Source organism: Macaca fascicularis, chromosome 2, assembly GCF_037993035.2.
Source record: "Macaca fascicularis isolate 582-1 chromosome 2, T2T-MFA8v1.1".
Taxonomy (NCBI): Eukaryota; Metazoa; Chordata; class Mammalia; order Primates; family Cercopithecidae; genus Macaca; species Macaca fascicularis.
The window spans coordinates 78,359,405-78,431,493 of NC_088376.1; the positions used below are offsets into that span (position 1 = coordinate 78,359,405).

General features: G+C 36.7%; 1 long non-coding RNA gene across 1 annotated transcript; it reads right to left on the reverse strand.

Moving 5' to 3' along the window:
• Nucleotides 1-4,410: 4,410 nt before the first annotated feature.
• LOC135969510 (uncharacterized) lies at nt 4,411-41,769 on the reverse strand. The gene is made up of 3 exons (XR_010584772.1): nt 41,680-41,769; nt 24,671-24,816; nt 4,411-4,535 (listed from the first exon to the last, which is right to left on the reverse strand). It is a non-coding gene; the product is annotated as an uncharacterized lncRNA (long non-coding RNA).
• Nucleotides 41,770-72,089: the final 30,320 nt, after the last annotated feature.

A 72,089-nucleotide genomic window follows, 5' to 3' on the forward strand; every position in this document is an offset into this window, starting at 1 on the left:
CATGAGACATATCTTTGTCTCTCAAATCGTGAGCACACCTGTCCTTCCCTTTAAAAGGAGATACAATTTTTTTCTTCCAAGACCGTTCACTATACAAAAATCCTGGAAAAAACAGCCCAGAACAAACAGAATAATAATGCCTTGCTCACAGTGAATGCAGAAATGTGAGAGATCTATGTTATCAAACATTTATCTATTTTATATTTACTGACAAGTGTTCAACAATATCTGTTTAAAAAATTCTGCCAGTTGTACTTCAGAGACCAAGGATCATAGAGATTAAAAATAATTGAAATAATTAGTTGAGATCTATATAGAAAAATCAAGCTCAGTTTAAATTCTGATGCTATTGAGCCAAAACTTTAGTTGATTTACAGTATTATTTATTTAGTTAGAAATGTAAGGTTCCCTGATTTTCTAGTAAAGTTCTTATGATCATAAAAGGGCTTGTGAGAAAGCCAAGATATGCTGGTCTTGCATTCTTGTAGTGACAATAATGTACAATAGAAAATAAGACTCCGATGCTCATTTATCATTTATGATGACAGATTGAGAGCAGCTGCAAGCACAAAGCTGACAATTCTGCCTAGGATGATGTACAGCACAAACGAGAATGATCCTAAGATGCATTAACTTTATAATAATATGCAGTGACCATTACTGATCTCATATGCAAGATGTTTGTGATAATATATGAGGAAAGGGGGTGATTCGAAAAAAATAGCATATTGCATGTTGACTTAAGACCACAGGATATTACACCTACAGCATAGGAGACTGCTGATTGGGAATTTCTTGGAGAAACATAAAACTTTAATTTCTCATAAATATATGCAAATGGGGCCAGGCACAGTGACTCACGCTTGTACTCCTGGCACTTTGGGAGGCCAAGGAGGGTGGATTACTTGAGACCAGGAGTTTAAGACGCCCACCTAATATAGCAAGACCCTGTCACTAAAAAAAATAAATAAATTAGTCTGGCAGTGGCATGTACCTGTAGTCCCAGCTACTGGGAAGGCTAGGTGGAGGATCACCTGAGCCCAGGTGGTTGAGGCTGTAGGGAGTGTGATAATGGCACTGCACTGTAGCCTGGGTGACAGAGTGAGATTCTGTCTCAAACATAAATAAATAAATAAATAAAACTAAATAAATAAACAAATATATGCAAACACATCAATTACTTGGCAAACATTGTGTAATAATGACAGCCCAAGATCAAAACCAGGATATAATATAAATAAAAAGAAAGACCATCTTAAATGCAACCAATAATTTTTCCTATTCATTAACTCACAGATGCTTGGAACTTATAGACACACTACACAGATCATAAGAAACTCTGGCTAACAAAGCTACTTGTAAACCCCAAAACAGTAGATATAACAGCAATCTATTCTTCTAGAGTGGGATGATTTCAAATTGCTCCTCTCATCTGATGTAAATTCATTTGCTCTTAAACATATTTTTAACAAAAATCATAGAATAATTTATTTTTAAATCTTAAAGATAATCTAGTTTATTATCTTTATTCACTAAATTAGACTCAGAACAGATATAGGGTAAAGAAAAACATTAATTGAGTACTATTGCAAAGATTGTGTTAGGAACTCTACACACACTATCATATTCAGTCATCCCAAGATGCCTGAGAAAAAAGCAATCTTATCCCATTTTCTCAGAAGGAAATTAAGGACATAATGTTTCAATCCATGTTCACATTGAAATGAAGATTTTAACAGCATTAACATTACAGTAATTTGCTCAGTTATTACCATAAATATTTCTTAAACCAAGATCTTACTGAAACAAGACAGTTCCTTTGACCAAACTCATGAAGGGGTGACTCATTTATTCAGCCTGCAGCTCTCAAACCCCTTGTGGGAGTGGGAGCATTCAGGCGAGTGGGTGCAGAGGCCAGGGTGATTGCTTCTGGGCAGCAGCAGGAGTAGAACTCTGTGTGGTTTCATGGCAACATCTAGGGGTTACCCACAATCCCCAGAACCCTGGAGGAGACATCTTTTAGATTGCTGTCTGTGGACAGCTTAAGTGTTAAACAGCTCAGTGGAATGTCAGTGTGATAACCTCTTGCACCCGTACCCAGGTCCTTTTCAGGCATCCAGGAAGAATGAGGCCATGCAAACAAATTGGAGGATAGTGAATGCAGAGGATTTTTTTGAGCAGTGGAAGTGACTCTCAGCAGGATGGAGAGCTGAAAAGGAAATGGAGTGGGAAGGTGTTCCTCTCCTGGAGTTCAGCTGTCCCAGGCCAAACTCCTCTTAAATCATCCCTATATGAACCGTTCTCTTACTGTAGTCTCCGATATCCAGCTGCTGTTTTTCCGCTCAATGTTCAGGTGCTTCTTCTCTTCTCTCCTTCTCTGCCATGCCACTCCACTGCTCCACCACTCTGCCCATGGAAATTGGGATTTTTATGGGTACAGGATGGGGGTGGGGTGGTCCAGGGTGGTATTGGAAAAGGTAATATTCAGGCAGAAAAGCAGGAATGTATGCTCTCACTTAGGGTCAGGGGTCCAGGCTTGAGGGTAGAGCCGTTGCCAGGTACCTTGCCCTTTTCAACCTACTATTTCACCACCTCCTGTCGGTGTCATTCCCCCATCTGAAAGGCACATCGAACTGCCATTAGAACATGGACAACAACCAGTCTTAGCTACTTTCTACTAACAGGGGTCATTGTTTTGGGAAAAATGGCAGTCAGATTCCTCACACAGGTCTACCTCAGGGTCCTCAGCAAAAGGGAGCCATCATCTGAGGCTCCAGTTGCCTGACCACTTGGAGTTTGATGGTCTCTAGATGAGAGATCAAAAATAAATAAATAGATAAATAAATAAATAAATAAATGTTTTACAAGGTTAAGTATGCATGGGTTAAACATCTGTATTATACAAGGAAAGAATCTAGTGCCAAATATTACAGAAATAAGAAATAAAATATAGTAATTATTCTGAAAACAGAATTGTGCCTCATGGTATAGAACAGAATGAAGGTAAGAACAGAAAGTATAGGCAAGACTATAAAAAGGATATCCATGGAAGGTTAATTATTAACACTTATCTTTTGTAATCTTTAGCTTGAGGTCCCTGTGACAATGAATACGGAATGTCAACTTGATTGCGTTAAAGGATGCCAGTATTGACCCTGGGTGTGTCTGTGAGGGTGTTACCAAAGGAGATTAACATTTAAGTCAGTGGACTGGGGAAAGCCAATCAGGTGGGCACAATCTAATCAGCCACCAGTGAATATAAAGTAGGCTAAAAAATGTGAAGAGATGAGACGGGCCTAGGGCCTAACCTCGCAGCCTACATATTTCTCCTGTGCTGAATACTTCCTGCCCTCAAATATTACACTCCAAGTTCTTCAGTTTTGGGACTCAGACTGGCTTTTGTTGCTCCTCAGCTTGTAGGAAGCCTATTGTGGGATCCTGTGATCATGTAAGTTAATATTTAATGAACTCCTATACACACACACACACACACATATATATTTATGTCCTATTAGTTCTGTCCCTCTAAGAGAACCCTTATTATATACAGTCCCTCTGCCACCATGCCTGGCTAATTTTTGTATTTTCAGTAGAGACACAGTTTCACCATGTTGGCCAGGCTGGTCTCGAACTCCTGACCTTGTTATCCACCCACCATGGCATCCCAGAGTGCTGGGATTACAGGCGTGAGCCACCGCAGCCGACCAAGGAGATTATTTTTAAGGCAAGTCTCACAAGCATTAATGACCTGTTAAACAGTTTGTATCAGGTTTTTAGCTGAGAACAGTCTCTGGGGCAGTTGACAGGTTTTATCCTTACCTAGATGAAAGGCCTAATGAAGCCTTTTAAGAACTTTCCATTGGTTAGTAGCCAGCAGATGAAGTTTGCCATCCTCTGATTGTAGTTGTCCTGAAGACTGAAATATGTATCCCCAAGAGGTAGCCCCTTCTATTTCCACAGGGGAATATTGAGGTTTTACTTCTCTGATGGGATCCTCCCAGATCAGAGGGGCTCCAAGTGGGTCAGAAATTTGGGCCCCCCTCACTGCTGATTCAGCTGCTTGGTCTGCCAGTCTATTTTCCTCAGCTATTTCATCCATCTCTTTTTGGTGGCCTTTGCAATGTATTACTGCCACTTTCTGTGGGAGGAAAACTGAGGATAATAGTTTATTAATTTCCTGATGGTATTTAATGGGAGACTCATTAGCCATGAGGAAGTTTGTCTCTTTCCAGATAGTGGCATGGGCATAGAGGACTAGGAAAGCATACTTAGAATCAGTATAAATGCTGTTTTTCCTCTGCTTAATTTGAGCACCCTCATGAGGGTAATTAGTTTGGCTACTTGAGCACTTGTGTCCCAGAAGAGAGATGTGCTGTGTTAGTCCATTTTCATGCTGCTGATAAAGACATACCCAAGACTGGGAAGAAAAAGACATTTAACTGGACTTACAGTTCCACATGGCTGGGGAGGCCTCAGAATCATGGCAGGAGGTGAAAGGCACTTCTTACATCGTGGCAGCAAGAAAAATAAGGAAACTAAGGAAAAATGAGGAAGAAAAACAGAAACTCCTGATAAACTCATCAGGTCTTGTGAGATTTATTCACTACCATGAGAATAGCATGGGAAAGACAAGCCCCCATGATTCAATTACCTCTCCCTGGATCCCTCCCACAACATGTGGGAATTCTGGGAGATGCAATTCAAGTTGACATTTTGGTGGGGACACAGCCAAACCACATCATGTGCTTTCAACAATATCATTCAGGGTACTATTACATATCTTGCTTTATGGGTCCCTTGTTTAACAAAAGAACTTCCATCCGTGAAGACAATCCAGTCTGGGTTCTCTAAGGGGGTTTCTTTGAGGTCCTCCCTAGCCTCATAAGTTTTTACTGCTATTTATTCACAGTCATGTTCAAGATCCCCAGCTTCCCCTGGGAGGAAGGTGGCTGGATTTAAGGAGACCCAGATTGTTAACTGGACTACAGAGCTCTCTGATAGCACACATGATACCTGATATCTGTTAACCGGAGAATTCCTGTAGAAGACAGTAGTTCTGCCACATTATACAGCTGTATAAATGGTTAAGTTATTCACCATGGTTAACTTAGTAGCCTCTGGTACCAGCAAGGCTACCACTGCAACTGCCCAGAGATAGGCAGGCTACCCCTTGCCTACCAAATCAAGCTCCTTACTTAGGGAGGCTACAGGCTTCTGAGATGGACCCTGGGACTGTGTTAGAAATCCCAGTGCCCTTCTCTTTATTTCTGACATGTAAAAGTTAACCTTTTCTCTATGGGGAGACTACAGGCCTGTGTTAGAACTTCCAGTGCTACTCCCTTTCTTTCTGACACATAAAGATTGAATGTTTTCTCTAAGGGGATACTAAAGGCTGGTGCTTCAAGCAAGGCTTGTTTTAGTTGACCAAAGGCTTTTCTAGCCTCTGGTTTCCAAATTAGAGGTAAGTTTTAGGTGTCCTAGTCTCCTTTATTGGGTTATATAAGGGATGAACTATTTCACCATACTAAGGAATCCATAGTATGTAGAATGCTATAATGCCTAAGAATCCCCTCAGTTGCTTGAGGGCTTTGGGGAGGGAAAAGGAAGAGATGGGTTTAATCTTTTCTTCGCCCATCACCCTAGTCCCCTCTGACAAGACCAGGCCTGGGTACTTCACTGAAGTCTGATGAAGCTTAACTTTAGATTTTGAAACCTTATATCCTCTGTTAGTCAGAAAATTCAGAACTTTCTGACCTCTTGAGAAATTTTCTCAGCTGGGGCAAACAGGAGAATGTCATCTACATATTGTAAAACTTTAACCCAAGGATAAAGGAACTGGGAGAGAACTCTTGACAATGCCTGCCTAAAGAAGTGGAGTCTGTCTTGGAATCCCTGAGTTAACATTGTCCAGTTTAACTGGGTGGTTTTGTTAGAGGGACCCTCAAATACAAACAAATACTGGGAGTCATGGTGTAATGATATGGAGAAGGAGGCATCTTTTAAGTCCAGGACTGTGAGCCATTTGCTTCCCTCTGGTATTTGAGCTAGCACAGTATAGGGATGTAGAACCACCAGGTGGATTGGAACCACAGCCTCATTAAAAAGGTGGAGGTCCTGAACTAGTCTCCATTTCCTTTTGGATTTTTGTACCCCCCAGTACTGGGGTATTACAAGAGCTGTTGCAGAGTTTAAGGAGGCCTTGCATCTTCAAGTTATCAATGATGGGGGATCCAGACCATTGTGGTGGTTGTAGATTAGTCAATCTTCTCTTCCCTTGAATTGCCCAAACTTTTGGGTTAATATAGGTCTCCACTAGGGGAAGACAAAGAGTTTGCCCTTGGACTATCAGGATGGTGGTCCCGCTATGGGCCAGAATATCCCTGCTCAACAGAGGAGTTGGGCTTTCAGGACTAATTAGAAATGGATAGATGAACAAAAGGTCTCCCCACCTACAACTAAGGGGCTGGGGAAAATATTGTATTAAAGACGTTCCTGAGATTCTCCTCACGGTTGTGCTAAGGAGAAGAAGGAACTGGATGAAGAGGAGAACCAAGAGACAAGCCCCAGTGTCCAAAAGAAGGTTCACTTTCATCCCTTTGATTTCCAGAATTACTCAGGCCTTCTGGATAGTAATGGTGGTCTGGACCATCAGAGCTGGGGAGAGGAGCCCCAGAACCCAACAGTTCTACTGCTGGACCATGTGGGAGACTTGTTCTGGAGCCAGTGGCCAGAGTTCCTAGGGACAGTCCATCTTCCATTGATCCCCGTTGTGGATTAAACAGGGTCAAGGTTGCTTCCTCCTCTGCCTGGGAAATCCTTAAAATGCCCTGGCTAGCCTCATCTGTAGCAATTAGCAGGTACACCTTAGGAATTCTGGGGTTTGTGGGCTTGCCTAGTGGCCATCAAAGCCTCTGTCTCTCCTGTGCATCCTCTTTCTCTCCTGGGCCTCCCTATCTCTATGATAAAAGATCTGGGTGGCCAATTTCAGAAGGTTCTCTAAAGTAATATCTGGTCCCAGGGCCTGTTTCTGCAGTTCCCTCCTGATACCAGGGCTGCCTAAGTAATAAACTTAACCTTTAGGAACAGTTGTCCCTTGACTGAATCAGGAAATAGAGAGGCATGCTTTACCAAGGCCTTTCTTAGCCTTTCCTAGAAGGCAGTGGGATTCTCATCTAATCCCTGGTCTATAATGGAAGATTGGTATATTTGAGAGGCTTAGTCATAGTCCTGCATAGGCCTTCTATTATGCACTCCTGAAAGTGTCTCCCCTTCCATTCTCCCAACTTGTCACTGGGATCCCATCCATGGTTATGCATTGACACTGACTCTGTTCCAGATGGATAAAATTCAGTCCTTTCCTTGATGCTATATGTGATACAAAGCTCAGCCCCACATCTCTCTGCTTGCAGAGCAGCCTACTTCTCAAGGTTCCACAGGGTCTGATTCAAAAGTAACATAATGTCTCTCCTGGATAGTTCAAATACTTGGGTTAAATTCTGGAAAGTCTCTATCTATCAGTCAGGATCATCTGAAAACTTGCCAAGATCTCCCTTACATTTCACTTAAGTCCTATAGAGAGAAGTGAACCTGGACCTTACTGGGGCCAAATTCACCAGGCATCTTTTGGAGGGCAAGAGTGACACTGGGGCTTGTCTAGAAAAAGGATTTCTGGGAGACAGCAAGCAAGAAAAGGAAGCTGGATAGGGAGGATGGAGTGGACCCAGAGGAGCAGGGCTGGAGGGAGCTGGCTCTCCTGCTGGGGGTGCCTCTGGAATTAGTTTCTTTAGTTTCCTGGGATGTTCCCTTGCATCTTCTCCTGAAATTGCAAACAGGAGGGCTGGATCAATCCTACACTATTGGCAAAGGTCTGGATTATCCTTCAAGGTAAAGAAAGTCAGCATATACGGGACCTCAGACCACTTGTCCTCATGTTTACAGAAAAAGTCCAACTGCAGGATGGTATTGAAATGAAAGGTTCTTTCTTGAGGCCAAGCCAGTCCTGCCTGCAAATCATAATTTGGTCAAGCCTTTATGCAGAGGTCTATGAGGTGTTTTTCCTCCAGAGTCTGAGGTTCAAAGCAGTCCCAGTGATTCACGATACACTCCAGAGGATTATAAGCTGCGGGTGGAAAAGATAGCTGGTTGCCCATTCTGAAAGGGAAATAGATATCCCTCATTCCCCTTCCTTCTTTCAATGATAACTCATGGTATGATGAAGATATAGTGGGCATTCCTTCTTTCTCTTTTATCTTTTTATCCCTAAGTCCTGGTGACCTTGGCAGGTGCCACCTATGAGTGCCAATGCGGCTTGCACCCATGAAGCAGGGAGGGCCTAGAGAGTAGGAATTCTCCACACTAACATATGCCTCCATACCTCCTACTGTTGACAACTTTTCAGCTCCCTGGGCCTCATCTATGCCATGGAACATGGCATCCTTCCATGAAACAGAGATTTAATTGGCAGGAATTGGTCCTGTGCATTTACACTATGCCTATTGATTGTATGGTTTTGGATCCCTCATATCTGTTTTTGTTTGTTTGGTTGGTTGTTTTGTTGTTGTTTTATGGTTTTTTTTTTTTTTCCCACCCCTAGAGCTTCAACTCAAAGTTTAGAATTGAGTTTGGGATAAAATGGTGTCCCAGGGGTGCACAGATTCATTTAGATTAAGTCCCAGATGGGCCTTGCCAAGGGAAGAATGTATTGCTCTGTTGCTCTGTGGAAATAGGTTTCTTTAATCACTGTTTCCCTCCCCAAGTTGAAACCCAGGGGAGTAAAAGCTCTGTGAGCAAGTGGTGGGAGGGAGCAGTGAGCAGGAGACACTAGTCAACTGGCTGCATCTGGGGCCTTGGTCTCCGAGATTGCCCTGGGGCTCAGGCAGTGTGTGCAGCTTACTCCTGCCCCACTGGGCCATTAGGTGCCATGCATATGTGTGGCGAACATGCCCAAAGGCCCTAGAAAGGAGAGGGGGACAGAGAGAGGAACCACTCTGTGCCTGCCTGTCTCATGCACATACCTGCAGTCATTGGGGTGGGGTTCATGGACACACTTCTAGGAACAAATGGAAATCACATTGTTCTGAATTGCACCTCTGACAGCGGGGCCAAATGTACATTCTGCCTAGTATCATTGCCTCAGTATGTAGCAAAAACCTTATCATTATAAAAGAAGAGATGGGAGCCATTTTGAACCATGAAAAAAGAAAGATACCATATGAAAATCTGGGGTTTTGGCCAACGCTTTGACAGGCAGTCAGGGACCAACAAGGTTCAGCCTTGGGGCCTTCTGGCAACACCAAGGAGTGGAGTGGGCAAGATGCCATCAGTTGTCCCAGGACTTTTTCCTATTCTCACGAAATGGATAATCCTCTGTGAAGGGAAACAGAGTCAACTTTCAGCCAAAAGAAAGAGGGATATGGCAGGGTCTTGGAAAAGAGAAGATCTAACAGTTCCACATTTTAACTCACCCTTCTGATGTAACCTGGAGGAGCCCCCAGATGAAATGAGAGTGTTCCCTTAACCCTTTCAGGGGACATGTGAAAGAGTGGCTCACTTACTCATCCTGCAGCTCTCAAACCGCTTGCAGGAGGGGGAGCATGCAGGTGAGTGGGTGCAAAGGATGGGATGAGTGCTTCTGGGCACTGGCAGGAGTAGAACAACACAAGGCCCCATGGCAGCTTCTAGGGTTTGCCCATGACCCCCAGAGCCCTAGAGGCCATATGTTACAGTGGAATAATTTAGCTTTACTGTCTTGGATTGCTTAAGTGTTAAACAGCTCAGTGGAGGTCAGGTTCCAGGAGGAATGAGGTCATGCACACAAATTGGAGGTTGGTGAATGTGGAGGATTTTATTAAGCAGTGGAAATGGCTCTCAGAGAGATGGGGAGCTGGAAAGGGGATAGAGTGGGAAGGTGGTCTTCCCCTGGAATTTGGCCATCTCTGGCTGAACTCTCTGACTAGTCTCCCAAGTCCAGCTGCTTCTCCTCTCAACATTCATACACTTCTTCACTTCTTGCCTTCTCTGTCACACTGCTCTGCTGCTCTGCTGCTCTGCGTGGGGAAATTGGGGGTTTTAATGGCTATGGGAGTGGGGACAAGGTGGGCCAGGGTGGTTTTGGAAAGGGCAACATTCAAGTGGGAAAATAGGAAAGTACGTTCTCACTTCTGGCCGTGGACCCAGGCTTGAGGGTAAAGCCCTCACCAGAGACCCTGATCTTTTCTAACTAGTATTTCTTTGCCTCCTGTCTGTATCATCATCGTGATGCAAACTAAGTTTTACAGATTTACAGAATAGATGTTTAATTCAAACACAGCAGACACATTATTTCTCTTATATGTTGTTTGAATTAATCATCCCATATGAGTCTATAATGGTACCTCTCTAGCTATCACTCCTTTTCTCTTCTTACATTCAAAGTCAGAATTCCTAAAAGAGTAATCCCTAATCACTGCATCCACTTCTTTATGTATTTTTCATTAATTCTGCAACCTCTTATAGCCTGATTTCAGCTTCTTTCTCTAAAAGCAGTAAATGCCTGTTAATTACATCAATGATCATTTATTTAACACTCCTGATTACATAACCCTAAAAATCTATAAATTACCTGCCCTCTGTAATGGATATTGTGCCATATGCCTCCAAATTTATTTCGCCCACATCTCCATTAGATAGGACTTGTTTGGTTGGAGAAATGATTCATGCTCCAGGTATCGTCCCTATTAAATCTGAGACAACCCAAGAATCATTCTCAGTAATACCATGACATAATAAGAAACATATATTTGTTCTAAGTCCATTTCTGTCACACAGCTCGTAAAACCTTGGGCATCTCCAATGTGATGTGTCTTTTTGTGTACTAATAAGATAATTGATGGCTGGGAGCCCCTGGATATCCTCAGGATAGAGGTTAGCTGCCAAGGGAACCAAGCTTATGATTAGAGGGTTGGACTTTTAGCCCTGGCCCCTTACCTCTGGGGAGAATAGGCTGAAGGTTGAGTTGATCACCAATGGCCAATAATTTAATCAATCATGCCTACAGAATGAAGCTTCCAAAACAAACCAAAAGAACAAGGTTTGGACAGCTTCTGGGTTACTGAAGACATTGACAGGGGCACGTGTAAAGAAGGCATGGAAGCTCCAAACTCCTTCCTCATTCTAGCCCTATGTATCTTTTCATATGGCTATTCTGTTGTATCATTTAAAATATCCTTTGCAATTAATTGGCAATACTAAGTAAAGAGTTCTCTTGAGTTCTGTGAACTGAGCTGCTCTAAAAAATTATTGAACCTTGGGAATGTGGTCATGGGAACCTCAGGTTTGCAGCCAAGTAAGACAAAAGTTGTGGGTAGCCCTGAAACCTACTACTTGTGATTGAAGTTCAAAGAGAGAGTCAGTCTTGTGAGAGATATATACAGATATCAGATAGAACTGTATTCCTTGAACCTAGGAGGCAGAGGTTGCAGTGAGCTGAGATTGCACCATTGGACTCCAGCCTGGGCAACACCACCAAAACTCTGTCTCCAAAAAAAAAAAAAAAAGTAGAGTTATTTGAACTAAAGATAGGGATATGAAGAATATCCTTAAATTCCTCACTGCTCAAGACACAGCTGGAGGAGCTGGAGGAACAGGCAAGAGGTTTTCAGAAGCCCGTCCAAGGTCTAATTAGTTTTGCATTTACTCTGGTGGTGCTGTGGGCTAAAAAAGAGCATTCATTCATGTAAAGACATATTAACTCTTGAACAGAGAAAAACCAAGCCATCTTTTGCTTAGATTACTTCAACAGCCTCCAAAAATGGTTTCTTGCCTGTACTCTTGACATTTTATTACCGTTTTCCCACAGAGCAGCTAGAGTGTTATATTTCAATTTTAAATCATTAGATATTATTACTCTTTCTACTTAAAATTCTCCAATGGCTTTCCATTTTACTTAATACCCTATTGACCATCCTTGCATGTCCTTTACTGTGCCACTACCTTCGGCCTCTTTTCTTGCCACACTCCTAACTTGCTAGTCTTCCCAAAATTTATCCAGAGCCAAAATCTTTCCCACAGCACGGACTTTGCATATGCTATTTTCATTATCTGGAATGCTCTCCACACCCTTCTACTGGCTAATCTCCCTTCAGATCTCAGCTTAAATAGAAGTTACTCTGAAAAACCTTTTCCTGAACTCTGTTTCTAAGTATGAATTCACCCATTTTACTCTCACATAGAACTTCAAGATTTGTTTTCTAGCATTTATAAAAATCTGTAATTGTATTTATTTAGTTATCACTTTACTTCCCATTAAACAGAACATAAGTCTCAGTAACTATTTATAAAATGAATTAATAATTCAATTTAAAATACCCTTGAATTTGGCAGGCTTTTGTTCTTTAAATTGGGTATTCTTATTTTCTAGATTTTCTATTGAACTACTGAATTCACCAAAAGCCAGGGTCAATTGGTATCGATATACACCTCCCCATCTTCTTTCCCTTTCCTTCTTTCCTGTGGTTATCTAGTGTCACCACAACAAGGCTAAAGGATTTGGGAAGACTTTCTAAGAAAAAAAGTGATTAAGGCCACATTCAAATTTCAACTTACCTCATCAACAAAATAATGTCCTAATAGGCATTATTTAGTACTTGTAAAACCAAATAAGTGTAATGGTATACCCTTAGTAAAAACACCAGAAATTCATCAAAGAGATGTAAGCACCTTGCTAAAAGAAGAAATGAAGATGAGGAATTGGGCATTTCCTCTCTGGAGCAATAAGTGGTAGCTACTTAGAAGAAATGGGTACTAGAGATAGACGGTAGAATACAGATATTCCGGCCAAACGAAACAGTCCAAAGAAAAGTGAAAGGGTTGTTTGTTACCAGCAGGTTATGTTTTGGAACGCAGAAAATAGGCAAAGAGTAGCCTATTTTACATCTTACATAAAAGAAAAGTTATATTCAGAAACAAATCCTTACAATCGTGTTTCCATATAATTATTTACCAATTAAGCATTAAATGAACTAAAAGCTTTTCTCATTTTTTGTTGATGTTTCTTAAAATTAACTGATTAGATGACTGGTAAAGGTGTCACTACTTAGGATCATACCCTACAAATAAGTTAGAATGCCTCAGTCCAATCTGTCTGCTCTATTTGGGTGTTATGGAGAAGTCATTCATTATATCCTCAAGTCTATTCTCTTGAAAGACACACTTGGCCCAGTATAATGGCTCCTTAACACACTCCAGATTAACCCTGAAGAAATGAATTGGGTTTCCCCAAGACTCCTCTGTCTCATTGCTTACCCTGAATGAAGTATGATGGAATGTAAAGCACCACAATGCCTCTTGATTCTCCCTTTGCTAATATGGCATATACATTCTCATGGCTCTGTGCCACAGTGTTAGAGGAAGAGCTTTGATATTCTAGGGTTCTCAAGACTATGCCAGCTCTTTGAATTTTGTTGAATTGTTACTCAACTTCAAAAAGATAGTTTGTTATATGATTATGAGTTAAATTATTATCACCATTGCCACCCTGTTTATCCTTTCATAGATTTTAAAAAGTAAGTCATCCTTTCTATGAGAAGTCAAAGCAGCACAGGGAAAATGAAGCTCACTGGAGCCATTTGAACAATGACTGTAAAAATAACATCTGCTCCTTGTTTTCATGCTAAATGTATTTTTTAATTCACTGCAGGGGACACCATTGGCAACAGTCAGTGTAATTTATCTAAATCTTTAATACTGCACATTTTATTCAGGAACAGAAATATATTTGCTTTCTAAAGAGCCTCAAGAGTAAATGTTAGGGTATTCTTTTTAATATTGTAGGATTATGAGCAGGTATTGAAGCAATTCATTGTGAATGTGTAACTATCCATCATTGCCATCATTAAATGAAATTTTCTTCTGCCATATAAAAAGGGCTTATATGTGTGTGAGGGATGTCTGTGGGTATGAACGTATATATGTACATATGGACATTAGTTGGTTGTAATATATAAGAAACATTAAAGACACTTATGTAAAAGGAACCATTTAAAAATCTAAAATTCAACAAATACATGGGATATAAAGTTTGAATGTGAAACAATGATTCATTTTATACTGAACTCATGCAAAAGAAGTCTACTCACATTTTTCTTAGTTTAGTGAAGCTTACCAATAGAAGAGGGAGAGTTTTCAGAGATGTTTCTATTTCACTAGAATTTTAGCTTTTTTTAAGTTTCTCAAGCCCCTCTATTCAACTATTTTATGTGATTTTTTTCCAACACAAAATCTCCTAAAGGAAGCCTTTCTCTTTGCAGTGACATGAACATTAACGTCAAATCTAAATGACTCATTTTCTCTTGTTCTACAATGTTTATTTTGCTTTCCACTATCACTAAACTCTACATATCTTCTGTTATTCAGTTCATGAATCAAATGACTCATTTGTTTCTTCATTGACGCAAACAATGTACATTAAGTAATTACTATATTCCAGGTGTTGAGACTTGAAGAATATAAACTTTTCTTGGAAGTGAAGCATAATAAACAGAAAGAACTATTAATAGTAAAATTAAGCTACAAAAGCATAAGGAAGAAAGGCTGTCTGGAGAAGGCAAATAGTGTGACAAGAATGACTGGAATGGAACTTTCAAATTAGTTATGCGAGGATTAGAAGCACATGTTTGTTATTTTTAATTTGTGATCTTTTTTTGGTTAATTTCCCTGTTGTTAATCCTATACATTTGAAAACTCACATTGTTCTGATTAGTATTACAATAAGTGTAATTCTATAAAATATTAAAAACTACAGGTAAGCAAAAAGAAAAATGGCAAAAATCAACCAAGGAAAGCTATTGTTAACACTTTGTAGAAGGTATTATTTTCCATGCATATACTTGTGTATATGTACATACCTAGTTGTTTTACAAACACAATGTCCTATTTTCCAAACTTTTAAAACCTGCATTTTAAAATTTAACATTTTGTACTTATATATATATAAACATAGTTTATAATATGATTAAGTAGTCTTTTATATCTGGTCATTGTATTAGTCTGTTTTCACACTGCTATGAAGATACTACCTGAGACTGGGTAATTTATATAGGAAAGAGGTTTAATTGATTCACAGTTCTGCATGGCTGGGAAGGCTTCAGGAAATATCCATTATGGCAGAAGGCACAAGGGAAGCAAGGCGTGTCTTACATGGTGACAGTAGAGAGTGAGTGAATGAAGGGGGAAAGGCCAAACACTTTTAAAACCATCATGCTCCTGTGAGAACTCACTCACTATCATGAGAACAGAATGAGGGAAACAGTCCACATGATACAAATACCTCCCACCAGGTCTCTACCCTGTCATGTGGGGATTACAATTCAAGATGAGATTTGGGTGGGGACATAGAGCCAAACCATATCATTCCACCTTTGGCCCCTCCCAAATCTCACATCTTTCTCACAGTTCAAAACCAATCATGCCTTCTCAACAATCCCCCAAAGTCTTAACTCATTGCAGCATTAATTCAAAAGTCCAAGTCCAAAGTCTCATATGAGACAAGACAAGTCACTTCTTCAGCCTATGAGCCTGTAAAATTAAAGGCAAGTTAGTTACTTCCAACATACAGTGGGGGTACAGGCATGCATAAATGTTTATATTCCAAATGGGAGAAATTGGCCAAAATGAAGGAGCTATAGAACCAATGCAAGTCCAAAACACAGCAAAGCAGTAATTAAATCTTAAAGTCCCCAAACCTCTTTTGACTCCATGTCTCATATCCAGTGCACTCTGATGTAAGGGGTGGGCTCACACAGGCTTGGGCAGCTCTGCCCCTATAGCTATGCAGGATACAGTACCAGCCATTGCTTTCACTAACTGGCATTGAGTGCCTGTGGCTTTTACAGGTGTATGGTGTAAACTGTTGGTGGATCTACCTTTCTGGCATCTGGAGGACAGTGGCCCTCTTCTCACAGTTCAACTAGGCAGTGCCCCAGTGGGGTCTCTGTGTGGAAGCTCCAACTCTAACATTTCTCTTCCTCACTGCCTTAGCAGAGGTTCTCCATGAGGGCTCTCCACTCCTGCAGTGGACTTCTGCCTGGACATCCAGGCATTTCCATGCATCCTTTGAAATCTAGGTACAGGTCCCCAAACCTCAATTCTTGCCTTCTGCAAATCTTCAGGTCCAACACTATGTGGAAGCTACCAGAGCTTGGGACTTTCACCCTTTGAAGCAACGATCAGAGCTATACCTTGGCCCATTTTAGCCATGGCTGGAGCTAAGCAGCTGGGATGCAAGGCATTAAATCTCCAAAGCTGTGCAGAGCAGTGGGGCCCTCGGCCCCCAAACCATTTTTCTTCTTAGACCTCAGGGCCTATGATGGGAGGGATACTGTAAAGCTCTCTGACATGCCCTGGAGACATTTTCCCCATTATCTTGGCTATTAACATTCAGCTCCTCATTACTTACGCAAATTTCTGCAACCAGCTTGAATTTCTCCAAAGAAAATGGGTTTTTCTTTTCTACCACATGTTCAGGCTGCAAATTTTCCAGACCATTATGCTCTGCTTCCCTTTTAAACCATAAGCTGCAATTTCAAACCATCTCTTTATTAATGCATATAACTGAACACTTTCAGAATTAGCCAGGTCGCCTCTTGAATGCTTTGCTGCTTAGAAAGTTCTTCTGCCAGATACCCTAAATCGTCTCTCCTCTCTCAAGTTCAAAGTTCTATAGATTTCTAGAGTAGAGGCAAAATGCCACCAGTCACTTTGTTAAAGCATAGCATGAGTTACCTTTACTTCAGTTCACAAGAGGTTCCTCGTCTCCATCTGAGACCACCTGAGCCTAGATTCCACTGTCCATATCACTATCAGCATGTTGGTCAAAACCATTCAACAAATCTCTAGGAAGTTCCAAACTTCCCCACATCTTCCTGTCTTCTTCTGAGTCCTCCAAACTCTTTGGATCTCTGCCTGTTACCCACTTCCACAGTTGCTTACATATTTTCAGATTATCTTTATAGCAGTACCCCACTCTGCTGGTACCAATTCTATGTTAGATCATTTTCACATTGCTATAAAGATACTACCTGAGACTGGCTAATTTGCAAAGGAAAGAGGTTTAATTGACTCACAGTTTCCCATGGCTGGGGAAGCCTCAAGAAACTTACAGTCATGACAGAAGGTGAAGGGGAAGTAAGGCACGTCTTACAAGGTAGAAGCAGAGAGACAGCAAGCAAAGGGGAAACCACCAAACACTTTTAAAACCATCAGCTCTTAAGATAACTCACTCAAAATCACAAAAAAAGGGGAAATCATTCCCATGATCCAATGACTTCCTACCTGGTCCCTCCCCTGACACATAGGGATTACAATTTGAGATGACATTTGGGTGTGGATGCAGAGTCAAACCATATTAGCCATGTTACCTTTTGAGAAATTGATATTTTAAAGTAGTGTGTCCAATTCCCCCTTAAAAATAATATATGACACAAATATTTATGCACAAATAATGTATAACTGAAAGAGGTATAATACCTAATAATATCAATTCTTGAATGGCTACATAAACCCCATGATTGCCCAATACCATTCTTAGTGATTGCTCAATATTCTGTGGGCACACACACATATGTATATATGTTCATACACATATACTGTACTTGACTTTTATGAGGCCACATATTTGTATACTTTATATATGCATATGTGTGCATATATATTTATCTATACATATCTATATATATCCATATATATCTTTGTGTATGTATGTACATATTGTACTTTATTTTACTAGGCTACATATTTGCATACTTAACATACTGTCACATTTTGCTAAACTACCACAATACATACTGGAAAATCCAATCTTGAGCAATTTTGTCATTGTGTAAACATCATAGATTGTACTTACATTATATCTAGAAGGTATAGCCTAATACACACCTAGGCTATATGATATATTGCTCTTGGGTTACAAATCTGTAACAGCATATTGCTGTACTGAATACTGCAAATCAGCAGTCTCAAACTCTTTTGGTACCAGGGACAGGTTTCATGGAAGACAATTTTTTCCATGGACCAGGGTGGGGGAATGGTTTCATGATAATTGAAGTACATTACATGTTTCTATTATTATTACATTGTAATATATAATAATTATATGACTCACTATAATGTAGAATCAGTGGAAGCCCTCAGCTTGTTTTCCTGCAACTAGATGGTCTCATCTGGGGGTGATGGGAGTCAGTGACAGATATCAGGCATTAGATTCTCATAAGGAGAACCCAACCTAGATTCCTCACATGTGCAGTTCACAATAAAATTTGCATTTCTGTGACAGTCTAATGCTGTCAGCGATCTGACAGGAGGCAGAACTCAGACAGTAATGTGAGCAATGGGGAGTGGCTATAAATACAGATGAAGCTTCCCTTGCTCTGCTGCCACTCACTTCCTGCTGTACCACCAAGCTCCTAACAAGCCATGGATCATGGAATGGTCCATGGCCTCCCAGTCGGGGACCTCTGCTGTAGGAAATTGTAACACAACAGTATCTGTGTACCTAAATACATCTAAACATTACAAAGGTACAGTAAGGCTGGCTCACACCTGTAATCCCGGAACTTTGGGAGGCCGAGGCAGGCAGATCACTTGAGGTCTAGACTACCCTGGCCAACACAATGAAACCCCATTTCTACTAAAAATACAAAAATTAGCCAGGCATGGTAGCATGTGCCTGTAATCCCAGCTATTTGGGAGGTTAAGGCAGGAGAATCACTTGAACCTAGGAGGCAGAAGTTGCAGTGAGCCGAGATTACACCACTGCACTCCAGCCTGGGTGATGCAGCAAGAGTCCATCTAAGCCCTAAACATGAATGCAGTCTGCAGCACTGGGAGGTGCCCTGGGTGAGTCAGGGAGTGAGTGGCGAGTGAATGTGAAGGCCTAGAATATTACTGTATAGTACTGTAAACTTTATATTAGGATACACTAAATTTAGAAAAAGCGTATTATTTCTTCAATAATAAAGTATCCTTAGCTTTTTTTACTTTTTAACTTTTACATTTTTTTAACTTTTTGACTTTTCTGTAACAACAATTAGACTAAAACACAAACATAATAAACAGCTGTGTGAAAATGTTTTCTTTCTCTAAATAAACTTCTTCTATTTTTTTTTTATTTTTAACTTTTTATCCTTTTATTTTGTTAAAACAACCAAGACACAAACACACATATTAGCCTAGGCCTACACAGGGTCGAGAACATCAGTATCTGTCTCTTCCACCTCCACAGCCTGTCCCATCGGAAGGACCTCAAGGGCAATCACACACATGCAGCTGTCATCTCCTATTATAGTGATTCCTTCTTCTGGAATATCTCCTGAAAACCTGCCTGAGGCTCTTTTAGTGTTAACTTTTCTTTATAAGTAGAAGGAATACACTGTAAAATAATGATAAAAAGCATAGTATATTAAATACATAAACTGGCAACACAGTCATGTATTATCATTATTGACTATTATGTATTCTACATAATTGCATGTGCTGTACTTTTATATGATTGGCAGCACAGTTGGTTTGTTTACACCAGTATTATCACAGACACATGAGTGATGAATTTTGTTATGACAATATAATGGTTATGAGGTCACAAGGCAATAGAAATGTTTTGCCTCCATCATAATCTTATGGAACCATCATCGTATACACAGTTCATCACGATCACAATGTTTTTATGTGGTGCATGACTGTATACATATATACATATGTGTGTGTGATTTTGTATGTGTGTATATATACACACTTGAGTATTTCCAGGCTACATATTTTTGCAGCATTTCATAGATATGCATTTTAACCATCATCAAGGATTGTAATCAATATTCAGTAAATAATATTTATTCTTACTATAACAGTGTTGGAATAAATTCTTACAAGTACAATTTCTGAATGAAGAGTATATAAAGATTTACAGCAAAGTTTCCCCCCAGTGGTGTACTACTGTTAAGTTTTTAGTAGATTTTTAAAAATATATTAGCAGTGTTGCACATGGCAAGAAGGGAACATGGTAAAGATGTTTTATGTATTCATATATTTAGAGAGCCTAATATAAAATTAAGATAAACAGATGAAGAAAAAACCCTTTTGTCTTCTCTTCATTATTCCTCTACATGAAAAGTCTTCATTGCCTTTGATTTATGGATAGATTTCTGGAGTTCAGGGAATCTCTTGAAATTGACTACGGAACTATATGCACAGTCTTGTGGACTGGGAAAGGTAGAGGGAAAATGATAGAGAGAAAAACTTTTATCTACATTACAGGTTAAAAAGAAAATTCAATTTAATGTCTTCTGAGTGGCATTAATTTCATGCCGGTAATATAGGAAACTGAAAAAGTCCAATTTTATGTACACCTGTGATATAGTCGCCTAGAGATCTCCTGTATTGTTTGTTTTGCTTTGTATTGTGTTTAACCATAATCCATTGAACAAGTTTATTATTATAGTTTATTTGCTTAATGTTTTCAGTTTATTAAGGCTCCTCTTTAGAGACAAATGGTACCCTCATCCTAAATTCACTTACTTATTCAACTAATATTCATTGTGTACACACCACGTCAGGCATTATACTAGGAATTCTGAAAGTTCTCATATTTTTAAGTGGGACATTTCTCTGGATGCATTGCCTTAACATTTTCCAACCATTGTTTTTATATATATTTTCATTTTGAAAAATATTTCCTTATACTGAAATATTCACTTCATTCTATTTATATTTTTTACCTGACTAGCTCTTTACCATGATATTTATGTTATCTATGGTAGCTATCATGAGCAGTGAAGGATGATGGTTCTTTTTTAAAGTTTTATTTTAGGTTCAAGGATCCATGTGTAAGAGTGTTATATATGTAAAATGCATGTCACTGGGGCTTGTTGTACAGATTATTTCATCACCAAGGTAATAAGCACAGAACTTGCTGGGTATATTTTTGAATCATCTCCCTCCTCCCACCTTCCACCTCAAGAAGGTTCCAGTTTCTGTTGTTTCCCTCTTTGCGTGCATGTATGACCATTATTTAGCTTCCACTTATGCTTTTTATAAACATACAAAACAGAAAAGGGTCTGTTCAGTTCCTTTGCCCATTTGTAATAGTCATATTACATTTTATTTGACGATGGCATGTAATATTTTGCTAATATGATTACTAAGTTAAGTTGGAAAAGTTAAATTTTTACAAGATCATGTGTTCAAAATAATCCTCAAAAGAAATAAAATGTTAGTATAGGTGGTATTCAAAGAGAGTTGCAATAGAAAATTCAATATACAGAAAAAAAAGATTGGGACATTCATTTATATGGGAGTTTTATTTTCTCTGTAAACTATATATTGTACATATATATGCATATATAGGCCTATATATGTACATATATATAAACATATATATATGTTTATAAGTACATTCATCACATGAAAGAATTCCCTGAACTCAGAGGTTTAGTAAGGAATTGTTTTTTTTTTTTTTTTTTATAAAGAAAAGAGATTTATTTGGCTCATGGTTCTGTGGTAAAAGAAGCATGGTGTCAGCATCTATCTCCAGTGAGAGCCGTAGGAAGTTTTCAATCATGGTAGAAGGGATAATGGAGCAAGCATCATATGGTGAGAAAGAAGGAAAAAAGAGAGAACAAATGGTACCCTCATACTAAAAAGTACCAGGCTCTTTTTAACAATCAAATCTCTAAAGAACTAATACAGTGATATTGCCCACTGGGAGGACGAGGACGACCCCAAGACATTCATGAGGGATCCACCACCACAATCCAAACACCTCCCACCTCTTTGGACATTTTTAAAAATCATTTTACTTGTTCTTTTTGCTATTAAGTTGTAGGAGCTCCTTACATATTTTGAAAATTAATTCCTTACCATATATAGTGATGTACCACATATGATGTTTTGTTAAACAATGAACTACATACATGATGGTGGTCCCGTATGTTTATAATACTATATGTTTTACTATGCCTTTTTATGTTTGGACACATTTAGATACACAGCTACTTACTATGGTATAACAATTGCCTACAGTATCCAGTACAGTAAAATGCTGTACAGGTTTAGAGCCTTGGAGCAAAAGGATATACCATATAGTCTAGATGTGTAGTAGACTATGACTGCCTTGGTTTCTGTAAGTACACTCTATGATGTTGGCACAATGATGAGATCACCAAGGGATGAATTTCTCAGAATCTGTTCTTGTTTTTAAGTGATACATGGCTATATGTAGTTTTGCAAATATTTTCTGCCTTTCTGTAGATTGCCTTTTCCATTCTGATTGTTTCTTTTGCGAAACAGAAGGTTTTGTTTTTTTAGTTTGATTTAATCCCACTTCTTTGTTTTGCTTTATTGCCTGTGCTTTGGGTATCATATCCAAGAAACCACTGGCAACATTAACGTCAAGAAGCTTTTCTTTTTTTTTCTCTCTCTCTCTCTCTAGGAGTTTTATAATTTCAGCTTCTTACATTCAAGTTTTTAATCCATTTTGAGTTCATCTTTTCTGTATTGTTAAATATGAGGGTCCAATTTGATCATTTCACTTGTGGATACCAAGTTTTTTCACCATGATTTGTTGAATAAACTCTTCTATCCCCATCATGTATTTGTGGCACCCTTGTCAAAGATCAATCGAATATATATGTGTGTAGGATTTTTTTTTCTGGGCTCTCTGTTCTGTTCCATTGGTCTATATATCTGTCTTTAAACCAATATAATACAGTTTTTATTACTGTAGGTTTATAATATAATTTGAAATTAGAAACTATGATGCCTGCAGCTTTGTTTTTTCTCAAGGTTGTTTTGGTTAGTCTAATTTGGCTTCTGTGGTTTTACACAAAATTTAGGATTGTTGTAAAAATATCCATCAACACATCAAGGGAGAAAGGAAATGGTGGATTATACATACCATAAAATATTACTCAGCCATAATAAATAAGAAAACTTTTCTAATTGTGACAACATGGATGAATGGATGAACCTGGAGGACATTATGGTAAGCGAAATAAGCCAGTCACAGAAGGACAAATACTGCACATTTCCACTTATATTAGTTATATGTGTAGTAGTAAAACTCATAATAGTAGAGCATACAATAGTGGTCTCTAAGAGCTGTGGGGGTGGAGGAAATAGGGAGTTGTTCAATGAGTATAAAGTTTCAGTTTTGCTATATGAATAAGTTGTAGATATCTGCTGTACAACATAGTGCATGTGTAACAGTACTGCTTAGATAACAATATGGAATTGTGCAGATCAAAATTTGCCACAAAGGTAGACTCATGTACATTGTTCTTATCACGAAAAGTAGGGAGGGGTCACAAAAAAACTTTGGAAGGTGTTGGATATGTGTATTACCTTGACTGTGGTGATATACTACAGATGTTTACATGTATCCAAACTCATCAAATTATATAAATTAAATATGTGCAGTTCTTTGTTTGTTAATCATATCCAATAAGTCTGTTAATAAATAAAGAAAATAAGCAAGAAAATAGCCTCAGATGGTGCTAAGTTAAAAATGATATTCATAAATATCAATTTGTTCTAAAATCAATTTATGGTAAATATATAAAAATAATAAAGTATTATATTGTCTGTATAATTTATCTACAGAAATTTATAAAAGTAACTGAACCATCTCTTCTTTTCAGGAGCTATGCTAAGGAGTCTGCCTTCAGACTGCCTTTAAGAGTATCCATCACACCTATGCACAACTGTCTTGGACCATAGAGTCATTACTACACCATGCAATATAGACTTGGAACTCCTCCTTCAGGCTTTCTTGATCATCTGCTCATCAGCTTTAGTAACCCTCATTTACTAGTTCTCTCGTTGATCCTGTCACAATGCTGTAAATTATATAGTTTATTTTCCCTCTTTATTAAGCAATCTGATTTGGAAATAATCTATCTTGAGTCACTGTAAAACATTTTAAAATATTTTCTTACTGGCTTCATGAATAGATATTGTATATTCTCATTTGTTGTTCAGTTTTCAAGGTACCATTCATCAGAGCTATTCTCTGCTAAGTTCTGCTTGTCTTTCAGTCACTTTTCCCCCTGTAAGTAGTTTCTCCCTTCTTGGGAAATATAGATCAAATAATTCATTAAGTTTTTATCAAGATGCTTTGCCTCTAAATATCCAAGGTCAACAATATGCAATTTTAGGCTAGATACTTTTTGCACTTTGGCTTCTGCATCTATAAACTAATAATAAGATGTGCCTACTATAGTTAATGTGTTAAAAGCATATATTATAGGTTCCTGTTACATGGTATAAGCTTAAACAATGTTGGTTCCCTTTTGTTCTGATTTATTTAGATATTATTTTATATCAGATAATGGAAATGATGTAATGCAATGGTATGTTGGTCAAGGATAGGTTGATGTTTCTGTGACCATTTTCTCTAATAATTCAGCCTCTCTGAATGAAGAAAACTTTATTACCTAGGAAGATGGCTTAATTGCCTCTAGCATAAAAATAGAAAACAAGGTGGCTGGGTGTGATGGCTCATGCCTATAATCCCAACACTTTGGGAGGCTGAGGCAGGAGGATCACTTGAGGTCAGGAATAGGGGACCAGCCTGAATAACATAGCAAGACCCCATCTCTACACACACACACACACACACACACACACACACACACACACAAATTACCCAAGGATGGTGGTGCACAACTGTAGTCCTGGTTACTTGGGAGGTTGAGGCAGGAGGATTGCTTGAGTCCTGGAGTTTAAGGCTGCAGTGAGCTATTATCATGCCACTGAATTCCAGTCCAGCCTGGGTGACAGATATGACACTGTCTGAAAAAAAAAAAGAAATATAGGAATATAAACTGTAATAAGAAAATTTACTTTCCATATGAGAACTTTTCCTTGAGTGAGATTTATTCATGATTTGCTTCCTGGAATTACTGGTGTCTCTTCCAGTGACTTTTTCACCAAAAATAGACTCCACTAATATTTATATTTACCTTTTGCTACTTCAGGGTCTTCTGTGATTTTGGCCATGGTTCCTGGCATGTATGCTCTTATTTGTGATATTCACCTATGGTTGAGGTCAATGACAAAATCTCTGCCTCAATGAAAACAGAAGATTGACCCCAATAACTACTCCAGTCAAACAATACATCAAAAGTAACATTTTAAAAATTCAGTTAGAGCCTGTCGTTTTATTCAGTCTAGATTGGGCAACTGTTACGCTTGCACTTGTTACACTGGAAACAGTAGTATTTATTATATTTATACCTCAGATATCCTTCCACCCATTGCTAACTCATGATTTAAAAAATAGTATGACTATAGTCCAGGTGAATTCTGTGTATGTTTCTCTTTCTGCTTTATGAAGAAAGAGATTTGAAGAATAGCCTCTCTTTGGGCTGACAGAAGCAGAGTCTTGGCCCTCACCAAAGATACCACTTTTGTCCTTTATATTATACCCTTATTTTAGAAGGCTAAATGAAGTTTTTCTTTTTTTCCATTTCAAAATGCCCCATAAAGGAGAAATAAACCCTTATTTTTGAAGTAAGGGTTAGAGTTCCATCTCCTGACTAAGAAGAGAATCTGAGCCACAAAGTTAAATGTAAAAAGAAGGCAAATTTTTAATCTTCAGCTGTAGCACTTAGGTCGATACCTCCAGACCCTTGTGGGGGAACAAATAACTGATTTCTAAATGAATGAGGAAAAAGAGAGCATTGACTTCCCAGGATTTACTCTGTTCTCTATTTAAAAGACACAATTATACTTTTTCTATTTTCTTTTCTTTTAGCATAAGCTAGACTGATTAATATAAAACTCACATATTTATGATGAATAGAAACCCTCAAATAACATTGAAACTGGATTAAATGCACCTCCCTTTTCAACTCAGCTGCTAAGAATCTCAGAGCCATATTGAATGGCCTCAAATTGCAATTTTAGTTACTATTTCAAATGGAAATAATATGTGATATAGAAAAGAAAAAAATGTAATATGACAGTTTAAACATTTAATTAATTTATTTAAAATGTGAATTTTATTTCTTCTCTGATATGTTTATGTTGGGTTCCAAAATTGAAGATAATGTAAAATAAAGCAATTAGCAATGTAGCCAGAACAGAGACCAACTAAAACTTTATTATTATTATTATTATTATTATTATTATTATTATTATTGAGATGGGGTCTTGCTATGTTGCTCAGACTGGAGTGTAGTGGCTATTCATATGTTTGGCCATAGTGATAAAGTTTAAATTCTAAATTGAGATTTCCAGGCACTAAAACCTTCCCCTACTACCTTCCCGTTTCTCATTCTACATGACAAATTCTTAGAAATACGTTTTTTAAAAAATTCAGATATTTGGAGTGGTTTCAACAAACCCCACATTAGGTAGATAAGTTTAAGAAGGAAAAAAATAGATAAAGATAGGATTAAGAAAGCTCAAACTAATGGCTTCCTTAAACTAAAACCATATACCTCTATGAAAAATGTTGGTCACATACACAGATAGCCCTCAATTAAGAGGCATTGAAGACACGCAATCAGCAAAATAGAGCTGGACTGGTCAGAGAGATGGTAGAAGTTACAGGAGGATGAAAAGAGAGAACAAAATGAGCAACATATAATAGAGATGCCATATGGGATGAAGGACAATAAAAAAAGATAAGCAGCAGTGACAGGGAAGAGAACAATTTGAGATGCACAATTATACAATACCAGGAAATAAACTGCTGCTGGTAGAAAGAGAATCTAGGTCAAGGCCTTATATTGGTACTTATAATTGTACTTGATACTTGTGCTTCAGTATTCTTTAGGCATTTTTTACCTGTGGTATAAAATACCAGGGCTTTCACGAATCAGCCTCAGCTTTACTGATCTTACTTTATATTGCTTATGTTAGAGCCCCAGAGCAAGAAGGTTTTTCTTTTTCAAATATTGTACCTACTGAAAATCAAGAAGTGTGGAATACTAAACAAATGACTCTAACTTCCAGCTCCATATCAGAAATGAAGACTCCATCAACACGGGTTCACTGGGGGAGCTGAGGATAATCCATGCTCTCTAACGTCACTCTAAGCCTGTTAAAGTTATTTGGGCAAAATTAGACACACATACTTTTTTTTCAGTCTTAGTTTGTTTTGTTTTAATCAGCATAATGCCCAAAGGAAAAAAATGTGAAAAGTGACAAAATTAGAGATAATGAGGATACCTAGAATAAAACAGGTTTCTTTGTAATGCAAAATTTTAGAAAATACTGTTTTATGTGTCAGTAAGATACAATTTTCAGTGTAAAGGATAACTCTGTAGAAACTAGAAATTACCAAAATTTTCAAAACAAAAAATTTAAATTTGAATAAAATCCAATGTTAAAAGAAAATCTTTAGGTAAGTTAAATTTAGCAAAGTTTATTTGAGCAAAGAAATGATTCATGAAATGGCCAGCACCCTGAACCACTAAAAGTTCAGACAACTCCACCCAGCAATGTAGGTAGGTAATATTTTAAGACAAAGAAAAGTGACATACCGTAAGAGCCTGATTGGTTACAGCTCTACCGTTCCCTTATTTAGACACATATGAGAAGTTTGCAGCCTGTGGTTAGCTGAATCTCAGCTACCGTGATTGGCCAACACTCAGCTACTTGTTACAAGAACACTTAACACCTCAGCTAAGTTGCAGTCTGTTTACGTGTTGTTATGTTATAGTTTGCTATGTACAGAGGCTATTTTTGACCTAATTTAATGCCAGTAACAAGGAAGAAAATTGAGAAAATCATTAAAGGATTATTCTATAAAACTTGTTCTGTGTTTAGATGGTATTATCCATAAATGCTCCCAAATAAAGAGTTACAGATACTGCATGAGTTTTCAAGAACCCAAATGTCCATCAGTGACAGACTGGATTAAGAAAATGTGGCACATATACACCAGGGAATACTATGCAGCCATAAAAAAGGATGAGTTCATGTCCTTTGTAGGGACATGGATGCAACTGGAAACCATCATTCTCAGCAAACTATCGCAAGAACAGAAAACCAAACAATGCATGCTCTCACTCACAGGTGGGAATTGAACAATGAGATCACTTGGACACAGGAAGGGGAACATCACACACTGGGGCCTATTGGGGGGAGTGGGGAGGGATAGCATTAGGAGATACACCTAATGTAAATGATGAGTTGATGGGTGCAGCACACCAACATGGCGCATGTATACATATGTAACAAACCTGCACGTTGTGCACATGTACCCTAGAACTTAAAGTATAATAATAATAAAGAAAAAACAAAAAGAAATAGCTCAAAACCTATTCTATTCTGCTCATATAGTACACACAATAGATTATAAGAACTAACAGTTGTAGCACAGAAAAGTAAGTTACAGACAGGATAATTTTAGGCACAAAATATGAAACTCAAAAATTAGAAAACAACAATGGGTATGAAGTTTCAGTTATACAAGATAAGTGGGATATAGAAATCTGCTGTATAACATTGTACCTATATGTAACAATACTATTCAGTCTACTTAAACATTTGCTGAAAGTAAAGCTCATGTTAAGTATTCTTACCACAACAGAAAAAAAGAGGAAAGCAGCATTCAATAGTGCATTTTAAAAGTCGCTATTATTATGCAGCTTTTATGTGATGAATAAAAGTATAAAGAAAATGTTAGTAAATTTAATACTATAACTCATCACATCAAATAGTATTACAAATATATTAACAACAACAAAAAAATGTGACCAGTTGAAAGACAGCAAGGAATCATTTAACCGATTTTAATATTATTGCTGAAAAATAATGTTAATTAAAATTTGGAGAAAACATCTGTTATTCTTAACTTTTTTCCTACCCATTAATTTGTGATACCTTCTTTATTACTTATTATTACATATCAGAAATTATATTTTGGTGATAAAGACTTTTTTCTCATTAATTTGTCCTTTCTTAAGATATTGTTATAGACGCATGTAGTATACACATTTGGAAAAAGTGATTATTTGTTTTATAGGCATTTCATATAATTGGAAGTATAATTTTTATTATAATGATTTAGGAAAAATATCCTAAGTTTTTTATTTGCTTCTTTCTTAAAACAATATCTTTTGGAGAGTTTGAGGGGTATGTGTGTGTGTGTGTGTGTGTGTGAACAACATTGAATAAAATTATGTATTTAAAAATTCCTACAATTAATTTCGGTGTACTAAATATTTCTTTCTAGCAATATAGTATTGCATAGTATTAAAACTATTTTTAGACCTTAAAACGGTTTGGTATTTGATTTTCTATTAGTTACACTTTTTTTATTTCTAGATATTTTATATGTTTTTCCTATTAGTTCCATTTATTTGACATAGCATTTTAAAAAATTGGAATAAAATTTTCTACTGAATAGGTTTTAAATATCCATATTTCGTCTGGCCCTTTTACATTCTAATTTGCTTTTAATTCACATTAAAATATTATGATTTCATTTTTTAAATCATCCACTAATCTGGAGTTTTTTGGTGTATAGTGAGAGATCTAAACTGATTTGCTAAAAATCTAATTTGCTATCAGTTATCCCACTATTTTTATGTATAAATATATATTATATATAATATACTATTTACATATATATTGATGTAAACTGGAAAGTAAATATAACAAAACAGAATGGATGACTGTCTTAATCAAGAAGGTATTACAATGAAATAACCACAGTTCATAAATAAAACATTTCAAATATACAATACAAAAAGAGAATGACTAAATTATTGTAGCTGAACTAGACAGGAGAGAGTTGTCTATAAAAGTAGGGTAGTCAAAGACAGCATCAATGGGGTCAGCTGCTCAGGTTTGCCAGTCATTGAACAAGAGACTGATGATCAAAGAAGAATACAGTTTATCAATTTATTAAACAAATAAGGCTAGTGAAATAATCAGAAATACATAAATGGCTACATTTTACATTAAAAGTGATACAAAATATCGACTTCCATTGTGATTATGATGGAATAGTTTGTACTCAGCTAGCATTCCTAAAAAGAAAAAGCAAAAAAGTCATTAAAAATTTACAAATTTTGTTGGAATGCATTAAAAATTGATAAAGCAAGTATCGCTTAAGATGAAGCTTAGTGAGATGATCTCCATTTTTTGCCTCTTCTTTCCTCTCCGGACAATGGTTAATTATTGGAAGATAGCAGGAGATAAGAGCTAGACAACAAGTTTCTACTAAGATTAGAAAAGATTACAGAGCTATCAGTATCAGTAACTCAAACAGCCAGAAAGAAAAAAGAAAGAAAAAGAAAGAAGATAGAAAGAGAGAGAGAGAGGAAGGAAGGAAGGAAGGAAGGAAGGAAGGAAGGAAGGAAGGAAGGAAGGAAGGAAGGAAGGAAGGAAGGAAGGAAGGAAGGAAGGGAGGGAAATCTATGGTGCTATGGGAGTCTGGATTTGAAGTGATAAAATCCAGAGAGAAAACAGACTTAGAGAAGTCAGCTCAACTTTGGGCATTGGTTCTTCCCACAAGGCATTTATGGAATAAGATGCACAAGACAGGAGGATAAAAAGGGGCAAGGTAACTAAAAATCATTGCACAATCATTATGCTGCATTGCTTGGGAATCAAAAGTTATATTTCAGGTCCTAGCAATGAGGGTATATCTTAAGAAACCTCCAACTCTTAGTTTGAAACCTTTGAGAGCTGTAAGCTGGGAGTGGAAAAATTAGAGAATAATCATTACAAAGATGGTCATATATTCTGGCTTTACATCCTCACCCAAATCTCATCTTGAACTGTAGTCCAAATAGTAATCCCCACATGTTGGGGGAGGGAGCTCACGGGAGGTGATTAGATGATGAGGGTGGTTGCCCCATGCTGTTCTCATGATAATGAGTGAGTTCTCATGAGATCTAATGGTTTTATAAGGTGCTTTTCCATCTTTGCTGGGCACTCATTCTCTCTCCTGTTGTCCTTTGAAGAGTTGCCTTCAGCCATGATTGTAAGTTTCCTGAGGCCTCCCCAGCCAGGTGGAACTGTAAATTAAACCCCTTTTCTTTGTAAATTACCCAGTCTCAGGTATTTCTTCTCAGCAGTGTGAGAATGGACTAATACAGATTGTAACTCAGCCCAGAGTCAATTCAGACTAGAGCCAATTCAGTCCCTGACTGAATTGAAGTGCCCTGCTCCTCTGCTTCCTGCTGGAGAACAGGGTAAATCTGCTCTGCAGGAAGATGGCATTATTTAAAGTATATTCAATTTTTTATACAGATGTCTATTAATTTAAGCCAAGGTCGACAAGCATACCTAAGAATACCTAAGAATAAGACTAAAAGAAAATACAAAAAAGAAACCATAAGTGAGAAAAGTTTTGAAATTTTAGTCATGAATTTTAAAATATCTGTAATTAAGATCATTTTAAAAATGTATGACAAGATGGAAAGTTTTACCAGAGAACTAAAATCAACAAAAAAGAATAAAGTGGAAATTCCAGAACTGTAGTGATTGAGCTTAGGAGCTGAATAAGTTGAATAATGCTAAAAATAACACTAGTGTGTTGGACTATGTAAGTTCATGGAATATATCCGAATTTAAACATGAAGAAGAAAGAAAAATGGTGAAGAGTACACAAAGACTGTATGGTCTTGTAAGGTCTACCATAAATGCAACTTTATTCACAGAAGGAGAAGAGATAAATAATAGGCCAAAAGCAATTTTTGAGGAGACAATGGGCCTAAAATTTCATAACTGAAAAAATATAATAATCAACAGATATAGGAAGTTCTAAGAACTCCAAGCAATATAAATATAAAGAAAATTCATTTAGCTACATTATAACATAACTGACCAAAGAGAATAAGGAGAGAAAACAATGTGTTTTTAGATCTTAAAAATATTGAAAGAAATAAGACACATTACAACCAAAGGGGCAGCAACAAGACTGAAAGCTTATTTTGCAAGATAAATGATGAAAACCTAAAGATATTAAGTTGATGCTTTTAATGTGCTAGGGGAAAACAAAAACAACCACTACCAGCCTCACATTCTACAGCTACCAAAAATATTATTTAAAAGTGAAAGCAATTTGAAGACATTCAAATGCAAACATAAACTGAGAAAATATGTTGTCAGCTATATCGACACTGAAGACAAATCACATAAAGAGAAGTCTTTGGATGGGAAGAAAATGATCCCAGAAATGTAAAACGTAATGAAGGTCAATAAAAGGGTAAATATGCAGTAAATTAAAAAAAAGTCTGATTTTCTATTTGTAGATATTTTATACATGGTATGATAAAAATTGTAAATTCACATTTGCAAGAAAAGCAGTAAATAAACCAGTATCACCACACATTGCATACAGGTTTGGTGAAGTTATACACATGATAAAAGGGAGACAACTTTTTCTCTCTCTCAATCTCAATTGCCTACTTGAGATTGCCGAATAGAGGAAACTCTTCCTTGAGAAAGAGATACTCTACTCAGTCTCAAGGGATTCAAATGTTAGAACACAGAGGAGAAAAAGATGATAAGATGGGTGGGTATTAATTGAGAAACTTTTAGATGAACAATCATTTGAACACAGACATGATTTATTATGCAGTCACCAATTTTAAGAATGCATTTTCCCAGCCATAAAAAATTATCTTCTGCTTACTAGTTTCCTCTTTTAGTCCATTCCTATTAGTTTTCTTAAAAGATATGAGATGTTTAAAAAGCCAAGGATAATACAATGTGCAGGGATGGAATTATATTGAATGAAAATTATAATAAAATTTGTTTCAAATTAATTATACATTTTACACTCAACACTTCATACTGGATATTTGAGGCCATGAAAAGAGCAAAAATCATTAAAGCAAAAGAAAAGTTATAGGGTAAGGATATCAAGAGAAGCTGAACGATGCATCTATCTGAAAGTAATTTTACTTTCTGCTTCTTTTCTTCATGGTGCTTGCCAAAGAGGCCCAGCAATAACTGGTAAATGGAGTAATTTTCCTAAATGAATGCTTAAAATTCTTGACAAATAAAGTGGATTCTGTTAATTAAAATCTTAATTGTTCTTGAAAGTGATGGGGAAAGACAATAATCAACCTTTCTAAAAGAATATGCCAGCAACATATATCTCTTTTAGCAGATCATGTACGAATTGCTTATTCAATACCTATTGATTAAATGTTTTAATCCCTATGCAGATTCAAATGATAACTATGCACCCAGCCTCCCTAGGAGCAGATGTTAGAATTCCGTTTATATGAATTTAGGTACAACCTTAAAAATTGTTTACACTTTCCGTCACTTTCAAGGAGGACCGAAGGTTATTGTGATTATCTTTTTCGTCTCAACTCGCAGTCTTTTACATCCAACTCCCGACGCCTAATGCTGAGCAGGCAAAATCTCTCAATACTGTGTGTCAAATGTCGAGAATAAGAAAAAATAATGTACTTAAAATTACTTTTTCCTTTAACATGAGTCACAGGTGAATTCCAAACAATTATACTTTTTTGTTATGAATCTTCCTATTCAGATATCTATTAAATATAAGAACAACACTACTAAAATTGAAATTATATTGCAGCCATGCACATTCTCTGTTCTGTAGAGCATGTGTCCTAAATCTTTTTATTGTTTCTTGTCCTGAATAATTGAAATGGACAATCTAGAATGCACAAAATAGTTTCTCTTGATGATCACCCTTAATCATAAAACAATAATTATCACCAGTGTAGTTACTTTTTTTTGCAATCAAGGCTTAATTTAAAAATAATTTAATGTTAAATAAATGTAGTAATATAAAAAATCACTACATGTTTACCATAACCATTAACACAACAAATATATATATAAATTAAACACAATATTCCTCTAAATTCTATGTTATTACATTGGCATGTCTCCTTTTATACCTTTATCTATGCTCACTCAAAAATGTTTACACAAATGTAAAATCCTGTAATTTCCTCTTTCTAACGTGGGGTTATACAGACTAAGCTGTCGAACGTTTCTGCATGCACACTTGCATCCAGAATCTTCAATATTGCATCTAGCTGTAATCTGATGACCTCTTTATTCATTTTACCAAAAGTTTCAAGCTCTCTTTTGAATTTTAAATCTTCACTAGTCATCTAAAGGATATGCAAGTTCATATTTGTCAGCATTTATTTACTGAAAACAAGTTGAGATTTTATCCCATATTTACTGGAGGACCATCAATACTTTTAAGCAGAACACCGACATGATTTCATCTGTGTCTTAGTGGGATACATTTGTTAGAAAGGGGAGAATCTAGAGGAAGAAAGATGACACATTAATATGGCAACATTGAGTGACAAGTCATAATATGGTGAAGGCCAGGCCAAGTAGGGTAAAAGCTATGGGAAGGAAGAACAGAGATGGCAGATATTTTCAGAGAGGGAATATGAAGGACAACCACAAGGGTTTTAGATTCTCAGTTTGGAGTTTACAATGATAAAGTTCAACAAGTTAAAGAATACAGAAAGGAGATTGGTTTTGAGGTGGAAATTGAGGCCCTGTATATGTTGTATTTGGGCGTCTATGGAACATCCAATGAATAGTGACTTACGAGGAAATGCAAAATTATATAATTATCTCTTCTTCTCCAGCACTTAACATTTTAGCTTAAATATTTTTCAATTTTGCTTTATGTTCTTCACAATTTTGGTTTATGGCTGATGACAAATTACACGGTGTAATATCAACAAAATTTACATTTTTAAATTGTTGGACATTTGGACAGCTTCCAAGATTTTTTATTATAGTAAGAAATCAGTGAATATCTTAATATGTATAACATTTTCTTATTTAATTACTTTCTCAGAATATATATTCCCAGAAGTAAAATAAGTTTATTTACCCAAATCATAAGAATATTGAAAGTCATTGCTCAAAATGTTTTTTAAAAACTTTTATACATACTTGTGTGTGTATATATATGCGTGTATGTGCATAATGAATGTGCATATATGTATACACACACACACATGAATATACACAGTTGGCTCTATGTATCCTGGGCCCTGCACCTGTAGATTCAACCAACCACAAATTGAAAATATTAGGAAAAAAATGGGATCTGCGCTCAAAATGTACAAAGTTTTCTTGTCATCATCCCCCTAAAAATATAGTATAACAACTATTAACATAGCATTTACATTGTATTAGATATTATAAGTAATCTACAGATGTTTTAGAGTATACAGGAGGATATGTGTAGGTTATATGAAAATACTATACCATTTTATGGATTTTGGTATCTATAAGAGGTCCGGAAACCAATCTCTCACTACCCCCACTTCTCTCTCTCTCTCATCCTCTCTCTCTCTCTCTCTGTCACTCTCATTCTATCTTTCTTTCTCTCTCTGTAAATATACTCTCTTTTTCTCTCTCTCCACACACACACATACATATACACATACACACACATATGCACATATACACAAATATGTATATGCATTTGAAATGGTTAAAATACAAATATATATAGGTAAATATACCTATGGGGTATGTATAACTTTTAAAAATACTAAATGTTAAATATTAAATACTGACGCTTTATTCAAGAGCATAAAACAGGTCTCCAAATAACTATGCACATACAGATATATGCTCCAGGACCACACAGATTCCAAGAAAAAAATGTAATGAAGCATTTCAAGATTCCTTTTGACTAACCAATTTATAGCTCCTCTTGCAAAATGATGAATAAAGAGAAAACAAGTGCAAAACAGCAGTTTACCTACTTCAGCTACTGAGTGCCGTATGTTCTCCTTTCCCTGTGCATGGACTTCCTCAGAGGCAAATTAACAAAATCACAGGTGCCTTCTGGAAAAAGTGATTAGACTATTCAGAACTCCCTTGTGTTCTCTCAAAGGCAGTTTAAAGTTAACTGAACATTCCACTATGTTGTCAGATTCACAATTGATTCCACTTCCGAGTGTGCAACATATTCGACAGACTGCTGGAAAACAGATACCCCTTTCACTCGGCATTTGATTCTGAAGAAAAGCCATAAAAAGAAAACACATCAGCTGCAGCAAGAACATTACAATTCCAGTGGCTGGTTTCAAAAATGGTCTCTAATGTGATATACACTGAAAATAAAGAGTTGGAATAAAATGATATTTGTCTCATACCACACTATTACTCTACATACTTTTACTATTCTTTTCATTCTTCTAAGTTGGAATTAAAATCACCTCACTAGAGACTTTTTTCTGTTCTCTTTAAATGGCTTCCAGATTCACTCCTTATTATCCAAGCCAGTTCAGTAGTTGGTGGCATAAGACACTATGTAATTACATATTCATTTTTTGCTTACTTGTTATTTTTCTGTAATTCCCACCATCCGTAATCTCCTTGAGAGCAGAAACTGTGTCAATTTCTTATGCAAAATATTTCCAGTTCTGAACCAAGTATCTGACACATAGTAGGTATTTTTAAAATATCTGGTTAATGAATAAACTAAGTGAATAAAACCATAAGTAAAACTCACAAGAACCAATCCCAGATTAGAAAACATCGTCCATTTGACAGTAGTAGTTTTTGTCTACCTAAGTGAAGAATATCTGTTTATCTGAAAATATTTCAATCTAGACATTCATATAGTAGTTGTTTTCAAGAATGGCATCTTCTCTTAAAATAAACTGAAAAGAACCTTAGAATCAAAGGTGATAATTCTATCTTAAACAACAATTATAATTACAAGTTAAGACACAACAACTTGAACCTACACCTTCTGGGAATAGGTATTAGTTTTCCATAGAGAAAACAAAGCTGATCCTTCCATACATGTCTACTGTAAAATTCAATCAGAGTGATGAATATGAAGACACATGACATGAAGATAGATGCTGAAAGTCAACATACAATATATCATCTGTAATCTTTTCTGTGTTCAATTAGTGTAACACTTATTAATTGCCTAAAAAAGTAATGCTTTGTTCTAGTCATTTGTAATACAATTACATGACAAAAATTTCCATTAAATATATAAGCGTGATAAGTATAAATAGTGATAAATACTTTGAGGAAGATGGCCTGATGAAGATAAACAGGGATTGAGAAACGAGAGGTTTTTTTAGATACGGAGTAACCAAGAAAGACCTTTTTGAAGAGGTACCATTTGAACTGGATCCTGAAAGATAATGAGGCAGCCGTGTCGAGTTCTGGTGGAAGAGTATCCCAGGCACAGAAAAGATACAAAGGCCAATTTTGGAAACAGGTTATAATACTAATAATTACTCTTGTTGAGAGATGATAAATACTTAAAAATATAATTACCTAATCACCACTAACTTACTAATAAACGTCACATTTATCTTTTGCCACTACTGCCCTAGAATGTTTTACTTCAGTAGCAAAAGTATAGCCTTTTGCTATAGCAATGTTTGCATTAAAAACAAAGGACTGCTAGATAATCCTAACTGAAATTTCAAGTGGAGTCAAATAAAAGGTCCATAGCTAAACATTTTATATCTTTACAGCTGAAAGAAACCTGAAAAGGTCATGCAATCTCTATGACTCAAATATCTGAACAGCATCAAATAAAATTTATCACATTTTATGACTTTTCTAATGTAGTTTGAATGAAATCATATTCGACCAAGGTTAGAGATTTTTGTGCTAGAGCCACAGTCATTGTTTTGCATCAAAATCAAACCATGGGATGTAAAATTAGGACTTCTGTCCTTACTGTAGATTTTTGAATTTTATTATTGTTTAAAAAGATCTTAAACACCAAGGGCTAATGTTACATAACTATTGGGGGGGGGATTTTATTCACCAAATAAGATAAATGATTCAGCAAATATTGCTAACTTAATTCACCAAATTTGTATCTCTCATGCCTTAAATGATACTTGCAACCTACAGAGAAAAGAACATACAACATATACCACCAGTTCTCCTTAAACGAAATAATTTAATTTTGCCTGTATTATGCTTAGAATAAAGAATTTTGCTGAATTATTAGGCTATTTTTTTCTTTCTTTTAAAATGTGCCGTAGCCTTGGACTCCAGGTCTTATCAGCCATTGGTCAAGAACCTGACAAGAATTTTGCATCGGCCAGTGGGGCACGGTGACTCATGCCTGTAATCCCAGCACTTTGGGAGGCCGAGGCGGGCGTATCATGAGGTCAGGAGATCAAAACCATCTTGTCTAATACGCTGAAATCCCATCTCTACTAAAAATACAAAAAAAAAAAAAAAAAAAAAAAAAAAAAAAATTAGCCCGGCGTGGTGGCCGGCGCCTGTAGTCCCAGCTACTCCGGAGGCTGAGGCAGGAGAAATGGCGTAAATCCGGGAGGCGGAGATCACGCCACTGCAGTCCAACCTGGGCGACAGAGCGAAACTCCATCTCAAAAATAAATAAATAAATAAATAAAATAATTAAATAAATAAATAAAAGAAAAGATTTTTGCATCAAAATAGACAAGAGAACGTGATACAACTCTTTATATTCCAGGGATAAAACATAGTATTATTCAGATGAAGTTGTAAAGTAACAGTATTTTCTGAGAGTACTTGTGAAAAGAGGAGGGAAGAGGTCCTTAGGTAGGTTAGCACTAGCTCTGTGCCAATGTCTGTGCCAGGCTCTGAGCATAGAGGAGGGATCCAGGACTTGCCAGTCATTCCCTTCACTACCACTGTTTGATTTTAAAATTAATTTTACTATGTTAAGAGGAGGTCAGCTCTTATGGCACCTGTAGAATGATGTATGTAATAGCTAAAAGGTACACTTTGCTAACCACGGAAGTAGCAGTGTAGGGTAACAGAAGAACTTTGAGCAGAAACTTGGTGTATTAGCTGTGGCTGCCCTAATAAAATACCACAGTATAGGTGGCTTAAACAACAGAAATTTGTTTTCTTACGGTTCTGGAGGCTAACAGTTCAAGATGAAGGTGTCGGCAGGGTTGGTTTATTGTGAGCTCTTTCTTCCTGGTTTGCAGATGGCTGCCTTCTCTCTGTGTCCTCACATGGCTTTTCTTCTGTGCATTTTAATTCTGATATTCATATATGGACTTTAGTCCTTTGGAATTAGGACCCCACTCATGATTTTGTTTAACCTTAATTACCTCCTCAAAAGATCTATCTTCAAATACAATGACATTGGAGGTTAGTGTTTCAACATATGAATTTTTGGGGTCTGGGGCAAAATTAATTTCACAACATTTAGAGACCTTGGTGTCTTCACTTGGTTATAATACTATCTTATTTGGAAGATCTTTCGCTTTTTAAGCCTCTCGATTTTTCTTTCTTTAATTTTTTTTTCCATGTGTAAAATGAAGTTGAAGTACATGATCTCTATGTATCTGACAAGAGAAACCTGGATTTTTCTCCAAGAAAATAAATTTAATGACCACTATTTCAAGTAATAAATAAGACAAAAATGACTCCCTGCAGAACTTGAGTACTAGAATGGCTTATAATTATTAACTAATATTTAGCATTTATTTTATTCTATTAAATTGTCTCCTAAGTTATCTTAATCCACAGAGGAATACAAACTAAAAGTTTGTACTAAAAGACACTTTATGAACCTGTAATCGACTTCTCTCAATCTCAAAAACCAACAAGCTAAATAATGCATCATAAAGTTAGCAATGCGTTCAAAGATCCAGCCTATTTAAACATTTCAGACGCAATATTTGTTGACATGATGGTTCATCATAAAACATTAATATGGTAAATGCCTAGGGAATTTATAAATGCATACACATCAAAATGTTAATTAATGAAAATGAATTAAATTTAGTAAAACCATTATTAGCCATGCCCGGCAATTTAGGCAAAGAAAGAATTAGGTCCTGTTCACACTGCTGCTTGATGAGTAGAACACTGGATTAATTATCAAGAATCACAGACAGATTGTTGTTGTTTACATATACTACTTAGAAAGTCAGATTTCTGGGCACAATAGATATGAACTTCAGCTATAATGTTAGTTTGGCAGGTCATTAAGCATGATTAGAAGTCAGGTTTCATCTGCAATCCAGGGTTCACATGAAAGCACAGTACATATTTCCTAACATGAAGTAAGGTAGGAAAGGAGGCAGAAATAAGACTAAGATTCAGAGACGGGAAAGGAGATACACAGAAAATGAATCAAAGAGCTGCCAAACCCATTTCCATCACTCCTTTTGACTACAAATGCTGCTGTCTTCCTGGGATGTTTGAAATGTGCTCCTTCGGGCTCTGACAAAGAACATTAAGTACCATAATTTTGCTAATATATGCTCATGCCTTTGCTGCCTGAACTTAAGTAGCACATTCCCATCTATAATTTCAACTAAGAGCAAAATGAACAAGAACCCCATAGATTCAATCCTTACGCTTTAGAAGCTGGTAATTGGAAAAAGTGGCCATAATGAAGAGACCAAAAGAGGAAAATGTAATTAACCAAGAGCTGTGTATAGTGTCTAATTTGATTTTCTTGGCTTATTAGCTCAGCTGGTTGTAGTGTGGTGTTAATAAAGTCAAGATTGCAAGTTCAATTGCCATATGGGCCAGTTAGTTTCACTCAATTCTATGGCTACTGACCAAATGAGTTCTATTGGTCACAAGAGGAAATAGACAACAGAGGGTGGATTAGAGAAAATCTATTAATATCACTGTCAAACAAATTCACAACACAACTGTCAAGGGCAGGGCTGCAGTTAATACTACATTTTAATTATTTAAAATTGAGAAAATGTAAAATTCTGAGAGGCGAAAATTGAGACAACAATTTAGACTTTCTGAACACTATAATTAGTGTCCTTTACCAAATCAGGAGAAGTTTGCCTGATAAATGTATTTTAGTTGCTTCTTAACTGAGTTCTCAGACATCTAAATTCTAATGTGACTGGGAATATGGATTTCAGCTGAAGTGGATTAGGTATGTAAAATGAGAGAGATTCACAACAGAGAGAGAAATAGTCTTTAGGGCTGATTGGGGAGGAAAGCAGAAATAAGGAAAATAAGGTGGTAATAGAAACACAATGTTAAAGAACAGGAAATTGCTTCGTCACTTACTCAATCTGAAATAGGTCCAGTGTCTAGACAGACTCACCCAATCTTATGATTGGGCTCTAATTCCCTCTTAGAACTGTGATCTATTTTAAGTTAAGTAAAGGTGAAGTCCTAAACAAACCCTGGCGTAAACCAATTACAAAAGACTGCAAAGTACATCCACATAACTGCCTTAGCCCAGAGGAAAATGTGCAGGCAATTTCTCTTTATCCTAAGATCTTAAAACCACAGACACTCATCTACAACTGAGTGCTATCATACTTAACACATATGTAACATGCCATAGTCACTTTGCTATATGAAACCAACATGTTTGGAACTGTTTTATAATACTCCCAGAGAATCATGAGAGAAAAAGTTTGACCTAAATTAGTTTGCTAGCAAATCCTTATCATAATGACACAGCTGATAAAGAATCTGGAGTATGAGCACTGAATAAATCAGCTCTGGGGAGAGGAGCGGGTTCTTTAAATATCAAGAGCAAGTATGCAGCATCATTTGCAGGTCACCTGTTCCCCCTTTAATCACAAATCTGCTCCTCTCCCTGTTCTATTCTACTTCAACCACAAAGGAAATCATTCATATCTTTGGTCTTTCCATTCTTAAGCAAAACAAGACCTTTCTGGCATGTTTCATGAGAATCCCAGATAAAAGTTATATTTGTAAAGTTCTACAGCTTACCTGAAAGTTCTGAGGACTCTTAAATTTTCCTGTGGGAAGCAGAGAATAAACCAAGTACAACTTCCCTCCTCGGCCTCTCCTGATAAATGCATCAGTAAGCAAGATTTGATAGAAAAGTAAAGACATAATTCTCTATTTGACATTATATGATTAAAAACAAGTGGCATACTATTAGATTTCTTTTGAATGGTGATTCATTCTAGAATTCAGCCCCAAACTTTTTTGTACTCTCCTCTTTAAATGTTTTCTTTTATAATCAATAGCAGACAAAAGTGTTTCTATTGGGAATGTGAGAGTGAAGAGATATACAATTAACTAGTGGTCTGCTCTGTTACAGGAAAAATGCCTGAACAGTATTCTGTTATCTTGCAATAATGGGGCCATTTATGTGCATCACATTTTCATTTTCAGCTCTGTGTTCATTTAAATTATTTTCATTTGAATTCCCAATCTTAACTTTTTCCCCTACACATGCCTGGCTAATCAAAATACTTGATTCATTAATATTGCAAAGAGTTACAGCACTTTATTAATAAACTAAATTTCAGGAACTAGATCTAGTAAGGCAATTACAAATACTACGGCCAGCTAGAATGATATTTTAAGTGTTTTAGAAATGTCAAGTGAAAAGTGTTGTTAAACCAGACAAGCACCAATGACAGTTAATAGTAGTGCTCTCATGCCCCCTATTGATTACTTACTTGAGAATAGCATTGAAGCTAAGTCATTTTGTGACCAGAGAAAAAATGTCCAATGTTTTCACTTGAATCTGGTTTAGATCACAAACTAAAAGGTATTTAAACACACACACACACACACACACACACACACACACACACACACACACACACACACACACGAATGCATCCCTCTGGTTTCATGTTTGAATTGAAGCTAAAAAAAGTGAGATTTAAAGAGAGGGTGAATTTTGCATTGAGTGTGAAAAACTCCCACATCCACTTACACTCACAATTGGTGAGTGCCATACATGTAGTATTTTCTCATGAGATTTTAACATTTTGGTATAGTGCAAAGAGCATGAACTACATAGTCCTGAGTTTGAACCAAGTGAATTTATCTTCTTTATCAATCACATTAAAGCATATAAACATGGAAAGTTATTTTTTATCTTGAAAATGATTTAGGTTATAATTCTTATTACACATTATTGGTTTGAAGATTAAAAGATAAATGGTTTGTCTGAAAGTGCCTACTAAGTATGTGTTAAATACTAAGTAAATATTAGGTTTTTTTTTTTACAACTCTCTGATGTAAACATTATCTATATCCCACTTTTTAGATAGAATAATTGAGGTTCAGGCAGATAGAAAAAAAGTGACCAAGCTTTTGCAGCTAGTGAATGATAATGCTGGCATCAAAACCCAGAATATTTTGCCTCTAATGCAAACGCATTTTGTGATATTGTTTATACAACTTTATTATAACTCAGTGTTACAAAATCAGGTCTATATAAGCTACTCTACCTTGATTAACATCTTATAAAATTTAATAAGCAAAATGAAAAAACAGAGTGGTCTTATTTAAAAAGTGTCCTGAACAATATTCCAACAAAGATTTGACTTTTGAAAAATAAAATCAGAGTATTCTTAAAACAATCACTGACTATTCTCAAAAATAATGCTAAAATATTAATTGTTTGACAACAATTTACTCTCTTTGTGAACATAATATACCATCTCTTTGCATTTTGCTGCTACTTCTCCTATTAGAAATACCAGCTTCCAGGAAGATCTCGTGGGTTTTTCTATCTGCTCTATAAATGAATGAAAAGTTCTTACAGATTTTGATTACCACAGGGATATCTATAAACAGAATTAAATATTAATGTAAGTACGGATGTTTAATTGCCAAGTAGAATTGATAATATTCTCAAACACAAGACACCTAAAATAATTTGATTTTTTAATACTAAAAATTTATTTTATATTCAGAAATTAACTGTCATCATTTATTAACTGGTCAGACTTTTAAAATAATATCATTAGAAATAAATTTGTGTTTTCCACCAGTGCTTTAGGTTGCAAATTATTCAAAATGACTGAATCATGTCCAAATATTCTAATCGTTATAATAATTCTGTTACAACAGAAGAGGAGCCACATATGTGAGTAATTAAATACATACTTGTTTCTATTTTAGGGTAATGTGGAAAAGCCTCAGGACTTAAATATCTATCCAGTCATGTAATCTCCTGGGTAGATCATAAATTAATGTTAATAAGGCCAAAGTATCAATTTTTGATGGGTCTGGAATTTGCACATATATATTTAATAATGAATCAGGTAGATCATTTCTTTATCAGGAAAGACATGTGCCATTATAGTTGTACTAATCTTAGTGAAAAGTGCTAAGTTAAGGTCATACAAGTCAATTAAGCTTTGTTAAATGGGATAAACTAAAACAAATAATTACATACTGGTACTACAATGATGTGTTGGATACAGAGTTACATCATTCTTGTAAGTCCATTTCTTGATCTGTTCATTAACAAGTATTTACCCGTAAAAGACAGGTAGGTGTAAATCTGATTAACTACTTGCTAACTAACAGGCATACAGCAACTACCTCATAGCTTCAAATCTCTCTTATCTTTAAATCAGTGATAAAAAGTGCCCAACTTCACAAGATTGCTGTAGAATTCAAAATACATTAGAATTCAAAATACAGTAAAAGTGGCATTTAATATCTCTGCAGTAAATATTATCTCAGTCTCAACACTTCTCTATAAAGGGTTTCTTGAACCATAAATTGTCGGACAAGAAAACATGTTACATCCTTTCTAAATCTAACCTTTGATATTACTGCAAATTCACCATGCCTAAATGTCAGAACTAGATATTGGGGTATTGTTCCAGATTCTTCTTTCATTGGATCTTTCTAAAATAAAATGTGTATCAACCATATTCCATAACTTTAATCAAAGTATATAGTGTGTGGAAACAGATAATTTTTTAAAAAAACTTTTGTATTAACTTCAGGGGTATGAGTACAGGCTTGTCACATAGGTAAACTTGTGTCATGGGGGTTTCTTGTATAGATTATTCTGTCACCCAGGTATTAAGCCTAGTACCCATTGTTTTTCTTGATCCTCTTCCTCCTCTGAACCTTCACCCTCCAAATGACCATAGTGTGTTTTCCACTCTATGTGTCCATATGTACTCATCATTTATCTCCCACTTATAAGTGAGAATATCTGGTGTTCGATTTTCTGTTTCTGTGTTAGTTTGCTAGGGATAAGGGCCTCCAGCTCCATCCATGTCCCTGCAAAGGACGTGACTTCATTCTATTTTATCATTGCATAGTATTCTGTGGTGTACATTACTACATTTTCCTTAGTCTATCATTGATAAGTATTTAGGTTGATTCCATGTCTTTGCTATTGTGAATACCACTGCAATGAACATACATATGCATGTGTCTTTATAATAGAATGATTTGTATTCCTTTGGGTATATACCTAGTAATAGGGTTGCTAGGTCAAATGGTATTTCTGTCTTTAGGTGTTTGAGGAATCGCCACACTGTCTTCCGCAATGGTTGAACTAATTTACACTCCCACCAGCAGTGTAGAAGTGTTCTTTGTTCTCCACAACCTTGCCAGTATCTGTTATTTTATTGACTTTTTAATAATAGCCATTGTGACTACTGTGAGATGGTATCTCATTGTCATTTTGATTTGCATTTCTCTAATGGTCAGTGATGTTGAGCTTTTTTCATGATTGCTGGCTGCATGCATGTCTTCTTTGCAAAGAGTCTGTTCATGTCCTTTGCCCGCTTTTTAATGGGGTTCTTTTTTTTAATTTGTTTAAGTTCCTTATAGATGCTGGATATTTGTCAGATGGATAGACTGCAAAGATTTTCTCTTATTCTGTAGGTAGTCTGTTTATTCTGTTGATAATTTCTTTTGCTGTGCAGAAGCTCTTTAGTTTAATTGGATCCCATTTGTCAATTTTTTCTTTTGTTGCAATTACTTTTGGTGTCTTTGTCATGAAATATTTTCCCATGCATATGTCCTGAATTGTATTGCTTAGGTTGTCTTTCAGGGTTTTTATAGTTTTGGGTTTTCCATTTAAGTATTTAATCCACCTTGAGTTAATTTTTGTATATGGTGTAAGAAAGGGGTCCAGTTTCAATCTTCTGCGTATGGCTAACCAGTTATCCCAGCACCATTTATTGAACAGGGAGTCCTTTCCCCATTGTTTGATTTTGTCAGGTTTGTCGAAGATTAGATATTTGTAAGTGTGTGGTCTCATTCCCAGATTCTCTATTCTTTTCCATTGGTCTGTGTGTCTGTTTTGGACCAGTACCATGCTGCTTTGGTTACTGTAGCCCTATAATACAGTTTGAAGTTGGATAGCTTGGTGCCTCCAGCTTTGTCCTTTTTGCTTAGGATTGCCTTGACTATTTGGGCTCTTTTTTGGTTCCATATGAATTTTAAAATAGTTTGGAAATGGATAATGTCTTACAAAAAATATAATTCAGTCAAGGCTTCAGCTTCAGCTCAACTATTCTGTTCTACTTACCAGAAAATTTCCATATATATATATATATATATATATATATATATATATATATATATATATTTTTGAGACAGGGTCTCACTTTGTCTCTCAGGTTGGAGGACAATGGCATGATCTCTGCAGTTACCAGAAAATTTCTATATATGTTTTTTTTTGTTTGTTTGTTTGTTTGTTTGTTTGTTTGTTTTTTTGAGACAGGGTCTCACTTTGTCTCTCAGGTTGGAGGACAATGGCATGATCTCTGCAGTTACCAGAAAATTTCTATATATGTTTTTTGTTTGTTTGTTTGGTTTTTGTTTTTTTTTTTTTTTTTGAGACAGGGTCTCACTTTGTCACTTAGGTTGGAGTACAGTGGCATGATCTCTGCTAACTGCAGCCTCTTCCTCCCGGGTTCAAGCAATGGTCTCACCTTATCCTCCTGAGTTGCTAGTAGTACGAGCTCATGCACCCATGCCCGGCTAATTTTTGGTAGGGAATAAGTTTCACCATGTTGCTCAGGCAGATCTGGAATGCCTGTACTCAAGTGATCAGCCTGCCTCAGCCTCCCAAAGTGGTGAGATTACAGGCATGAGTCACAGTGCCTAGCCCATATGTGAATCTCAAAATGTTTCATAACAGCGCGTAAACAATATGAAAGGAAGAAATGTAAATGAAAAACATGTAGTATTGTTTGAAAACGCCCCCTTCATGTAGTAACTTTGAAATAAATTTTGGTTCATGCCTAAATCTGATAAAAAGAAAAAAAATCTTTAATAAACGTAAAAATGAAAGCAGACCAAGCACCATGACTTACTCCTATAATCTCAGCACTTTGAGAGTCTGAGACCGGCAGATGGCTTGAGCCCGTTTGTTCAAGACCAGCCTGGGCAACACGGTGAAACCTTGTCTCTACACAAATACAAAACTTTAGCCGGGGGTAATGGATGCGCCTGTAGTCCCAGGTACGCAGGAGGCTGAGGTGGGAGGATCACCTGAACCTGGGACGTTGAGGCTGCTGTGAGCCATGATTGCACCTGGGTGAAGGAGTGAGACCCTGCCTCAAAATTAATTAATTAAAATTTAAAAGTAAAGAGAGTGGACAGTAATACCATAAAACTGAGAATGTTCTACTCACAAAAATCATCCTATAATTAGTTTTTCCCAAGATGCTGCATTTTCCTCACTGAAAGCTGTATCTTATTTATTTATTTATTTTGTTTATGGACATATAAGCAGTGCAACTACTAATGATTGTAGAGATAGAAAGAAATAGAAAGAGATAGAAAGAAAAGAGTGTTATACAACTTTTAAATCTTGTAGGAGTCTTAATTTTGAGGGTGCTTAGGTTGCATTGAAGAACTCTGGAAATAGTTTTGACAGAAGTTTCTTCTTTGTGTCTTCTAGATCAAGGAGGCCAAAACTAGTCAGATTCCCTGCTTGTACAGCATTCATATGTCCTGACAAATTCTCAGGAAATGACCCTCCTTAAAGTTGCTTTGCTGAGGGTCAACTAAAGTAAACAAGAAGTGTCTTGAATGTCAGTTCCTCTAGTCGGGCCCACCTCAAAATGGCTTTGATAGGCTGGCAGCAGGGATGAGGAAAAGAAGAGAAAAATAGACAAAGATAAAAAGAGTTCGTCTATATTAATGTTTTAAGGACTTTGAGGATACTGCCCGTATACTTTCAATCTTATTAAGACCTCAGCCTCAGCCTTTCCTACAAATTTGCCTTTTTGACTTCTGTTTGCTACAAGTTGAAAAAAAAGTCACACCAAAACCAGTTATCAGAGGCAGGAGGAAAAGCAGCAGCATAAATGTGCAAATTCCTTCAACAAACAATTAGAAAGCATATGCTGCAGTTTCTTCAAAAAGTGTGAAAGGAAAATGAATGAGTGGAGCTCAGAGACTAAGATAATCAGTCGATATCAATGTTATTTTATGTATATCCACCTAACAAAATTTATTATTTTGGTGATGTCAGTAAATATCCAAGATTCTTACTGTAAAATATCCATTTCAAGATTAAATTTGAAATGACATCTTCCTCATCTGTTAAAACTTAGACCTTTAATAAATAGTAAGTAGAGTCAAATGAAGGTAAAATCAAAATGTTCTGATTTACATACTAGGAGGTGGAGATTAATTGCAACTAGTGGAGGAGATAGAGAAAGGGGGTATGGCTATTAGAGCCATTTGGAGATTTTTCACAGGTATATACACGTACCCTGGAGACTTTAAGAATCAATACCATAGTAGACCATTATCTGTCTCTCAGACATGTCAGAGAAAAAACTACACTGAGCACCACAGATCCCGATCATCCATCCAAATAACTTTTAGTTTAAAAGACAGAACGATACATATCTATAGCAATAGCATCTAAATTACTTTACCAGAATACTGTACAGTTTGCTGTAATTCTGTAAGCATCTAGGATTAGCCTGGCATTGCCTTCAACAGCTACTTATGTCTTATTTACAAATATCTTATTTAATATTATCCAGAAGAAAGAACAATAGTAGGACAAAACCTCTTTGTCAAGTGACAAAATGGAGTCTTAGAGAATTAGAATAGTTTATTCAAGTCCACACAGCTTGTAAAAATCAGAGAAGAATTAAGACCCAGATGTGTTTAACATCAAATTTTACACTCTGTTACCATAGAGGGCTTTCCATCCTGGGCATTATTTGTCAATTTGACTCAAGGATGTGGTGAGAATGAGGCTTAATGTTCTTTGTAACAGTCCATGGAAATATACTCTCACTTATTTCCTCTCCTTATTTTAAAAACTTCTCAATTAATTGGGATTCACCTTACTTCCCTACACGTAATTTTTCTCAACTCTGCAGTAATTTTAGTCACTTGCCCTATTTCATAACAAAGCATAATGTTCTTGAAAGATCTGCATTCTTTATTAATAGGATGTTATTAGAAAACATCCCCTAAGTTGGAATGTACTTTATGAAGGCAATCATCGTACTGACTTTCAATAATTTTAGTTTCATCGTTCTCATAATGAGTTTCTCTACACATTTAAAAGCAAGTATCAGTGATATTGAGTCAATTAATTTCCCAAGTTATATTATGTGATTGCAAAGTATGCAGTGCAAAAAGCTAGGTAGACAACGTGTTATAAAATAAAGCGAAAAAGGAGACAGAAAGGTTCACACTGGTAAAGATTGGTGTTTCCAAATTCTAAAATAAAAATAACTAGTCTCTGCAAACATTTATTTTTTTTTTAGCAGACATACTTTAGCCATGAAATCTCAAGTCTATATTTAACTACGAATTTTATATATATATATATATATATATATATATGTGTATATATATATATATACATCAAGTTCAAAGAGAACAATCTGTGCCTGGCGCTGCAGATTTGAAAACATTCCAATATGATACTAAATGATAATGATCAAATCCTAAGAGCATACTCAACCTAAATGACTAGTTCAATTACATGTGGTTGCCTTTTTAAAATATGATATGCAGCACACTTTTTATACCTGGTCCTCCACCCAACTACCACATTGCATCTAGCTATCTGAAATAAAATATTTAAGTCTTTATGTCTACCTACCTAATAATAAAAAGTAATACCCTTGGTATTTTGCATTTTAATTCTGACAGTCTCCAAATAGAATTATACAAAATTCAAATTAAATACATTCAAATTAAAGAATAAGACATTTTAATTTTTAAAATTTAGAAGCCCCGGAATGTTAACTAGCATATTCATATTATAACAGAAATATAACAGGATTTTTCCCGATATGGGGGCTAAATTTTCTGGGAGCAAAGCTTTTAATCAAGCTTACTGTATTCATACAAAGAGATTTCTGAGAGAGAAAGGAGGCAGCATTTTTATTACTAAAATAGATTACTTTTTCCTAGTTATAAAATTGATTAATGGAATTTTATTTGAGAAATCTGGCCATTATAAAAGAATATAAGAATTAAATCTCAATAGTGGTTGTACAACTTTGTGAACGTATTCATTGCCAGGAAATTGTTCACTATAAAATGGTTAATTTTATGTTATGTTAATTTAATTTCAATTTTTAAAAGTGAATAAATGTTATGTTTAATTTTGAAAAAATGAGGTAACTTTACATAGACATATTATATTATTGTTGAATTAAAAGAAAGTTTCAGGGCTGTGTATCTCATATATACCTTCTGTGTATCGACAACCACAAACCTTCACACACTTGAGTCTTCCTTACTGACAGAGGTTATGTTTCAACTTTTGGTTTGTAGAGTTAAGAGGATCCCTTCCTCAGCCCAGTAGAGAGACACGATTGATACATTTAAATTATAGATATTCTCATTCTCCTTAATAATGATTGGGAAGCAAGTCTGTTTGTAGGCTTCCTTGCTGGATACTGTGATGTCTGTTTGTGGCACTTGGAACTGTTCAATCATTCTGTAGCCCTGAAGGGAGACGTTGTACCATGATAAAGAAAGCACAGTGTTTAAAGGCATTATTGTGCCACTCACTTAACTTCCAATCTACTGGAAAATGCCAAATCTAGATTTTTCTTATGTGAATTAATAAATTTTTCTCAATGTCAAAGACACTTTAATTTGGATATTTTATTACTTGTAGCTGAAAGCCTCCTCCTATTCGATACAGTGTGATTCTATTTTCCCATTGTTGCTGTTGTTTGTTTGTTTGTTTGCATATGGGAAAATCATGGTATGAAAACTATCTAATTAAACATTGAATGGTTTTATATGCTTATAAAAATACATATCTCGGTCAACTGGTATTTCTGGTTCTAGATCCTTGAGGAATTGCCACATTGTCTTCCACAATGGTTGAACTCCCACCAACAGTGTAAAAGCATTTCTATTTCTCCACATCCTCTCCAGCATCTGTTGTTTCCTGACTTTTTAATGGTCACCATTCTAACTGGCATGAGATGGTATCTCATTGTGGTTTTGATTTGCATTTCTCTAATGACCAGTGATGATGAACTTCTTATATGCCACCTAAATGTCTTCTTTTGATGGTTTTTTTTTTTTTTTTTTTTTTTTTTGCAAATTTGTTTAAGTTCCTTGTAGATTCTGGATATTAGTCCTTTTCCTGATAGACAGATTGCAGAAATTTTCTCCCATTCTGTAGGCTGCCTGTTCATTCTGATAATAGTTTCTTTTGCTGTGCAGAAGCTCTTTAGTTTAATTAGATCCGATTTGTCAATTTTGACTTTTTTTTGTCATTGCTGTTGGTGTTTTAGTCATGAAGTCTTTGCCCAAGTCTACGTCCTGAATGGTATTGCCTACATTTTCTGCTAGGGTTTTTATGGTTTTAGGTCTTATGTTTAAGTCTTTAATCCATCTTGAGTTATATACCCAAAAGATTATAAATCATTCCACTATAAAGACACATGCACACTTAGGTTTATTGCATCACTGTTCACAATAGCAAAGATTTAGAGCCAACCCAAATACCCATCAATGATAGACTGGATAAAGAAAATGTGGCACATATACACCATGGAATACTATGCAGCCTTAAAAAAGGATGAGTCCATGTCCTTTACAGGAACATGGATGAAGCTGGAAACCATCATTCTCAGCAAACTAACATAGCAATAGGAAACCAAACACAGCATGTACTCACTCATAAGTGGGAGTTGAGCAATGAGATCACATGGACATAGGGAGGGGAACATCACACACTGGGGCCTGTTGGGGGGTGGGGGGGCAAGGGAGGGATAGCATTAAGAGAAATACCTAATGCAGATGACGGGTTTATGGGTGCAACAAACCACCATGTCACATATATACCTATGCTGCAGCAATCCTACACATTCTGCACACATATCCCAGAATTTAAAAGTATATATAAAAAAATGCTTTCCTGATGATTTAAAACAAACTTCTTCTGAATTGCAGATCATTCCAGAGTAGCCACAGCCAGTAATGAAAGGGAGCCTTCTGCTATATACACTTTAAATTTTGTATTTGTACATGAATTATGTATTCTAAAAGAAATAGTTATTAAATAATTACATAAATCAAATATATATATATGGAGATACGCTAAACATTTCTTAAAGATTACATACATGATTGGGTAAAGACACATCCTAGTGAATGAGAGAAGGTATGAGGAAAAGGACATAACTTATTAATTCATAGAATTCTTGTTTGAATTTGTTTTACAATAAATGTATGTTACTTATTTGGATTCAATAATGGATGTGACATGGTTTGGCTGTGTCCCCACCCAAATCTCATCTTTAATTGTAACTTCCATAATTCCCATGTGTCATGGGAGGGACCTGATAGGAGGTAATTGAATCATGGGGGCATGTCTTTCCCATGCTGTTTTTGTGAGCGTGACTAAGTCTCATGAGATATGATGGTTTTCTGAAGGGGAGTTCCCCTACACAAGCTCTCTCTTTGCCTGCCACCATGTAAGATGTAGCTTTGCTCTTCCTTTGCCTTCACCATGATTGTGAGGCCTCCCTTTCCCTGTGAAACTGTGAGATAATTAAACCTCTTTCTTTTATAAATTACCCAGTCTTCGGTATGCCTTTATTAGCAGTGTGAGAATGAACTAATACAAGATGCAAAAAGAAAAAGTATATATTAACTACCGTTAATAATAGGGGAAAATGGCATACCCATGTTTTGAGGGATATATATGTTTATCAGAATTTTTACATTTTTTCAAAAATGTTGGTCACCTCCTGTACTAAATAAGACTTTCTTGGTTGCGAATAAGTATATATTTGTTAAAATAACCAATCCAAGGTGGGTAGGATTAGAGCTTACTTTGTAAAACACTAAAACCAAGAACATACAGAATCAGCCCTCTTTGTCTTCTCATCTCTTCATGTTGCTTCTCTGCTGACACTGGCCCATCCCTATGGAAATGGTAACTGGCAATTCTGACCAATTCCAATACCAATTTGAAAATATCTTGTAAGCTTGGGTGATGTGCCATCACTTTGACCCATCTCGGTGACAGGGATTAAGGCAAAATTACTGCCCTAAATTGTATTTTGGGCCTTCTTATATCTAAGATGCCTTCAGCAGACCTGGCTCACTGGATTATCACTGTGAGAAGACCGCTTACACATCATCTGCCATAGGGAATGGTAGTTCTCCAGCACTTCCCCATGCCTACCATGGGCCAGAGAATGTCAGAGTAATTCTCCTATATTCATTGGTTAATCCTCCTGATAAATTTCCTATTTTAGTTATTATGAATGCCAAAATCAAGGACTTAGGATTTAAAATAATTTGTCAAAATCACAAAGATAAGAGACAAAGCCAGGATTTGAACAAATGTCTATATTTCACTATAGTCTGGTCCGCCTATCTTCAGTAAGACATTCAAACCACTCAGAATAAGAATTGGCCTTTAAAAAATATTAATCTTATATAATTCATTATAATTGTCTTTCTGCAATAAGTGACAGAAGTCATATGTATACAAATAAAGAGTTTTTCATGAGAACTGGAATAGCAGCTACACTGTACCTAGGGACAGCTCAATGAAGAAATTCTCTGGGCCTCACAGGGATTTTCACTGGATATCTTTGGGAGAAATATGTGTTCATTCTGATCTGAAATGTCTAGAAAATCAGATATTTTTCATTTTTAATTATAGGGTATTGTCATCTTTAGTTTCACATCAATGTCCCTTGTTATACCAAAAAGTTACATTAGTTATATATAAGAAGTGATGTGTTATAAAATTTTATATTAGAAAATGATAGTGATTTGGGGTAAAATAATTACATTTCTCATTTTGAATAGTATATTCCATTTTTAGCAGATTATTCCAGTTACCTGAGTAGCAATTAAAAATACTGATCTGTTAGCACTAATCCTAGTTTTTCAGATAAAATATGTGGAAATGATTAGTGGTGATGGGGGTTGAATGTGTGTTCTTAAAATATCCTTTTAGGTTACTCTGATAATCTGGGGAGACTGGAAGCACTCTTATAGACCATCTGTGTTCACTGTGGCAAATAATTTTTTAGAATCATTGCAGGGGTAATTTAGAATCAAAGAAACACTCTGTTCCTGTTTACAAAATCACATTTGGTAAGACTGACATTTCTAGGTCTCTGCCAACTATAATATTGTAAGAGTGGATTATACCTAAAATCATCATCAGATTGGATTTTGACAACATTTTTCAACTGTGCCATCCCTAACCACTTGTAACAATTAGGACTTTAAGAAATTCATTTGGACTTTTTAACATTTCATGTTTCTTATTTGTAAAACAGGCAGTAATAACTACGAAATAAAAGACACTTGTGAGAGTTTTGAGTATGAAGCAATGTAAATATAAGATGTGATACATCCTTAAACATGTTCCCTTATGAATTACCCTACTGTCATTCAAAACACAGAGTCCACTTCCTTTTCAGAGATTTTCTGAAGCTGTCTGGTTAGCAAACCAGTCTCTTCTCTATGCACCACTACTACATGGCTAATTTCTCTACTCTAGAACTTCATCTTCTATTTTACATCGTAGTTATTTGTGTATATTGAGTCTGCCCTATTAGGCTTTAAGCATCTTTAGAATAAAGACCTTTTGCTTATCATCATAGTGATTCTTTGGTGTCCATCATCAGGGCATCCAGGACATGTCCTTATATACAGTAGATCCTCAACACATACCTAGTAAACTGCATTGATAAAGGTCTCAGACCACGGGACTGCATGAAGTGACTACTTGTCTATTGTTTATTACTATTTTATCTGATCATATCAGCAGTATTTCTTTGCTCCTTTGCCTAATGGAAGGAAAAATGTCTTTTAAATGAAAAGTAAAATGTTCTAAATCTATTCCTTTCTCTATGTCAGACCCTTATAAAAGAGTCTAAGAAAAAAATCTAATACACGATAAATATTCAGAAGGTTCATGCGGGACTGCTTTTATTACCCTCTATGCCTGCAGTATGTAATATCCTTGAAGCAAATATTAAAATTATTTAACATGATTAAGAGATAATTCTAAACTGATGGCTGCTATGCACTCATTCCTCTTAACTTGCGATATTTCCTAAATGCTCCAAATGTATGACCTAGAAGCAACAGAAATCCTTTAATATTCATTATTGTAACTTTTTGTCAAAATTTGTATTTTAAATTATGGATAGGTTTGTTATTGCTTATCATCAAAATATTTCCTTTTCTGACTATTAAAATAGCTATCATTCTAAATTTTAAGTTCTATAGCATCAGAGGTTTTCACAAAAATATATGTTTACATCTTCTGCTTGTTAGATTTTATTTATTGAATATTTTCTTCATAGCTATACTGGCAACATAAGATCACACAAAAATTCAAAAGCTCCTTTTAAATAACCAGAAAGAGTTACAAATAACCTGGAACATAGCAGCTATCAAGTCAAAATGGAAAATCATAGCAAACTTAAGTTACAGAGCTTCAACATGGGACCTGCTCCATGAGCAGTTTGAGTACAATCTAAAGACTCAAATGAATACTTCAGTAACTATCATTATCAAATCAATACTCTATTGCAAGAAAGCTATTGTATGTGTAATGGACATGTCTCATACGGCTTCCTGGTTTGCATGTAAATAATCAAAGTGGCACATGCACTAGCTGCTACAAACAAATGGCTTCTTAAGGATGGGATGCAGAAACAAAGAAAGAGAACATTGAAACACTGAAAGTTCATTCAGCAACTAGAGGAGCTAGGAAAAAAAAATCAATAATGAGGAAGACATGGGAATGTAAGAATCAGAAACCCAACACAAAAGAGAGATAAAGAGAATCACTGAAAACGTGAAAGGAAGACTCAGAATGACAGTTTGGTTACAGGCTAGAGAGTGTTAGGCCACATAAATAAAGAGTTTCTGAGGTGTTGGCAGAAAAAAGAAAAGATTAAATGATAAATTATCAGACAGATTTGACTTTTCAGAAAACTATTAAAAGACTTGTGCCAAGCAAATGAAATAAAAGGGCGAATTAATTGCAGGAAAAAAAATCCACAAAGGCTTTGAAGAAAGGAAACAAACTCGTGGAACACCATTTGATTCGGCAATTTTAAAAATTACATATTTTTGATGGTGAAAACTTATCAACATGGAATTAACCAAAAACCAGTTACAACTATATTTCAAAGACAGAAGGAGGAGACATATTTGGATGTGCTGGATGATAAAAGAGAGCTAAATTCTAAATTCTAATTTCTAAATAGTAGAAACGAGATGAAAATATCGAAAAAAACTAAAATATTAAGAAATAGTACAATAATTTCTTAAATGAATACTGTAAATAAAGAAGTAATAACTACAAGAATTGTTTGAGACCAGCCTGGGCAACAAAGTGAGACTCCGTCTCTACCAAAAATGTTTGTTTAATTAGCCAGGTATGGTGTCATGCGCCTGTAGTCCTAGCCACTAGGGAGGCTGAGAATGGAAGATTGTTTCAGCCCAGGAGTCTGAGGCTGCAGTGAGCTAAGATGGCTCCTTTAGTTGCTGAATGAACTTTCAATGTTTCAGTGTTCTCTTTCTTTGTTTCTGCATCCCATCCATTTTTTTATTTTTCCAATTTTTATATTACTTTAGGTTCTGGGATACATGTACAGAATGGGCAGGTTTCTTACACAGGTATACATGGAGGTTTGCAGCACCTGTTATCATCTAGGTTTTAAGCCTGGTATGCATTCGATATTTGTCCTAATGTTCTCCCTCCCCTTGCTGCGCACCCGCCAACAGGCCCCAATGTGTGATGTTCCCCTCCGTGTCCATGTGTTCTCATTGTTTAACTCCCACTTATGAGTGAGAACATGTTGTGTTTGGTTTTCTGTTCCTGTGTTAGTTTGCTGAGGAAGATGGTTTCCAGCTTCATGCAAGTCCCTAGAAAGAACATGACTTCATCATTTTTTGTGGCTGCATAGTATTCCATGGTGTATATGTGCCACATATTCTTTATCCAGTCTATCATTGATGGGCATTTGGATTGGTTCCAAGTCTTTGCTATTGTAAACAGTGATTCAATAAACCTAAGTGTGCATGTGTCTTTATAGTAGAATGATTTATACACCTTTGGGTATATACCCAGTAATGGGATTGCTGGGTCAAATGGTATTTCTGGTTCTAGATCCTTGAGGAATCGCCACACTGTCTTCCACAATGGTTGAACTAACTTGCGCTCTCACCAACAGCGTAAAAGCATTGCCATTTCTCCACTACCTCTCCAGCATCTGTTGTTTCCTGACTTTTTAATGATCACTGGTGTGAGATGGTATCTCATTGTGGTCTTGATTTGCATTTCTCTAATGACCAGTGATGATGAGCTTTTTTTCATATGTTTTTTGCCTGCATAAATGCCTTCTTTTGAGAGGTGTCTGTTCATATTCCTTGCCCACTTTTTGATGGGGTTGTTTCTTTCTTGTAAATTTGTTTAAGTTTCTTGTAGATTCTGGATATTAGCTCTATGTTGGATTGATTGCAAAAATTTTCTCCCATTTTGTAGATTGCCTGTTCACTCTGATGATAGTTTCTTTTGCTGAGCAGAAACTCTTTAGTTTAATTAGATCTCATTTGTTAATTAGATCTCATTTTTCAACTCTGGCTTTTGTTGCAATTGTTTTTGGTGTTTTAGACATGAAGTCTTTGCCTATACCTATGTCCTGAATGGTATTGCCTAGGTTTTCTTCTAGGGTTTTTATAGTTTTAGGTTTTATGTTTAAGTCTTTAATACGTCTTGAGTTCATTTTTGTATAAGGTATAAGGAAGCATCCCATCCTTAAGAAGCCATTTGTTTATAACTACTAGTGTATGTGCTACTTTAATCATTTGCATGCAAATCAGAAAGCAGAATGAGGCATGTCCATTACACACACAATATCTTTCTTACAATAGAGTATTAATTTAATAATGATAGTCTGATATTTGGTAATGATAAGCTAAGGGCCAGGCCCCATCTAAAAAACAACAGTAACAACAACAACAACAAAAAGAGTGTCAATAGAAATTAGGTTTCTTGGCAACCACAGTTTTCAGTATATGAGCAATGAAAATTATTTCCTGTTTAGCTCCAGGGGTCCCCAACCCCCAGGGCTGGGGACCAGTCCCAGTTAGTGGCCTGTTAGAAACCTGGCTTCACAGCAGGAGGTGAGCAGCTGGCTGGAGCATTATCTGAGCAACATGATCCTGAGTTCAGCTTCCTGTCAGATATAGTAGTGCAGGAACCCTGTTGTGAACTGCGCTTGTGAGGGATGTGGGTTGTACTTCCCTTATGAGAATCTAACTAATATCTGATGATCTGAGGTAAAACAGTTTCAAGTTTCATCCCTAAGCCATCCCCCTGCCCCACCCTCATCCCAGGACAGAAAAAAAAAAAATGTTTTCCAGGAAACCGGACCCTGGTGCCAAAAATGTTGGGGACCACTGTGTTAAACAATCAAGTTGAAATACTTAAAAAATTGATTTGTGGAGGCTTTCATATTAAAGAAGCTTCAAACTACCCAAGGTAAGACACCTTCAAAAGCAGCCTGTGTCTGTGAAACAGAGGCAATATTTATTCAAATAACCACACGCCTCTGACACTTTCAACTTATATCTGTGGGTATCAGCTCTCATGAGTTCATGGTGCACATTCTACTCCTATGAATATACCACCAAGCCCACCAACAATACACCAAACAGTTAGCTGTTTGGGCCACTAATATCTGTGAATGTGGAGAACTTCTATAAAAGGAATCATCAGAGTTAGGCACAGTGGAGAGGGAAATCAATCCTCAGTCATTACTTTTAGACAATTGAATGAGGGCAATTCTCTATATTCTTCAGATAAGCATATATATTATTGTTCTCATTTTCCAGATGTCTAGGTGAAGTTGAGAGTGCCTAATTAATTACCTAAAGTCACATAAGAAGTTCAGCTGAGGTGTGGTACCAAGTGTCTGATTTTTCCCTGAACCAAGCAGTTATCTTCCTGTGACACAGGAAGACCATTTACCATGACTGGGACTTCTGGTGCTGAGTTGCTGGCACAAGAGATAAAATCCCACATACTGGGAGAGCTTTACAAAGTGCATTTTTCTCTTCACATTAATTTTAGAAATGTGATAAGGGAAACATTAGTGTCTATATCTAAACGAGCAAGGTGAAAATACCAGCCCAAGTTCTCACTGCTGGTTTGAAATTGAGTCAAAACGAACATAGATATCCTGCATTGGGGCTGCTTATGTTGGAGAAATCACATCCAATGGGAGGAAAGGACCCATCAGCCCTGGAATAGCTCAAATATAACTTTCCCACATAGAGGAGTGGTTTGGAAGCATTCCTGCTGTTTTTAATTATTAGATTTGAAAAGCACATTTGTCCAAAATTTACTATTAACTTTTGACTTAAGCATTTTCTCTTTTTACCCTTACAATGAAGGTCAAATTCAAACTCCACAAAGGTGAATTAAGCACGTCTTATTTCTTAGGCACTTTTACATACCATATGCCAGTTAACCCTCTTCATAATTCCATGGTACCAGAACCATGAAATGGAGACATGAAGATTGAGTTCCCTTTTGTTTCTAATAAACTTAGGTCACCGGGGTTGACATGGTTCACAATATAAAGATTTACTAATCTGTAATGTTATAGGATGTAAACACAGATCTCAAACTACAAACAGAAAGAGAATAGGTGTAGTGTGTTAAGGAGCTCAAATAATTTAGATACGTGTCTCACCAATCTAAAACATAAACTACCCATCTCCCCATCAAGAAAAGTTGTGCACTGTAAATCATTTGAAGTTTCTAGGGTATGCCCTTATATAATCTATAGTAGAAGACTTGCAATACACCAGGCATGGTTCCAATATATTTATATCTATGAATTGACTTAGTCACCACCACAATCCTATGATATAGCTATTAATGTTTTATACATGAAGAAACTGAATCATGATCACAGATGAATTAGGTAACTTGCCTAAAGTCCCCATAGCTTAGTAATAGTAGAACCACTATTCAAACCCAGGTTTAGGAACAAAACCTTTCATAACGACCCTTTACTACATTTCTATATAGAAAATGCAGTAAACATATACCAACAAAATAGCCCCAAATTGCTTTTTGTATTCCTTTTTTTCTGTACTAATTTTCCCTTGTTTCAATGTATCATAGTGCAGCTGAAGGAATTATCATTCTAAAATACAAATCTAAACACAAGACTTAATTGTGAAAAAGTAATTTAATGGGTCCTATAACTAACTCCTTAATATGTAAACAGTTCCTTTCACAATCTGATCCAGTATACCTGTCTTGCTACATCCCTTTGAGAGGTGGTGGTATTCACTATCTCAGAAGTAAATTAAGGAAGTAAACGATTACAAGCCTAATAAATTGAGAACCTATTTGTTCCAATGCTGGGCCGAGAACTTGCAGATCTGAAGATATTCCATCTCTAAAACTTCACTTTGACTGTGTTAAAAGGAAAGACACACAGTCTTTCTATTTTCTCCACCAGGGCAAAGATTTGCTGTTTCTATCTAACGCAATTTAGACTCCTAATGATTTTCAAATACATTTAGATTAACTCTCAAAATTAACCAGACCCAATCACCCAGTTGCTGTAAGTTTTTGTGTTGTAAATTTCCAGAAAGGCAGTGCAGGTGTGTGGGTGTGCACATGTGTGTGTGTGTACCTGTGTATTTGTGTTTGAAACAGTGAATTCAATTACTGGAATACTTACCACATTCCCAGTACACTGCTAAGGCTTCACTTACTGTACTCCTTCATGGCAAACCAATAAAGTATCATTATTCTGATTTTGTGAATAAAAAAAGAGTAAAACTCTGAGTTTCTGAGATAATACAGAGAAGACAAAAATGTTACATGCCAAAGACTTAAAAATGTTCACGGAAATAATACCACACATCTACAGCCATCTGATCTTTGACAAACCTGAGAAAAACAAGAAATGGGGAAAGGATTTCCTATTTAATAAATGGTGCTGGGAAAATTGGCTAGCCATAAGTAGAAAGCTGAAACTGGATCCTTTCCTTACTCCTTATGCGAAAATTAATTCAAGATGGATTAGAGACTTAAATGTTAGACCTAAAACCATAAAAACCCTAGAAGAAAACCTAGGTAATACCATTCAGGACATAGGCATGGGCAAGGACTTTATGTCTAAAACACCAAAAGCAATGACAACACAAGCCAAAATTGACAAATGGGATCTAATTAAACTAAAGAGCTTCTGCACAGCAAAAGAAACTACCATCAGAGTGAACAGGCAACCTACAGAATGGGAGAAAAATTTTGCAATCTACTCATCTGACAAAGGGCTATTATCCAGAACCTACGAAGAACTCAAACAAATTTACAAGAAAAAAGCAAACAACCCCATCAAAAAGTGGGCAAAGGTTATGAAGAGACACTTCTCAAAAGAAGACATGCATACAGCCAACAGACACATGAAAAAATGCTCATCATCACTCGCCATCAGAGAAATGCATATCTAAACCACAATGAGATACCATCTCACACCAGTTACAATGGCAATCATTAAAAACTCAGGAAACAACAGGTGCTGGAGAGGATGTGGAGAAATAGGAACACTTTTACACTGTTGGTGGGACTGTAAACTAGTTCAACCATTGTGGAAAACAATGTGGCGATTCCTCAAGAATCTAGAACTAGATGTACCATATGACCCAGCCATCCCATTACTGGGTATATACCCAAAGGATTATAAATCATGCTACTATAAAGACACATGCACACATATGTTCATCGTGGCACTATTCACAATAGCAAAGACTTGGAGTCAAACCAAATGTCCATCAGTGACAGACTGGATTAAGAAAATGTGGCACATATACACCATGGAATGCTATGCAGCCATAAAAAAGGATGAGTTTGTGTCCTTTGTAGGGACATAGATGTAGCTGGAAACCATCATTCTCTGCGAACTATCACAAGAACAGAAAACCAAACATCGCATGTTCTCACTCATAGGTGGGAACTGAACAATGAGATCCCTTGGACTCGGGAAGGGGAACATCACACACCAGAGTCTATGATGGGGAGCGGGGAGGGGGGAGGGATTGCATTGGGAGTTATACCTAATGTAAATGACAAGTTGATGGGTGCTGACGAGTTGATGGGTACAGCACACCAACATGGCACAAGTATACATATGTAACAAACCTGCACGTTATGTACATGTACCCTAGAACTTAAAGTATAATAATAAAAAAAAATGTTCACGGTCTTTAAATTATACACAGATTCCTTAGTGATGACTAAGTATCAAATGATGTTGTTAGCAACTAATAGCTTCCCAGAGACTTTCCGTCATCTCAAACAAACATCCTTATCACAAAATTTGGTAATGTAATATTAAAGCAGCAAGACAACACTCAAACAAAAGGCATCTAAAGATGCTGAGGTAAACATCTGTATTTTAAGCAAGCTTGAGATTTGCCATTAATAATTGACAGAGCAAGTAATTTTACTGTTTAATAATTTAATATAGAGTGCATTTCTGTTTTTAGGTTTTTTTCTATTTTGTCAAACAGTTCTGTACTCTTTTAACGACTTCCATTAAAACTATTTCTGTGCACACAAAGGCATAGGGGTTTTCAAAATGTGCAAAGTAAAGCACCCCTCTACCTGTTATTTAAGCCAGTGTGTTCTAAAGCACCTCTCATTCTCTTTGATGCTACACTGCAGTGTGTCTCATAGAACAAGCTTTTTAAAAACCTTCAATTTCTTTGGTCAGAGATTAGAGCATTTGATGTCATATATAGACAATAAAATCCTTTCTATTTCAGTGGTATTTCATTAGACTTTGTGACTTAGAAACAAAACGGGCTTAAAGTCAAGCCAAGACACATCTTTAAGATTGCTATGATAATGCTAATATGCCCTTTAAAATTGAGGCCAGCTGGGAAATTGAAAGGGTGACAAGTGGAACCAACTTGCATCAAACTGGCATGACACCAGACATTGGCATGGCCTACATGACAGCTGCAGCATCTGGGGAGAGCTTGATAAGAAAATCCTGTTATAATGCAGAGCTGGTTTCCCCTAAATTACATCTTATACAATTTCATAGGTGCCATATTTTATTTTAGAACAAAATGCATTCCTTTTTGAAACAGAAATACTCTTGTCCTTAAGCAAATGTGAAGGAAGTGGTATTTGGCTGTCCTTTGGCAAAGGGAAAAACCCATGTATATTTTATTAGCCCCTTTACCTGAGGGATTTTCATTATGAGAACAGAGTGTGAGACTATAACTTTGAGTAGCAATGTAAATGCTATCAGTGCATTCAAAGTAAAGAGTTCAACAAAAGAGCTGCTGTCTGTGTCAGTTGTAAAAACACACTGAGAGGTCCTGGGCAGCAAAAGGATGAAGCAGAACCTGGTCTCAGTTTCATTCCCAATTGTGTGTCTTCTTTGGACAGAAAATCAAGAGGATAACTACCCAGGTGTTCCAGTTTATTGAGTATAACAAGGAGGCCCTCTGCCATCCTAACTAAATAGCAGGGGGAAGTACTCTAAGCAAAGACAGCTCTCCTGTCATCTTAGCCTACAGCATCAGCCTATGGATTTGCACTGAAGGAGGTGGTTCCTATTTAGCCTTTTCTCCAGGGGCCATAAAGGACAAATTGTTCTCTATTCTTCATTCATTCAATACTTTCTTATCAAACAAACACTTTATGACAGTCATTGTGTTTCTGTGATTTGTGCATCTAAGACATAAAAATAATATGATATAGACTCTTCCTCAGCTCACAGACTAATAAAAAGACACCTGTATAAACAAACAATTGAAAAATGGCATGATGAGAGCATCAGTAAGAATTGTACAAAGAATTACTACTGTCACAGATCCTCTTGGCTTTCCTGCCATGTGGAAAAATGCATACTCTAATTCTGGAAGATTTCAAACCTCTTTCCAAATTTCAGAGTGACTCTTTCTTAAAAGCATGCAAGCAACTATGGTCTGTGACTCTTTTTAATTTTGACTGACCCTCTAGAAACATTAAGATTTGATCTCTCACTTCTATAAAACAGTCCAAACTCAGAAATTAGGAGCCATGCAACCTAAAAAAGAAAATAAAAAAGAGCCTGGAAAACTTCTACTCAGTGACATGACATATTTTATAAATTTTTAAAATCACAAGTTAAGTCACAAAAGAGAAGTCATACTGTTGGGAACACATCAAGTTATTATGTTAACTTTCTTAAATTGTTTCTGAAATAAGGTGGAGCATACAAAAAAAATCAGTGGTTACAGGGTTAAGGTATGATCATTGCACTCTTGGAGAAATGACAAATAAGGAAAAGAATGTGATAGTAAAAAAAGGTTAAAAATAAATTCTTAGATATGGTGTATAATACTGGCAACAAATTATCTGCCACTAGCAACAGTTTACCCTAAAACCAGAATTGATACGAATTTTGGATACACATAATAACATTTAACAATGACAATATCATAGGCATATTATCATTCAAAGAACCATAAGTGTACAAAGCTGGTGTCATGTTGGTCATTTAGTATAATGTCCCAGTGAGGATCCCAAAAATTAATAGCCTCAGCGGTGAGTGTCACCTCCTCTTGGCTCTGCTTCTTCCCCTCTACTATCTTGGCAAAGATGCAAAATTTCAAACAAGTTTTCCCATATGCTCTACATCCTCCATTTTAAAAAAGTTTAATGATGCTTACCCAACTGACTAGTTGATCCAAAAATACAGTACAGCAATTAGAACCAACTCAGAAGGTAAAACTGCTGCCCCTCTGCTGGCCTCCACCACCACCTGAAAGGAAGCCCCTCTGCATTGTAGCTATTATACTCACAAAGGATAAAGGAGCGTTTTCTAGACACTTTGCTAAAAAGCCTGATATTTAAACCTATTTCACAGACGACTGACTAGGAATACTCCCTTATAAAGTATTCATCATCTCCTGCAGAAATTTATTCATTTTAAGTATGTCATAAAGGCATTGCAATTAGACATTTTTCTTTTACTAATACTTCCTGTTTTTACACTGTGGACTTGAAAAAAAAGAGAGAGCCTTATAGAAAGAGAGAAACAGGGAGGCTTCTTGCCATCCCAATTTTTATAAATTCCTGACTGTAAAATTCTGCTTCCGACTTTAATTAAGGCATCTTGTAGCTTTCATATTTTGTCAGCCGGCTTGGACATCCCAGCTGTCTGCCACCAGGAGGTCATAATGCGTCCCAGGGCTTGCATTAAATTGCATGCTGAGAAAATGAAATTCTTGGCACCCGAAGTTTTGCTCTGCTCTCACCATTCTCATTTTTTTCTTTGTTATTTTTATTTTTGTTATAGAATCATCTTGTTATACCACCAATGGGACTTTTACATTAGAGCAGCAAAGGAAGTACCTATAAGATAATGCACACTGGCTAAGCATGAAAAAAGCATCAGCTGAGTTAGGTATATTATCCTGATCCCTCACTGTGACTTAGTCTCATTCATTCTTTTGTCCTGAGCCAATTACACCCTGCCTGAGCTTATGACCAACTTGCTCTCTTGACCAAGCTCAATGCATATTGCATGACTCCAACCAATTTTAGCTGGTTGTGTCCCCAGGCACAATCACATATTATTTGTTCCTTTGGATGAATGGGCATTCAGCAATCATTACCCAGTGCTTTAGTAGTGCCTGAGGACAGGAATTACATCCAGAAATAAGTATGGACATCCCACACACTGCCAGCTGTTTATTCACTACATGATTACAACACTGCATGCTCCAATCTACCATGACAATTCTAAAAAAGTTTAATCATTTTAATAAGAAAAAAAATCACTGGTTTAATGATTGTTAGCTATCTAGCTAACGTTATAGGTTATAGATTTTATATATATTTAAGTCTCAGTGTGGCATTGTTGGTTGCCTAATCAATAGCCATTCCCAATTATTCTCTCTAACGGACCCAAATTCTTTTCTGTGATCAAGTAGCTATGACCTCATGAGAGTTCAAGGTTTCCCAAGACCCTGGACAGGAATGTGATTGGTTCATGTCAGTCATGGTGACATTTGCCTTGATTATGAGTCTTTGAGTCATGGGCATCATATTAATTCAGTCTCACACTGCTATAAAGAGATACCCGAGACTGGGTAATTTATAAAGGAAGGAGGTTTAATTGACTCAGTGTTCACCATGGCTGTCAAGGTTTCAGGAAAATTACAATTCTGGTGGAAGAGGAAACAAACACATCCTTCTTCATACGGCAGCAGGAAGGAGAAGTTCAAGCAGGGGAAATGCCAGATGCTTATAAAATGATCGGATCTCATGAGAACTCACCCACTATCCTGATAACGGTGTGGGGGAGCCACCACCATGATTTAGTTATCTCTACCTGATTCTGCCCTTGACATGTGAGGATTATTACAATTCAAGATGAGATTTGGTTGGGGAAACAGGCAAACCATATCATTTCCCCCTGGCTCCTCCCAAACTTCATATTATCACATTTCAAAACACAATCATGCCTTTCTGAGTGTCTCACAAAGTGTTAGCTCATTCCAGAATTAACCCAAAAGTCCAAGTTCAAATTCTCACCTGAGACAAGGCAAGTTCCTTCTGCCTATGAGCCTGTAAAATCAAAAGCAATGTAGTTACTTCCTTCATACAATGGGGATACAAGCATTGGGTGGATACACCCATTCCAAATAGGAGAAATTGGCCAAAACAAAGGGGCTACAGTCCCCATGCAAGTCCAAAATCCAATAGGGCAGTAATTAAACCTTAAAGTTCCAGAATGATCTCCTTTGACTCCATGTCTCACTTCCAGGGCACACTCATGTAAACGGTAGGCTCCCAGAGCCTTAGGCAGCTCTGCCCCTGCAGCTTTGCAGAGTACAGCCTCCAGACCCAGCTGCTTTCATGGCTGGCATTGAATGTCTGCAGGTTTTTCAGGTGCGTGGTGCAAGCTGTTAGTGGATCTACTACAATTCTGGGGCCTGGAGGCTGGTAGCCCTCTTCTTAAAACTCCACTAGGCAGTGCCACGGTGGGAACTCTATGTGAGGGCTCCAACCCCACATTTCCCTTTCATACTGCCCTAGCATAGGTTCTCCATGAGGGCTCCACCCCTGCAGTAGACTTCTGACTAGACACCAAGGCATTTTCATACATCCTCTGAAATGTAGGCAAAGGTTCCCAAACCTCAATTCTTGACTTCTGCATACCCACAGAACCAATACCACGTGGAAGCTGCCAATGCTTGAGGCTTGCACCCTCTGAAGTGATGTACTAAGCTGTACCTTGGCCCCTTTTAGCCATGGCTGGAGCAGCTAGAACACAGGGCACCAAGTCCCTAGGCTGTACACAACAGGGGAGTCCTGGTTCCGCCCCAGGAAACCATGTTTCCCTCCTAGGCCTCCAGGCCAGAGATAGGAGGTGCTGCCATGAAGGCCTCTGACAGGCCCTTGAGACATTTTCCCCATTCTTGGTGATTAACATTCAGCTCCACATTACTTCTATAAATTTCTGCAGCCGGTTTGAATTTCTCTCAGAAAATAAGATTTTCATTTCTATCATATCATCAGCCTGCAAATTTTCCAAACTTTAATGCTCCAATTCCTCTTGAATGCCTTGCTGCTCAGAAATTTCTTCCACCAGATACCCCAAGTCATCTTTCCCAAGTTCAAAATGCCACAGATCTCTAGGGCAGGGGCAAAATGCTACCAGTCTCTTTGCATAGCAAGAGTGACATTTACTCCAATTTCCAACAAGTTCCTCATCTCCATCTGACACCACCTCAGCCTGGTCTTCATTGTCCTTGTCACTATCAGCACTTTGGTCAAAGCCATTCAACAAGTCTCTAGGAAGTTTCAACTTTCCCATATTTTTCTGTCTTCTTCTGAGCCCTCCAAACTTTTCCAACTTCTGCCTGTTTCCAAGTTCCAAAGTTGCTTCCACATTTTCAGATATCCCCATAGCAATCCCCCACTACCTTGGTACCAGTTTACTGTATTAGTTCATTCTCATGCTGCTATAAAGACTTTCCCAACACTGGGAAACTTGTAAAGTAAAGAGGTTTAATTGACTCAGAGTTCTGCAGGGTTTTGGAGGCCTCAGGAAACTTACAATCATGGAAGAAGGGGAAATAAACACATCCCTCCTCATACGGCAGCAGGAAGGAAAAGTAGAAGCAAGGGAAATGCCAAATGATGTAAGACCATCAGCTCTCATGAGTACTCACTCACTATCACAAGAACAGCATGGGGAAACTGCTGCCATAATTCCATAGTCTCTACCTCGTCCCACCCTGGACACATGGGGATTATTATGATTCAAGATGAGACTTGGATGGGGACACTGCCAAACCACATCAAGCACGTAACACAATTCTGGTTAATTGAAGCTGAGGGCTCTGCTGTGGGGTTTTTGAGAAAGAGTTCCTGGTTGAGAAGATGAGCTGTATAGAAAGAAAAGTTTCTCTTCTAAGTATATGTCATCCAATCTTCATGGGATGCTTGGAAACACTTCTCCTAGTATGTAATCATAAGGAGAAGCTTACTGACACACTGATAAGAGACAGTGGAAAATATGGATAGTGCCAGTACTAGGGTCCCTGATGAGATCCTTGAACTACTGAATTAACCAACCATGGATTCTGCTGACCTCTGGTTTTCTTATCACATACAATGATAAATGGCCTATTTTGAGTCACTGTTGGTGGGATTTTCCACTACTTGCAGCTAGAAGCATCCTGACAGGCATAGCCTGCATTTCTAATTTACAATACAGTTTATTTTTTGACATAGAGTCTATTCCCCTCCAACTCTCATGTCAAAAATTGATCCCAAATGTTGGAGGTGGGGCCAGCCGAGTGGGAAGTATTTGAGTCATGGGAGTGGATCCCTTATGAATTGTTCCATGCCATCCTCACAGTAATGCATGAGCTCTCAGGCTATTAGTCACAGTAGGATCTGATTTGCTAAAAAGAGTCTAACACCTCTTCCTCCTCTCTTTCTTCCTCTCTGTCACACAGTGTGGCATACTTGCTTCCCTTCCCTTTCACCATGAGTGAAATCTTCCTGAGGCCCCGTAGAAGCAGATGATGGCATCATGCTTCTTGTCCAGCTTGTGGAATCGTGAGCTAAATAAACCTTTTTTCTTTACTCAGCATCAGGTATTCCTTTGTAGCAATGCAAAACAGACTAATATATTTTCCTATTTTCAAAATCCAATCATTCTCATAGTAATGAGAGTAAATTTGATCAATTGCCTACTCCTCTAAATTTTATTAAACAAACACTATGTTTATATCTCCTCTCGTATTATGACAGGCAGAATTTTTTAAAAATTTTATTCATGATAGTGTTTTATGAAATCAGAGTATGAAAAATACAACAAATCAGTAGGGAAAATGCAATAACTGTGTCAGAAAAAATTATGAAAAATAAGCCATTTAAACAAGAATATCTGAAAAATTTGCCAAAGAAGAAAATCCTAGAGGGATCAGAGAAGTCATAATTACAAAGAATAGCAAGGTGAGAATATCATAATAGTTGGAACAAAAAGGGTGCTCTAATACTGAAATGAGGAACTGAGAAGGATGAACTACATGCTTTGTTGGTCCTCATGTAAAGTGAAAAGCTTGGACCTCTTGTTCAAAAACTTAGGAGTTTTAAAACGGAGACAGCAGAGCACTAAACCAATGTGATCTTAAAATTACCCTCAGATCCCAGCACTTTGGGAGTCCGAGATGGGCGGATCACGAGGTCAGGAGATCGAGACCATCCTGGCTAACATGGTGAAACTCCGTCTCTACTAAAAAATACAAAAACTAGCCGGGCGAGGTGGCAGCACCTATAGTCCCAGGTACTCGGGAGGCTGAGGCAGGAGAATGGCGGGAATCCGAGAGGCGGAGCTTGCAATGAGCTGAGATCCGGCCACTGCACTCCAGCCTGGGCGACAGAGCGAGACTCTGTCTCAAAAAAAAAAAAAAAAAAAAAAAAAAAAAAAAAAGTACCCTCAGAAAGGGTGGGCCCTGAGCAATTGCATGGGTTGCATACCCATGAAGCCAGCCTGACATCCAAGAATTATTATTTTTTCCAGTCCACATATAAAGATTGGAATGGAGTGGACATGGTAATGAGGCTATTGATACACAGTGAGGCTGGGCCCCAGTAAGACTTCCCTGGACAGAGTTTAATTTCAGTCCAGAGCAAAACCTAAAGAGATTGTGCGAAGAAACTATTCTAGTGTTAACCTTAGAATACACCTCTTCATATATATTTCAGATGAAAAGAATAATACAGAATGTTATGTAAATAAAGAATGCTTAATGTGTGTGTGTGTGAGTGTGTGTGTGTGTGTGTATGTATATATATATACATTTTTTTTTTTTTTTTTTTGGAGACTGAGTCTCACTCCAGGTTGGAGTGCAGTGGCACAATCTTGGATCACTGAAACCTCCCCCTCCCGGTTCAAGCGATTATCCTGCCTCAACCTCCCAAAAAACTGGGACTACAGGCACATGCCACCATGTCCGGCTAAATTTTGTATTTTTAGTACAGATGGAGTTTCATCATGTTGGCCAGGTTGGTCTTGAACTCTTGAACTCAAGTGATCAGTCTGCCTCAGCCCCCCAAAGTTCTGGGATTACAGATGCGAGCCACTGTGCCCAGCCTTAATGGATAATGTTAATAAAGATAGTTGTACATAAAAGTATGCACATATAGATGTACGTGTGTGTGTGTGTGTGTGTGTGTATATATATATATATATAGAGAGAGAGAGAGAGAGACTTAAAGTACTTCAAAATATATCATGTGTATTATTAGATGCTATAGTAAAGTACCACAAACTGAGAGGCTTTAATAATAGAAATTTATTGTCTCACACTTGTGGAAGCCAGAAGTCCAAAATCAATGTACTGGGAAGGTTGGTTTTTCTGATGACTATGAGAGAAGGATCTGTTTCCGGCATCTCTCCTTGGCTTGTAGAAGGCTGTCTTCATGTTCACAGGACATTTTCCCTACATACATGCCTCTTTCCAATTACCTTTTTTTAAAATAAGGACACCAGCTGTGAGATTAGGGCCAATCCACTGACCTCATCTGACCTTGATTATCTCTGTGAAGACTCTATCTCCAAATCAGATCACATCCTAAGCTACTGGGAGTTAGGAATTTAACATATAAATTCTGGTTTGGGAGAGGAAATAATTTAGCCCATATAATAGGTTAACTCTATGGTGGAATATCATATTTTCTTTATATATTTTCATAGTTTCTAAAGCTCATTCAATCAGTTTTATAATCAGAAAAAAATAGGAAAATATGAATTTAATAATATTCTAAATTATAGGCTAAAGAAAATGACAACAATGAGATATTGAACTGATAGAAGAGTCTTGGGAAAATAACATTTGAGGCATAAGAAAAGTCTGTATCGTGCAGGAAAAATCATACTTGCTCTGCCTATGTAAGTAGAACCTCAGAGTAAAGAAATTTTACTGAAATAATGTCACACCCTTAAAAATAATGGTCCCAACTCCCAGCATTCACCATTTCACACACAACTTCCCTTCCTACAATATTGATTTAGGATTCCAGATCTACATACAAAACTACACCAAACACTCATCCATTCAAGTTTCAGCAATCCAAACTATGTGCATCCAACAAATTCTAAGGGACAGCCTCAAACTCCGTTTAGACTAAAACTGACAGGACCCACATCCATTCAGAATTGTATTTTATTCTTTACTATGTTTTACTAGTCTGATAAGCCTTTATTTTCATAGCACTTTTTCACTTTGGAGCTATAGATTTATAATAACTACTTTGTAGGATTGTTGTAAAAACAATGTTAATTACCATTATTTCCATGCTTTTTTCATCCTGTCAAATTTATTTTTATTCAGAACCCACA